The sequence below is a fragment of the Perca flavescens genome, chromosome 11 (assembly GCF_004354835.1).
Source record: "Perca flavescens isolate YP-PL-M2 chromosome 11, PFLA_1.0, whole genome shotgun sequence".
Taxonomy (NCBI): Eukaryota; Metazoa; Chordata; class Actinopteri; order Perciformes; family Percidae; genus Perca; species Perca flavescens.
In genome coordinates this window covers 10,687,585-10,759,673 of record NC_041341.1, presented here as the reverse complement: position 1 = coordinate 10,759,673, position 72,089 = coordinate 10,687,585, and the positions used below count along the sequence as shown (strand labels likewise).

At 38.8% G+C, this 72,089-nt stretch overlaps 4 protein-coding genes and 1 long non-coding RNA gene across 13 annotated transcripts in view; 1 reads left to right on the top strand and 4 right to left on the bottom strand.

Annotated features, from left to right (window-relative positions):
* The window catches only part of LOC114563619 (CD209 antigen-like protein E), a 45,295-nt gene extending 35,483 nt beyond the window's left edge, over nucleotides 1-9,812 (bottom strand). The window contains exons 1-2 of the mRNA XM_028590418.1: nucleotides 9,743-9,812; nucleotides 8,797-8,898 (exon numbers count right to left, since the gene is read on the bottom strand). Of these exons, the coding sequence (XP_028446219.1) occupies nucleotides 8,797-8,898; nucleotides 9,743-9,812 (172 nt within the window). The remainder of the gene's footprint in view (nucleotides 1-8,796; nucleotides 8,899-9,742) is intronic.
* Nucleotides 9,813-13,689: 3,877 nt separating this feature from the next.
* On the bottom strand, nucleotides 13,690-17,607 carry LOC114564647 (CD209 antigen-like protein D). 2 transcript variants are annotated; one of them, XM_028592110.1, is made up of 3 exons: nucleotides 17,468-17,607; nucleotides 17,200-17,303; nucleotides 13,690-14,131 (listed from the first exon to the last, which is right to left on the bottom strand). In XM_028592110.1, exons 1-3 carry the CDS (start codon nucleotides 17,582-17,584, stop codon nucleotides 13,978-13,980), a joined length of 375 nt encoding a protein of 124 aa, XP_028447911.1. In that variant the 5' UTR covers nucleotides 17,585-17,607; the 3' UTR covers nucleotides 13,690-13,977. The 2 variants fall into 2 exon arrangements, 1 of the variants encoding a protein (XP_028447911.1); XR_003693792.1 differs by lacking the exons at nucleotides 17,200-17,303; nucleotides 17,468-17,607 and adding an exon at nucleotides 14,463-14,589.
* Nucleotides 17,608-29,261: 11,654 nt separating this feature from the next.
* Nucleotides 29,262-37,493, bottom strand: LOC114564478 (CD209 antigen-like protein E). 2 transcript variants are annotated; one of them, XM_028591842.1, is made up of 6 exons: nucleotides 37,343-37,493; nucleotides 37,145-37,246; nucleotides 33,593-33,760; nucleotides 32,369-32,511; nucleotides 32,139-32,248; nucleotides 29,262-29,674 (listed from the first exon to the last, which is right to left on the bottom strand). In XM_028591842.1, exons 1-6 carry the CDS (start codon nucleotides 37,410-37,412, stop codon nucleotides 29,518-29,520), a joined length of 750 nt encoding a protein of 249 aa, XP_028447643.1. In that variant the 5' UTR covers nucleotides 37,413-37,493; the 3' UTR covers nucleotides 29,262-29,517. The 2 variants fall into 2 exon arrangements, with proteins under 2 accessions (XP_028447643.1, XP_028447644.1); XM_028591843.1 differs by lacking the exon at nucleotides 29,262-29,674 and having other exon boundaries at nucleotides 32,159-32,189; nucleotides 37,343-37,491.
* LOC114564479 (uncharacterized) lies at nucleotides 34,757-48,192 on the top strand. Its single transcript, XR_003693759.1, has 3 exons — nucleotides 34,757-34,789; nucleotides 47,843-47,929; nucleotides 48,028-48,192. It is a non-coding gene; the product is annotated as an uncharacterized LOC114564479 (long non-coding RNA).
* On the bottom strand, nucleotides 46,874-60,532 carry LOC114564477 (CD209 antigen-like protein E). 7 transcript variants are annotated; one of them, XM_028591838.1, is made up of 9 exons: nucleotides 59,952-60,027; nucleotides 57,739-57,801; nucleotides 57,255-57,363; nucleotides 56,990-57,165; nucleotides 56,786-56,887; nucleotides 51,105-51,272; nucleotides 49,907-50,049; nucleotides 49,676-49,785; nucleotides 46,874-47,286 (listed from the first exon to the last, which is right to left on the bottom strand). In XM_028591838.1, the coding sequence occupies exons 4-9, from the start codon at nucleotides 57,057-57,059 to the stop codon at nucleotides 47,130-47,132; spliced, it is 750 nt and encodes a 249-aa protein (XP_028447639.1). In that variant the 5' UTR covers nucleotides 57,060-57,165; nucleotides 57,255-57,363; nucleotides 57,739-57,801; nucleotides 59,952-60,027; the 3' UTR covers nucleotides 46,874-47,129. The 7 variants fall into 7 exon arrangements, with proteins under 7 accessions (XP_028447639.1, XP_028447640.1, XP_028447638.1 ...); XM_028591839.1 differs by lacking the exon at nucleotides 57,739-57,801 and having other exon boundaries at nucleotides 57,255-57,372; nucleotides 59,952-60,040; XM_028591837.1 differs by lacking the exon at nucleotides 57,739-57,801 and having other exon boundaries at nucleotides 59,952-60,025.
* Between the last annotated feature and the right edge of the window lie 11,557 nt (nucleotides 60,533-72,089).

Sequence of the window (72,089 nt, the reverse complement as noted above, 5' to 3'; positions counted from 1 at the left end):
ACAGGCTCAGTGCACTGAAACCTTTTGAACAATCCTCATTGAGACAACACACACTGTCACTCAGAACACACAGAGTAAAAACACTAGCATCAAACGCCAATACAAAATACTGAATAATTTGAATGACTTCACACAAATCAATACTTTCTTTAAAGAGAAAAAAATTCCTTCACTTTTTATAACATAACTTGCTTTTTTGTTGATTTATATTTTTTAACCTATAATGCTACATCTATCAACATTTATTTAGATGTTATCATGGTATTCATTTCTTTACTTTAATAATATTATTTCGGTCTTATTACCGGTGAAATATTACAGTATATGCTGTAATACAGAACATTACGATATGATCCGAGCAGGAAGCATTCAAAGCCGATAGGCCTATCCCTCAATGCAATGCGGCCATTCATTTCAAAGAATCGGGCAGCGATCAGCTGGTCTTTAAAGGAACACGCCGACTTATTGGGAATTTAGCTTATTCACCGTAAGCCCAGAGTTAGATAAGTCGATACATACCCTTCTCATCTCCGTGCGTGCTGTAATGCTGTCTGACGGCTCCAGCGACATCAGGTCAGCACAGAACATCAGGTGAATGGTTCCAGCAATCCGACTGCTCCGAATAAGTGACAAAATAACGCCAACATGTTCCTATTTACATATTGTGGTTTATAGAATCACAGCGTGTACAAAAAACAACGTAACATGAGACACAGCCATCTTCTAACTGTAAAAAAACCGGGAACTATATTCTCAGGCGGAAGAATATAGTACTTGGGCGGAGTGATATGCTCGCAGCAAGCCTGTCTGAGAATATAGTTCCCGGTTTGTTTACTGTTAGAAGATGGCTGTGTCTCATGTTACGTTGTTTTTTGTACACACTGTGACTCTACAAATCACAACATGTAAATAGGAACATGTTGGCGTTATTTTGTCACTTTTGTCAAAATTCGGAGCAGTAGGCTAGTTGGAACCAGTTACCTGCAGGATCTGTGCTAGGCTAAGCTAATGCTGGAACCGTCAGACAGCGTTACAGCACGCACGGAGATGAATGTGAACGTGAATGAAAAGCGAGTAACACTGATAGCTGCTGCGGTTTGCATGCTCGGAGCTGCCTCCCTCTGGGTCTACCAAAACTCTGCTTGAACGGAATGCTGAAGCCGCCGGAGATCCCTGTTAGCTTTAACACTTCAACTACTGGCTGCTGTTTTGCGTAAAGAAAACTTTTGCAGAGGCTGCTGTTTTGTCGAGATTGCTGTTTTGCCTAAAGAAGACTTTTGCCGAGGCAGCTATTTAAAAATCCTGAGTATTGTAACCATTGTTGCATGCCTGTGTTGCCTTCATGGCTACTGGGCCAATGTATGAGCCACCTGTTTTTATATGAATGAATGTAGTTGAGGGGTTTGGCTCCTTATATTAATTTGGTTGATTACTTTGTTTCTTTCTTTTCTTTTTCTTTTTTTTGTCTACAATTTAATTAAAAGTTGTACTTATATTTTGTTTAGTTTTGTATTTATATTGTTTGTTTCCTTTCAATTTGTTTCCTTATAATCTGTTATTGATTTTTGATATTTCTTTTGTGAGTGAAACCCTTTAATTTTTAGTTGACTGAGAGCCAAGGTGGTGGTGTTGGTGTCCAGGTGGTGGTATCTCCTTCCCGTTGTGCTGTGTTTCCCCGTTTGATTTGCTGTGTTCACTGTTGTTTTTTTTTGTGTTCACGGGTGACTTTCCCTGGGATCCCCCTTACCCCCTCGTACCCCCTTCTCCGCCACTGGTAAGCCTCAGCCTAATTATTTTTACACCTAATTTACACCCTGTGACGTAACAACAAAAAAAACGTTGCTCGCGTGCACCGAAATCATGGCGGACGTTCATCTTCCATGACCGCAGAAACTGGCATATTAGGGAAGTTTTGTCTCTAAAGTTTATAACAATTGAATTTCTAGCGGAAAATGGATACTACAGTTGCGCTTTCTGTCTTCAGTGAAAGCATACAACCGTTGGTTTGTTAGTTAGTACCTATGTTTTTGTATACAGTATGGTTACCTAGCAACCGAGGCTTGAAGAAACCAAGTGGTAAATAGTTGTTCAGTAGCCTCAAAGAACTGCTAGGTGAGTGGTCAGTACGCTTACCTTTGGTATGGGAGTTTGGGGTTCCCCTGTGTGGTGATCTTATTTTTTTAAAATTTGGATTGGATAATTTGCATGCAATTGCGCAAGTCAGGACCCGCGAACGCAAATTTCTTTTTTTTTGCAGGGTGGTAGGGGAAGACTCATGAATATGCCTGCTCTGGTTGGGTTGGTTAGGTTTAGGCAAGAGGAGTGGGATTGGTTATGGTTAGGGTAAGAATGTCAGGGCGATAATATTCCAAGAAGGTGTAATACGTAATACGTGAGAAGTATGGATAACTGTGTGTAAATATATGCCAAGGTACTGTAAATGCACAGGGGTGAAAATAGCATACATTGATATTTGTACCAGACGGGGTATTAATAGAACACATTGCTGTGTGCACCGGCGGGGTACTAATGGCATTCATTTCTAATTGCACCGGGGTACGAATAGCACTTCTAATTGCACCAGGGTACAAATAGCATACTGCTAATTGTACCAGGGGTGCAAATAGCATACACTTCTAATTGCACTTGGGTACAAATATCATACTGCTAATTGTACCAGGGGTGCAAATAGCATACACTTCTAATTGCACCAGGGTACAAAGAGCATACTGCTAATTGTACCAGGGGTGCAAATAGCATACACTTCTAATTGTACCAGGGGTGCAAATAGCATACACTTCTAATTGTACCAGGGGTGCAAATAGCATACACTTCTAATTGCACCAGGGTACAAATAGCATATACTGCTAATTGTACCAGGGGTACAAATAGCATACACTGCTAATTGTACCAGGGGTGCAAATAGCATACACTGCTAATTGTACCAGGGGTGCAAATAGCCTCACTCTTATTTTTTCCCCCTTTTTGGTGTGAATGTGTTTTAAATTGATTGCTTTTTAACTTTATTGATTTTTATCGAAATAAAATTGTATTCTTTTGTTGTAAGTTGAACCTCGTCTTCGGCGTTTTTGTATACTGACCTGTGTGACCTTAAATATGATAATCTTGCAATTGGAAGTAAAATAATTCATTAGTAAGTGATATCATTCTCTGGGTGAAATTCCCAGGGTGGCGTTGTCGGTGTTTGGTTTTGTCAGCTCTCGTGCCGCCACACATGCATTAGGCACGGTTACGGTCTCTTTCAGTAGCCTGGTGCACGATCTCCTGGTGACAGCCTACCTATCATGTAACAAACATTTAACTTAACATAACTACTAAGATAACATGACATGCATTTGTATGTGATATCCATCTGTAATGTAGTCTATGAATTTGTAGGTACACAATCATCTAAGATGCACGAGAAATAAAGGCTTCTGGGATCGGTTGATAAGCCAAACTTGCCGAGAACCTAGACACCCGTTTGAATATAGACTCGTGCAGTAGGCTACCCTCGGTTACGGTCCTTACGGTCTCGTTCAGTAGCCTGGTGCGCGGTCTCCTTGTGACAGCCTAGCCTAGCTACCACGTAGCAACATTCACTTCTCTAACATTTAACTTAACATAACTACCAAGATAACATGACGTGTATTTGTATGTGATGTACTGTACTTCCCCATCGATAATGTGTGAATTGCCATGAACACAATCCTCTAAGATGCACCAGAAACAAGGCTTGGTTAATAACTCAAACTTGCCGAGAACCAAGACACCGCTTGGTTACATTAGACTCGAGCGGGCCGGCCGGTTGCACGGTTACATTCGGTCTCGTTCAGTAGCTTGGTGCGCGGTCTAGGCATATGTCAATGGGTCTAGGTAGCTCATCTCCTGATTGATTCTACCACCACCACTCCAGTGGAGGCGCTAATGAGCTAGATTACTACACACACAGTAGCAGAAGAAAACCAGCTACACACATGACGGCATGAATGAAGTAAAAGAAAAAAACATTGAGTCGGTTCATTGACGTATGGCACTCGAGTCTCCCGGTTCAGTGACAAGAGTCGGGTTAATTAACCGGCTCTTCGGTCAGTTCGTCAACACTATCAGACACTGCAATGTTTCGTTACCAAATTCACTTCTGAGACTTTTTTATGTGAGAAATCAACTACATAAAGCTCAAATATGGGCTGTTTTACGAAAATTGATGGCTAATGGCAAATATGGCAAGACTGTGTGTCGGACTTCAGCGGCGGTGCTGCTGCCTCGCCGCCCGGCCTGCCTTCCTTCACAGACCCCGGCCTGCTGTGAGCTCCGTTACGGCTGGCAGCACTGACAGAGCTCCAGTGCCCGCAACTCCCCTCTTCCTACTAGCTAAATGGCCCGTTGTGTGAGAGTGAAAGCGCGGTCAGCGAGCTTGTTACACCAGCAATCTCTTACCACATGTTACACACAATGTCACGCCACTTAGCTATACAACATATACCTAAATGTCTTATAAAGCTAACAACGGTGTCCGATTTCAAGTTAATGAATATTTGTGAGCTGTAAGGGTTTCGTTAGCTGCAACTGTCCCTTCAACCCTAGCTGTGTGTAGCTACAAATCACGGATAGTTAGCTTCATTTACGGCGTAATTCCGAGTATATTTACAGTTTGAATTTCATCACACCAGTTATACAAGATTTAACTAAATGTCTTATAAAGCTAACAACGGTGTCTGATTTCAAGTTAATGAATATTTGTGAAGACTAGCTAGGTGTTTCGTTAGCTGCGACTGTCCCTTCAATCCTATCTATGTGTAGCTACAAATCACGGATAGTTAGCTTAATTTTTGGTCATAATTCGAGTATATTTACTGTTTGAATTTCGTCACGCCACTTATACAACATCTATCTAAATGTCTTATAAAGCTAACAACGGTGTCCGATTTCAAGTTAATGAATATTTGTGAACTGTAAGGGTTTCGTTAGCTGCGACTGTCCCTACAATCCTATGTGTACAAGATTGCAGCTAGTTAGCTTCATTTTTGGTCATAATTCGAGTATATTTACAGTTTGAATTTCATCACGCCACTTATACAACATCTAACTAAATGTTTTATAAAGCTAACAACGGTGTCCAATTTCAAATTAATGAATATTTGTGAGCTGTAAGGGTTTCGTTAGCTGCGACTGTCCCTTCAATCCTAGCTGTGTGTAGCTACAAATCACGGATAGTTAGCTTCATTTTCGGCGTAATTCCGAGTATATTTACAGTTTGAATTTCATCACGCCAGTTATACAACATCTAACTAAATGTCTTATAAAGCTAACAACGGTGTCTGATTTCAAGTTAATGAATATTTGTGAAGACTAGTTAGGTGTTTTGTTAGCTGCGACTGTCCCTTCAATCCTATCTACAGTATGTGTAGCTACAAATCACGGATAGTTAGCTTAATTTTTGGTCCTAATTCGAGTATATTTACTGTTTGAATTTTGTCACACCACTTATACAACATCTAACTAAATGTCTTATAAAGCTAACAACGGTGTCCGATTTCAAGTTAATGAATATTTGTGAACTGTAAGGGTTTCGTTAGCTGCGACTGTCCCTACAATCCTATGTGTACAAGATTGCGGCTAGTTAGCTTCATTTTTGGTCGTAATTCGAGTATATTTACAGTTTGAATTTCATCACGCCACTTATACAACATCTAACTAAATGTTTTATAAAGCTAACAACGGTGTCCAATTTCAAGTTAATGAATATTTGTGAGCTGTAAGGGTTTCGTTAGCTGCGACTGTCCCTTCAATCCTATCTATGCGTAGCTACAAATCACGGATAGTTAGCTTAATTTTTGGTCGTAATTCGAGTATATTTAAAGTTTGAATTTCGTCACGCCACTTATACAACATCTAACTAAATGTCTTATAAAGCTAACAACGGTGTCCGATTTCAAGTTAATGAATTTTTGTGAATTCCAGAGGAATTCTAAGAGGAGGCTAGCTAGCTCCATCCATCCGCAGGCTCTATCACATCCAGCCGCAGGCTCTATCAATGAGACTCGCGGACAAGAGGCGTGTATTTCACCGATCGTTTGTTTAAATAACTCAACACATTATAATTACACACATTATAAGATTAACTGGAAACTGTGGTAAGAGATTGCTGGCGTAACAAGCTCGCTGACCGCGCTCTCACTCACACACACACACCTGGCATTAGGAAGAGGGGAACTGCAGACCCTGGAGCTCTGTCAGAGCACCGGCGTTTAGTAGTCCATTAGCCAAAAAACGGTGACTTTGCGCGGGTATGAAGTGCCGTGGGTTGCCAGCTGTAACGGAGCTCAATCGAGCTCACAGCAGGCAGGGGTCTGTGAAGGAAGGCTGTCAAAATTTGCAATTAGACATACATTTTTGTTAAACAGCCCATATTTGAGCTTTACATAGTTGATTTCTCGCATAAAAAAAGTTTCAGAAGTGAATTTTGTAATGGAATAGCAGAGATCTGCATGACCTAGATTCAGAAGACTACCTGATCTCAGGTCAGTTGTGTGTATGTAAATGTTGGGGCATGACTGTTCTCTTAATACACCCACGCTGTGACAAAGGTTCTAGGCAACTAGCTTTGTTGAGATTCGCCCGTTTTCAGCGGCAGTTTCAAAATATGAGATTTTCATAGTAAAGGTGTGTCAATGGGATTTTGAGCTCATATGTATGTCCTATTTACCCACTGAACTGTCGTTATTCAACTATGACAGGGTAAAATCGGTTTTGCATTCTGTCACCCCTTTAAACATGCTACAACCAAACTTTACTGTGAGGGCACACTATTGATATCTTTCTTTGTATTTATGTAGTATGTGTGCTTGGATGTCATATGTCGTATGTCTGTGTTTGTTTGTGTATAAGCTATTGGACACCTTAATTTCCTTCGGGATAAATAAAGTATCTCTATCTATCTATCTCTATTGTAGCCTATTACTGTACGTAGCTTTCATGCCAGTGCCATTTGTGGTCAACTTTGCCTTCTTGAAAAAAGAATTGGATCCAGAATCAGAAATGCTTTGATGCAAATTTTATTGATTCCATTGATTCTTATTTTCAAACTGTGGCTGAGAACTGAAATACTGTAAATATTAAACAAAATACATATAAACCAAAGTATAAGAAATTAAGAAAATAAAAATAAAATCTATTACAGTAAAGTATAAACATCTATTACTGTAGAGTATAAGAAATAGCCACTATTGATATTCCGTCTCTTCTGTCTTGACGATGGGGCCACATGGCCTAACCCTGCACACTGATTGCTAATTGAAGATTTGTGTGAAGGAGTGTCAAACAGGTGCTTCAGTGATTTCATACTGATGTAGGTAGTTTATAATAGTTAGGAACAGATGGTTTCTGTTTGGTTACCATAACTAAAACAATGGAGTTTGGACTGCTTGAATAACATCCGTGTTAACTGTTCTGCAAAAGGGTGGGGAAAATGTGTCAATCCAATGAGACAGGGTTAACACATTTGCAAGAGGTGTCTTCTGCTCTGCTGAGACAGTGATGATGAAAACCGAGTGGATCCCAGTTTCTTTAAGCAGGTCAACGCAATCAAGAAAAACTGTAATGTGCACAGTTTTACTGTAGTAAAGCTAGTGTTTTTTGTTTGTTTTTTTACATTTTTATAGCTGTATTATATAACCTCAGACATCTTACCTGGACATATTGGTATCTTTGCTCTTTTACCTGTTCACTGTTTCTCTCAAACGGTACACAGTATAACTGTTTAATTCTTACTTTGTGTTTCCTTATTTCCAAAAAGGTCTTTCTGAACTTTTTCTATATAAATACAGTGTGTTCACTAATGAGTCTTAAACAAGACACATATTTAGGCTTTCAGCTAAAATTGCAATCAGCAGTGTTTTAGGTGGACCAGGCTGAAATCCATTTTGTTTTGCATGTGTGGTTTGACAGCAGCGTGTTAGCATTTGAACAAAGTGCTCTAAATTCACAGTGTTGTGCAGGTTGTGGTTAAAGCCATGGGATAAGTGTGTAGACTAAAACTGTTCAAGCAATGAAAAACCAACTAGGGTTTGGTTTACAAGAACTGCTGCTGTGAAAACTGTGGTTAAAGTTTTGAGCGTGTGGCTCCAGTTGTGCTGTCGTTTAGCAATCAAAAAAAAAAAAAAAATACCTGCACATAAGTTGATACTTAATAAAAACTGAAATGATGATCTGCACCAACTTCAATTTGAATTTAAAATGATTGTTTTGACAATTTGGCTGTTTGATTTCTTTTCTGTGTATAATTCACAAAATGTTGAAACCTAAATGAGAAAATTGACACAAGACAGTGAATGAAACAAATCAGATAAACATTCTGGATGAAAAGTAAGAAAAGGAGTTGAAATGCATCTATAGCAGAGATCTTCAACAGGGAGATCTTCAACATGTCTTAACATGGATCCAACAAATTATTAGCAAATATAAATCAGCCTATTTGTGAGAAAAAACAACAACATTGATGATAGGGTTCATCCTAAAGATTCACTCTCACATGTATGTTTAACATTAAAACATGACTTATGTTTATAGGCGTATCATGCCAACAATTTTTATCGCTTAGTTTTCTATGTACTATAAAGGCTTTAGGCTTTTTTTGTAGGCCCAGTTAAATATGTAACTTAACTTTATTATGTCTCAGGTAAGGGGTCCTTGGCCTAAAAAACACTGAAGACCTCTGATCTAGGGAAAACGTACTTTTTTCAGAGTAGAATGAGTTTGACCTAACTTTAACATCTGAATGTGATTTAGACTCACAGTGGACACCGAGGCTGATGATCCCAGCCAGCAGGAAAACACTCAGCAGCCCCAGACAGAGAACAACAGCTCCATGAAATCTCCTCTCTGAGCTCCTGGGACCTAAACACAGAGAAGACCAGCTAATACAACCAATCATACAACAGTAATCAGATAATATACAGATTAATGTGTCAGCCTCTCTGTCTGACTGAACATTGACTACATTTACAAGGTGTCAATTTTCGGGTTATGGTCGGGTTAAGGTCACTATTCGGGTTTCTGAAACATTCGGAATAACCCGTTTACATGCGTGAGCAGAGAGAGTTACTCCTGAAGGCTATACATGGAATTTGTAATCAATTGGCAATATCCCGATGTCAACAGCGACGCACGGTTAGCGTCTGGACGTCCTACGGACAACATTAAGACGCAATAACTTTTCGGTCACCTTCTTATAAATCTCCCTATCTCGGTACTTTCTGCCGTCAACAAAAGACATTATATTCCTGGTTTTCACCACACTAATAAAGAAATTGGTTTCCTCCTCGCTCCAAAAGTGTTGTGCTGTGCTGCGTCTCGCCATGTTTACCTCTACTTCTTGTTTACTTCCGGTATACTGCGCGCAGGTTTTCTGCATTGACATATATATATATATATAACTATATTATTACAGTATATAATTATTATTATAACTATGTTTTCTGGTGCATACAAGAAGTTCCTCTACTCAAAAGACCAAGATTCCTTGCGAATAGAACATGCGCAGAACACAAATCAATGTTCCTTTTGATGGGGATATGCCGATACCCGTTTACATGACCAAAATTTTGGGTTAGAAAAGGGGTAACCCAGGTAGCATATTCAAGTTTTTGCCGGTGTTTACATGGCCGTGCGCGACCGGGTTATTGCTAATATTCCGGTTTTGAACGGGTTATTCGCTGCATGTAAACGTAGTGAATCTTACCTGTCTGATTTGTTGAAGGTCTAAGGTCAACAGACTTGTCATATCTAATATTGGCATAGATGTCATCCATCACTCATAAGGTGGCCAACTATTCCCTGAAGGTTCAGCTCTGCAGCACATACTGCACCACATGTAAGAGGTCTAAGTATTTATATATTGTTGTTGGTTTCATGTTGACAGTGTCTCACGCTCCGAGGAAGTCAAGTTTCAGAGGTGGTAAAAGAAGTTTCTTTGACAATCCTCTCCTCATCTATCTATCTATCTATCTATCTATCTATCTATCTATCTATCTATCTATCTATCTATCTATCTATCTATCTACAGATGACAAAGACATGAGATTTGTATTGTAAACATTACCAGAATATTATATTCAAGTAAAAGTAAGAATAGGTCAGTTAAAACACTGTCTGAGTAAACATACTGTGCTACATTTCTAAAAGGGAAGTGACACGATGCAGCCTCCTTGCTGAATATAACTCTTACCATAGAGCCCCCAAATGAAGCTCATGTGATGGCATCCACCAGGCTGTATCAGGCTGTAAACATGTTTAATTATGCTGTAAAGCTGGGCATTTTAACATGGGGGTCTATTGAGATTTACTAGCTTTTGGACCCATGTGTGCGTTGGCTTTATTTTCCAGTACCAGAGGTTGCTGCTGTTCTTCTTCCTGAGGTCTCTACCATTTTTTTCCCCATAAACATTTTTTGGGGGAGTTTTTAAGCATTCTTAATTGAGGGTCTAAAGCCAGTGTGTGTCATGTATGCTGTACAGGTTGTAAAGCCCCTTGAGGCAAGTTTGTGATTTGTGTAATTGGCCTTGTTGTGGCAAACATCAGTGTTGCAGCACAGACTGCACTACATGTAAATGACTAAACCAAGTCTTGTTGGTTTTTCAATAGTTTCTCTGAAGTTAAACTTTTGAGGAAGTAACATGATAAACATTCTTGAAGGCAACTGCCTAAAAACAGGAACTATTTGAGAGCAATTTAATACTTCATTAATTGATTAAGTACAGACTTTATACAATATATATAGCCTACTGTATACATGATATGGTTATTAAGTTCTCTTTAATTGACTGTAATGTCATTACAGGGAGATTTGAGAAGGGTTCATACTAGTCAAGTGCATTGGTGACTGATTAACCTAAAGCATTGAATGTGAGAGTAAATATCTTTATCCAGCAAGTTCTCTGAATTCAAATACACAATGTGGAAGAAACAGTTGGAGGTGTAGACCGGTGTGGCAGTTTACTGAGGCCGAGCCAACCCCTTTTATTACCTTCCCCTCAGCAAACCCCCGGCCCTTATGCCCTCTTCTGCCGTACAGACGAACACCAGTTGCCCGTCTGCGGGGTGGATGTTTTAACCTATACTAAAAGGAGTTGCTTTTGACGCTTCCCTGATTAATAATAATTAGTTTATAGAGACACACACGCCCTCCGTCTAATGAGAGAGTGACCCTCGCCCGGATCAGGGAACCCGAAGGCGAGGCAAGAGATTAGATACACACTACACCAGACGTCCCCAAAAACACGGGCTCTTATCCCCCTGTATATGACAAGCACTGCCCGAGGGGATCTTTAAAACCAATGATTTTTCTTTAGTACTCACGGTCTCAGCCGTCCTCCCAGGGTCACGGAGGCCCCTTCCTTCTCAAGGACGCCCGCCTTGCCCTCCTTGGTCGGCGGACAGAGAGAGGGGGATGCTCAGAGGCTCTGACCAGGCTGTACGGGTAGGGTAATGCACTCCCACTAGGAGATAACAGGAGATGTGCGTGTCCAAGTTGATCCCCGCCGGGCCGCAACTGGCCACGGGCGGTTAAAGAGGAGTCACTAACCCCCGTAAGGGGGAAAACCTCCCAATTGGGTCCCCTAGTCCAAAGTCGGACTCAGGTAGTTTTTATTATTTTGTGACAAAAGCAGAAATTAAAAGCAAGTGTTCCTCTATAAAATAGAAATAAAACTAAAAATGAAGATAAAGCCTCTGCTCTAACAGAGGTATTTAAAGCTGCTTCTCTTTTCCTCCTATCTCTCCCACACTCATATGAGCGCAAAGAGGGCAAATAAATCTTTCCCCAGCAACAAAAGGCGTCCGGGCAAAATAAGAGAGAAGAGCATTTTTTTGGCCTCTGTTTAACAGAGGTATTCACAGCCGCTTCTCAGAGATAGTATTTTTTTCTTTTTTTCTTTTCCTCCCTTACACTCAGCGAGTGCAAGGGAACCCCTCTACAGCTGAGAGGGGCATAATTAATCTTTCCCAATGCAACAGAAAGTGCAAGGGTAGATGGAGAAGACTTGATGGCATCCCGATGCCACGTAAAGCGCTCGGGTAAAAGAGCCCGAAGGAAGCCCAAAAGGGACCCAAAAAGGGCTGCTACTCAGCAAAAACACTCATATTTATACACAAAAAACATTTTACTCCTCCCAAAGTTATCCAAAGGGACGTACTTTTATGTACTTCCTTGTCCTTGTAAGGTAATGTAGGAAACACTTCACAAACAACGTACAGTAAGGAACTTCATAAACTCTACAGCTCGTGTGCTGTGTATGGCCACACATGTGCCTTCAAGATGCACACACACACAGTTGCATGCACCCGTCAAGGCTGCAGCTTCTGCCTGTGCTCTTCTTATCTGTCCAGGTGCTTTCCTACACTCTTCACAGTTTCTCAATAAAAGCTCTTTCTGTCATAAAATGCAAAAACAGATTAATATATAAGCAAAAAACAGATTAATATATAAGCAAAAACAGAATAATATGTAAACAAGATATATATGTTATTTTTTTGGGTTTTCAACACACACACTCTAAGCAATGATATAGTTTGCTTTTCAAAACACATCTATCTAAGTGATTCCATAGTTATCCTGTTAATACTGACAACGCTATATATGTTGTAAAGCATGGACTAATGGAATGATTCTGCTATTTCTTTGTTTTGGGGTTTTCATCCGGCCTTGCGGACAACAGAGGAAACAGCTTAAGTCAACTTTATTATCCTAACAAGTACAATTCAGGGTCAAACTTTATTATAGTATATATTCAGTATAATGTGTAGCTTTGTTTTATTATACATTTCATTAACAAATGTACGGAGCCCCCCTGGGGTCAGCTGAGAAAAAAAAAACTAAACTAAAGTAAACTAAAGAAAAAATCAGTTCCCTCAGTTTTATAAACTGTTTTCATGGATTCATAATCCGGGCCCTCGGTTTTATAAACGTGAGCAAAGTTAGAAAGATATTCACAGATTCCAACTTCTGGGATCAATTACTACTATTATAATGAAATGTTATTAAATCACAAACAACGCATCTTTCGTAACGTAGTAAGGTTAACAATGAGATACAAACTAATTTTCATCAAAATGAGCCGTCCTCCAACCTTGAGAAATAACATTGGTCCAGAAACATTTAATATTTTAATAATTAAAAAGAGTGGTGTCTCTAAAGTTGCCTCACAGATAATTAGTCTTCTGCTGGTTACTTTTTAAAAATCGGCATATGCATAATTTTGGGGAATATTTTCCATTACATTCCCCAAAATTATATTATGCTTATTTTTGAAAGGTAAGTGCTGTAGTAAGTGCTGAGTAGTTTTGGAGACATGACTCTCTGTAATGATGACATATATTCATTTTTTTTGGCAAAACATATTTACCAAAATTATGAATATGCTTAATTTTTTTAATTAAGTGCTGTAGTACAACTAGCAGGAGACAAGTAATAATTGAGGTAAGTTTGGAGACACTAACTTATTTAATCATTTAATTAATACATATTTTTGTTGTATCTCTCTCTGTAGATTGTAAACTGTCCCTAAGCACTCGTCTTACTGCCGTCTCTGCTGCTTGTAGAGACAGAGAACAGTTTATAAAACCAAGAGCACGAACAGTTAAAGAAACTGAGGGAACGGATTTTTATTTTGTGCGCACGGTTTAGTTTTCTTGTCTCAGCTGACCCCAGGGGGGCTCCGTACAAATGTATACATACACTTGTATACAGATAGGCCAATATGCTAACAATTCCAGAGTCCCACAATAAAGTTTCCCAGCAAGAATCTATTTTATAAATCATAGCGATCTCGATTCTTGACCACCAAACCTTTACATGTTGATGTAGACGCTCGCTCTCTCTTTCTCTCTCTCCATTTATCACACATGCAATAACGCTATTAAAATGTAATTTGCATAATCGTAGGTTACATTTAAAAGTATTTACAAATGTTTTAAATGCTAAGCCATTTTTTCACAGATCCATTGCAGAGAGTCATCACACCACAGATCATTCCAGTTTGCTCCAGTGTTCCTGCCAGCCACAACGTGTACACAATCCTCTTCACCCCACTGTGGATCTCCACCACCATTATCAGGCTGCCCTGTCCAGTACCTAGGAGGTTATTAAAGGGTAACTACCGTTTTTTTCAACCTGGACCCCATTATGTTTTTGTGTCTAAGTAACCGATGGAAAAAACAATCTTTGACATTGGTCCAGTATTAAGCGCTATCTCTGCAGTCGGCAGCTGCAAAACAAGCTACAATGTAACCTTCACAAAAGTGCTTGTTTTGCCACTGACAGGCTCAGATTAATATTCTAAGTGTCTGACAACATCATGGAAAGGATTTCTAAGGAAGTTGACCTTTCTGTTAATGAGTACGGTCCTTTTTTTAAAAGGTACAATATGTAACATTTCTGCATTAAAATGTCTAAACGACCATACCTGTTATATATTTTTTTTGTGTAGCTTAGATGGGCCCCCCGTGCCCAGATCTCTCTTTTTCCCTTGCTCTTCCTCTCCTCTGCTCTTCCTCTCCTGTTCATCTCCTGTTCCTCTCCTCTGCTCTTCCTCTCCTCTTCCTCTCCTATGCTCTTCCTCTCCTCTGATCTTCCTCTCCTCTCCTCACATCTCTCACTGAAATTAAGTGTGTGATCAGTCTCTGATCCATCCTGCTCAGACTCTCCGACAGGGCAGCGGGCCCCTCCCGCATCTCTCTCTCTCTCTCTCACTGGTAGCCTGACTCTGTCCCTCCGTTGCGAGGCAGCGGGCCCCTCCCACATCACTCTCTCTGTCACCTGACAGCAGCTGGATCTCTCTCCTCTCTGTCTCATCCTCTGTGACGGAGCTACCAAACTCAACTCTTTCTGTCAAAGAGAACGTGTTGTCTCAGGCTTTTATACGAGCTAATGGACGTTAACATGAGAGCTGGCCTGTTAGCTTACGTTACAAGGCTCGTAAACGTTGGCTGCGCTGTTTTTTACCTTGCTTTTACGTTGACAGTTCCAGCTTCACCGTCACCACTTTTTTTTTTTTTTTATATTTGTTTAGAAAATCTCTAAGGCCTCTATTTTCTTCTTCTATTTTCCTTCCTTTTCTGAGCACCGGACTTGTGCTGACCGGACATTTTGAGGGTAGCCTACTGAAATTCAAATCTAGCTACTGACAACAACATCAAATTTTGATAAGTGGCCAAACCATTTTTGTGTTGGGGGTGGGGGGTTCTTGATCACTATTTCAAGGACAATTAGGAAGAAAACAAATAAAAAGCTTTTATGTAACTCAAATATTACATATTTTTTTCCACAAATAGGCCTATTTAAAAAATGTTTTTTTCAATTATTCCATAATTTAATGAGGGCCCAGTTCTGGCCCCCCCCTCCCCCCTACTCTGGGCCCGGGACAACAGACCTGTTTGTCCCCCCCTATCGGCGGGCGTGCTTTCCCCCTCTAGTTACTCGTAACTTCTGTCAAAACCCTGGCACCCAGATAATATGTTCGAGAATAATTGTAAATCATACAATGTCACAGAAAAACATACTTGTAACCGTAATACTCATAGACAGTATATAATGGACCAACAGATACCGTTGCTCTGGATGGAGACCAGTGAAGGATATTAGAAGTACTTTTCCAGTGAGCGCTGAGCGGTACTGCGCAGCCTCCAACTGAGAGAGACAATGAGAATAAACTAAATGCATCTGTGAACAGATGCATTCTAACCAGCGATGGTGTTTAACAATAAAACTACAACTTCCCAACGTCATCAAAAGTATGTTTACAATCCATTGTTTTGGTTGGGAGACCCCTAGCGGCAGAAAGTTACATATTGTACGTTTAAACATAAAAACATCCGTTTGCCAAACCCACCATGTAAATAAACAATAATTTTAGCATCGTAAAATACACTTCATTCAAAGTCGACAGAAACAAAATAAAACTATTAAAAGACGTTTTGGGTCGTCCTCCCACTTTACCAACGATCACAACTCTAGTTTTGGTTGAAATAAACACATAGTTTACCGATTTACATGTTAAAATATATTGGCTCTATACACGCTAAAAGTATTGTCTTTTAAATGGAGTCTGGTGGGTTTAGCGCAAGCGACCTCAGAGCTGTTTCTGGTTAAACAGAAAGGTCTCAAAGAGGTTTTAAAAAGGTTTATCTCTGTCGGGATCCTTTCTATAATGTTATCAGACACTTAGAATATTAATCTGAGCTGATCTGTCAGTGGCAAAAACAGCACTTTACTGGACCAAACTGACGCTAAACATTTGCCCCATAGGGTTACATTGCAGCCTGGTCTGTGGTTGCCGGTTACAGCGTTCACGCATAATACTGGACCAATTTTCAGAGATTGTTGTTCCTATCAGTTACTTACACACAAAAACATAGGAAAATAGGATGAAAAAAATGGTAGTTACACTTGCAAGTACATTTTCAGAGGATTCTAAATTGCCAAAAAAAACAAATTATTGCAGCTTTAAAGGTATATTATAAAGTAAGTATCGCTTACTGTTATTAAACACACAGCAATCAAAGTTGGCTAAGAGAGCGGTGCGTCAAATAAGATCGAGAGTAGATGAAGAAAGGGAGTGCCGAAAAAAACAGTGACTCAGACGAATAAGACGCTATCACGCTTTCACACCAGTTATGTTTTAAAGGTCCTTGTTTCATCCAACTGACAAAACACATACTTTGTCACTCTCCTCTAGTGGTAATTTATTCATGCAGATAATGACAGTCACAATTGAAGTAAACTGCACGCTGCACAAACTGAAGCAGACTGCAGCCTCAGCTCTAAGAAGCTACACACTTTACACCCCCTTCTACAGGGGATGGGTTTGATACTCAAAGCTTAAATTGTGGGTTGACTAAATAATGTTGCAATACATGGAAAAATACTACCACAACTATGTTATTACTAAATATTTTATTTTAGTTATTCTTTATTATCTTTAAGCTGCAATTCAGAACAGTGAAACGTTCAGCATCAGAAGGAACAGTTTTGGTTGGGTCATATTTTATTATCTATAATAAATCAATCTATATATTTATGCATGCACTGCATCTATGCTTGCAAGAAATGTCTGCTGGAAATTCAAATCAAATATTTTTCAGCACTGTGATATGAAATGAAAGTTAATGTCTAGCCTATATTCAATCAAAGTGAAGCCTTACTTCAGAGTCAGTGGAGTTCCATCTACCCATTTCCAGGTCCCCTCCTCATCTCTGTCAGTCAAACCAATCCAAGTATCTCTGTTTGTGATCCCAGAGATTAACATCTGTTCAACATAAAGAATTTACATTATATTTTAATTTTAACCACAATATGTGTGCAGTTTATAAGTATGTATCGCCACACAACACTCAACTTTAACCTAATCATCATCATTAAATATTACCTAGAAGAAAATGAGTAAATCCTGTATCCTATCATGGACTGTACCTGCTCTTCAGAGCTTTCTATCACCACCAGATCTGCTCCTCTCTCTCTGCAGTCTTGTCTGCCTTTCTCCCAGGAACCAGACTCAGCAGAGAGGAGATAACAGGAAGAACTGAACATCCTCCATCCTGCTGGACACGTTTTATCTGTAAGATACAAACAAGATACACTACAGATCAACAAGACTCATGTCAATATGTTATGTAGTTCTGTAGATGTCAACTTTTTTATTGATGGTGCTCGTTTGGTTAATTTAACCTTATCAGATGGTTTGAGACTTGACTGGTTTTGGATATATCTATTATCTACTAATGATCATCTTATACATTGTGACTCTTGTGCAATCAAGCACAGACAAGAGAGAATTACTTAGGAGAATATCATGTAGCAATGCATGCAGGGAAAGAGGACACAATTTTGTCAGGGTCTATAATCATGTATTGTTTTCATAAATTTAGGTTTGATTCATACAATTTCTAATATTGGACTGAAATTGGCTACTAAATCATAAAGAAAAAACTAAGGAGATCTCATCACAATGCAGGGGGACTGAATAAAAATGTTACTCTTCAGACACGGAGGACAGCTTGTTCTCACTGGAGACGCTCAGTCAGGTTGGCAGCTGATCCACGTAATGAGGCATGGTCGGAAATAAACAAGAGAAAAAAATGTAATGTCCGCAAAACTGCTTTAAACTCCCATATTTAATATAACTGCAACATTTCGACCCTCCTGGGTCTTTTTCAGGCAAATGGTGAACACATTTGATGAGGGGATATATGTAGGCCTTACATTCAGTTGACCCACCATTTGGCTTCAATTAGTCTGATCAGGTCTGAAATAATCAATAGACATTTCAAGAGACATTTCTCAGAAACACAAAAAACTTTCTGCATTCATGTCATGTCTAATTTATTTCACAAAACTTGATATCCTTTTTTTTTTGCCCCATGATAGTGAAAGATAATCATACTAACCAACCTATGAAAAGTTAAAGGGGTCGGGGGGGCTGAGCCTATTTTCCTCAAATCGTACAGTCCAATCACAGATCTCATCACAATGCAGGGTGACTGAGTTAAAATGTTACAGCAAGTAAATCTAAATACCAGACACAAGCACTCACTCTGTTTGGACCAACGCTGAAGCCTGTCCAACTCTTTAGCCATTTCAGTGAGGCTGGAGTTCAGCCGGTCTCTCTCTTCAGTCAGGTAAGAAGACTTGTTCTCACTGGCCTGGAGACGCTCAGTCAGGTTGGCTTTGATAGAGGAGAGCTCTGCAGCTGATCCACGTAATGACACATGGTCTAAAATAATCAAGAGACATTTCTCAGAAACACAAAACACCTTCTGCATTCATGTAATTTCCAATGTATTTCACAAGACTACATTTCCTTTTTTAGCTCCATGATAGTAAAAGATAATCATACTAACCAACCTATGACATGTCAAAGGGTGTATTGAACTCTGCAGCAGACTTTAGTACAAATATTTCCTACTGCAGTTTTATCGCTTATAACTGTAGAGACACAAAATGTCACTGCTGCTTGTGTCGAAAAAGACAAATGAGTTGATGCTGGAATTTAAATATGAAATGATTGTTTTGTTGATTTCCCTGTTTCATTTAGATTTCTTTTCTGTGTATAATTTTTCTAAATGAAAACAAAACAACAAACAAAAACAAACGCAAATGAGAAAATCAACACAAGACAGTGATTCAAACACAGATCAGAAAGAGATTCTGGATTTAAAGTAAAAAGAAAGTAACACACATTCAGGGAAAGCATCTACATCTTTTGGAATAGAACAGTGCTAATGATGATAATTGTTAGTAATGCTATAATTTATATTTTATTTTACCTTGGTTTATTTTGCCTGTTTAAGTAGATTTAGTTTGGTTTTGGTTTTCCTGTAGATTTAAGTTTTATTCAGTTTCAGGTACCAACATTATTTGTCACTGCTTATTAGGTTTTGGTTTGTGTTTCCTCACCGTGATGTGGATTGGTTGGGGCTCCCTCCGTTGGGATTGATGAGCTAATTGTGGATGATTTACTCCACCTGTGCAGTATTGGTTGTATAATTAAACCCACCTGTGTGTGGAGTATTGTTTGGAATTGCCTGTGCACACGTTGAGGAAGGGCGCTGCCCCAAACGTCTGTTGTCTATCAAATTGGAGTGCTGTCCTATAGTAGCTTCATGTATACGTTATAAAAAGTGAAATGAAATGATTTGCATGTAAGAAATCTTTTGTAAACTGTCAATGAACATTATTTGGATTGCTATTATAATGCTATTATTTGCAACTGATAAATATAATACCTTGTTAATGGTTAATACACACTTTGTAAAGCATCTATAAACAATATTTAGATTATCAGAACACAAATAATAAAGTCATATCTTTTGTAGATCACAAAAAAAGATTTAATGGGGCCAAATTAATGTAACTTGATGCTTTATAAACCACTAATTAATTATTAACTAAATATTATAAGCATCAGTTCCAACTTTATAATAGCCATCCAAATGATGTTTGCTGATGGTTTACAAAACAATTATTTTATACATTTTAACATCTGAATGTGATTTAAACTCACAGTGGACACCGAGGCCGATGATCCCAGCCAGCAGGAAAACACTCAGCAGCCCCAGACAGAGAACAACAGCTCCATGAAATCTCCTCTCTGAGCTCCTGGGACCTAAACACAGAGAAGAGCATTTAATCATACAACAGTAATTAGATGATAATATACATATAAGTGTGTCAGCCTCTCTGTCTGACTGAGCATTCTTACCTCTCTGATTTGTTGAAAGTCTTGGGTAAACAGACTTGTCATTTTCAACATTGGCATAGATGTCATCCATCACTGATGGACCCTGAAGGGTCAGCGCTGCAGCACAGACTGAACTAAATGTAAGTGATCTATATATTCATATATATTCTTGTTGGTTCCAGTTATGCAACGCTTTACCGTCAGAGGAAGTCACAAGTTTCAGAGGTGTTAAAAGAAGTTTCCTTGACAACGCCCCTTTTTAATCTATCTACAGACAGCGCCAGATTAAAAAGTAAGATTACACTAGGTGTACTGCATTTTTTGGGCCCCCCTCCAAATGAATACTTTATTTGGTGAAAAAAAACGGATTACTTTTAGCTACCACATTGTTGATTATTATTTAAAAACAATTATTAAGAAAAAAAATTATTAAGAAATTTTAATGCATCTTTAGGTATTCTTCACCTCCCAGTTGCTTAAGCAGCTTTGTGAGAGTCTCCGGCTTGGTGGGCTTTTTTCAGCATTTGGATCCAAATACACATTTTCGGCTCTGCCATTCATCCCCAGTATAGCGGCCAGCTGCCGCCCTTTCCACTCTGCCCAACAATGGCTTGTGATCACACAGCGGCGGTGAGGGCACGATACACACTGCTGTGTCCACAGACAAAACACAGACATGCTTGTGCCCGCTCTCGGAGCGCTGTGCAGTGAAGAAAAGCCTGATAATACATACACATGTTCACATTCTTACCCATCTGATTTGTCGAAGGTCTTGGGATAACACGTTTGGCATAATGACCATTGGCATAGATTCCCTCCATTGCTCACAAGGATGTCAACCATTTCCTAGGTCAGCTCTGCAGCACAGACTGCACTACATGTAAATGATGAAACTCTTGTTGGTTATAGGCTCGTTACTTTAAGTAGGCTACAATAAAAACTTTGTGAGTTAAAAGTCAATACTTATCAATACTCACTTACCGGTCTACAGACAAAAACATGTAGGAAGCGATATTTCAATCTGCTCTATCTGTCCACTCTTGTTTACCGCGCTGTTTTATGCGAACACAGCTGTACTCTGCAAATAGTGAATTTTTACAAACAAGCTAAAACAAAAGCTGTCAGGTTGTAATCTAACTGTTTATCTTAGTTTGCTGGGAATCTTGAAATTTTGACAAATTCTTATAAACTCAACTGCTGGCTCAACAGACCATCCTCTCCGCTGGAGCTGTAAATCTATGGCTGTATTATAAGAACAAATTAGATGCATGTGGCTACTTAATATGCACGTGAATGACGCGATCGTTATGTTCGCGTTCTTCATTCTTGATGATGATGCTGGTTGTATTATTTTGCAACAGCATCGTTTCATTGCAAATGAGGCGTACGTGACGAATGCATAGCCTGCTTATCAGTCCATTCATTATTAAAGATTAGGTTTTTCATGTTAACTTTTCGCTTCAGCCTCTTTGACAGTGACATTTTTACCTGACAACGGGCCTTTCTTTCTGCAAGCATTTCCCACCAATCAGGACACTGCATACTACAACAACCATGTTTCCATAATCACAGACTTTAATCATCACTCCTCAGTGAACTGCCTCCTAGTCTGAGATCATTTTCAAGTTAAAGAGCCATGTATCATTATGGAGTTTCCATGTTTTTTAGGAGTTTGCTCAGACTAATACATGTAAAAAAAAAAATATAGCATTAATTCAGTAAGAAAGTGAAAATATCAAACAAGAATAGGCATATTAGGTATAAATAAATGTTATTTTCTTTATTTGAAAGTCTGGCCCCCGGAGTGTCTGCTTAGAAAAATTCTGGCCCTTGGAAAAATTTAGTTGATGACCCTTATGCTAAGCTATTGCTAAGCTATTTTTTCACCAATCCATCGCAGTTTATTCCAGTTTGCTCCAGTGTTCTTGCCAGCCAATATTTGTGCACAGTCCTCTTAAACCAGGCAAGTTACTTTTTAAGGTTGTGTTTGAGTAAAGTGCCATATTCCTTCCTCGGTGTTCGCGGAGCCGAGCCAAGTCCTGGACCGATGCCTTTGGACATTTGCCAAACAGCTAATCCTGACATCGTTAGACCGGCGAAGTGTGCTGCTTTTACCGGTGCAGGAACTCGAGGTAATATTCCTCCAACAATTCCCACACAAACTACATCAAGCCTCAAACAGCAGCAGATGAAACTGTTTCAGACTGTAAATCATGCAAGCGTGTTGTGGGACGCAAAAACGAAGCCAAAAGGTATTTTCGGTGGACACCTGAATATACGTAGCATTATCTCAAAGACTGAACAACTTGAACATTTACTGACTGATTCAAACATCGATTACTTATGCCTCACAGAGACTTGGTTAACCAAACAACCCCTTTATCTGTTTTTAAAATCCAAGGGTATAATGTTTACTAACGGGACAGAAGGAAAGGGAAAGGGGGTGGAGTCCTGATATATGTGAAAAACAGCATTCAAAGTCAGCAAATAGTCCTTCCAGAAAATAACTTGGAATGCGTGGGGGTAAACCTTACACTATCTCCCCAAATGAATTTTGCTGTCTTTGCAGTCTACCGCCCCCCTACTGCCACAAATGAGTTTTATGATTGTCTAAATGTCATACTTAAACAACATGGAAAAATGGAAGTTATTCTTATGGGTGATTTCAACTTAAACTGGCAAGACAAAACACGTAGGAAAAAGCTTAAAGATATTGCCAAAACTTGTCAGATGACGCAGATAATCCATAAACCCACAAGAATAACAAAGTCTTCCCAAACGCTTTTAGACTTAATTTTTACAAATAAACCAGATAGAATTATAAAGATTTATAACCTCATTACTGGGTTATCAGATCATAATCTTACTCTGGCATCCAGAAAATTGTCAAAAACTCGCTTTAAAAATCAGAACTCAATGAAGGGGAAATCCATGCCTTTTATCGCTCCAAAGGACATGGCCTTCATTGAAAATGAAATAAAGCAAGTAAATTGGCATAACACCATTGGTAGCATGCCATGTGAGCCAGCCTGTGCTGATTTAATGTCAACTATTAAAGACATTATATTAAAATACACCAAAAAAAGGGGCAGGAAAACAAATAAAAAATATAATCTACCTTGGTTCAACACAAAACTCTGGGAATTAATGAAAAAAAGGGATGCTTCTTTGAAAAAGTTTTTAAAATCAAAATTAAATACTGATCATCTGATTTTTAAAAGTTTAAGAAACATTGTCACACAACAACTTAGAAAGGCTAGAGCAAATTTCTTCCTTAATGTTATTAATGAGGCAAAAGGAAACCCCAAAAAGTTATGGAAGAGCATTGACAAGATACTTGGACGGGAAAAATCAGCAAATAAACATTTAAAACTTATGGTGGATGGCTGTATCCAGGGTGATGACCAGATTGTTGGGGAAGGTTTTAATGAGTATTTCATAAATTCAGTACAAAAATTGAGTTTAAGTTTTCCGAAAACTCAACTCACACAAGCTTTTACCTATGATGATTCTGCTTTCAAGTTTTCCCTTATTAACACAGAGAAAGTGGAAAATGTAATCTCATTTTTAACTAACAGCAAAGCTAAAGATGTATATGGTTGTGATACTGCTTTTTTAAAACAACACAAGACATCTATTATGATACCTCTAGCCATGATTATAAATAAGTCTTTTAATGAAAACGTCTTTCCTAGTGTGCTCAAGCCTGCCATTGTAACCCCTGTGCATAAATCTGGAGATACTCAAGTGGTCTCTAATTATCGACCCATCAGTATTCTCCCAGCTGCATCAAAGGTTATTGAAAAAGTTGTGGCAGAACAACTAATAGCACATCTGGACTCAAAGTCCTTTTTTCATCCTATGCAATTTGGTTTCAGAAAAAAACATTCCACTGAAACTGCATGCTGCTACTTCCTTGAAGAAATTAAAACTAGCTTAGATCAAGGAGGAGTGGTGGGAGCAGTCTTCTTAGATTTACACATAAAGCCTTTGATACAGTTAACCATGAGGTACTGATACACAAACTGGCCAAATATGATATCTCCATAAATGTCCAAAATTGGATAAAATCATACTTGATAAATCGAAAACAATGTGTGCAAGTAAATGGAACATTGTCTACATTTCTTGCATCCACTGTGGGAGTTCCACAGGGGTCAATTTTAGGGCCACTGCTCTTTTGTTTATATATTAATGACCTGCCTTTGGTTTGCAAGGGCATAAATATTGTTATGTATGCTGATGACACCGTTTTATATACCCATGGGAGAAGTGCAATAGACGTAGCAAAGAAATTATCAAGCGTCATGAGCAAGGTTAGTGACTGGTTACATCATTCGTGTCTTACATTAAATGTTGAAAAAACTGTAACCATGTTCTTCACAAATCGATCTAAACTTAAAACTTATCCTGAAATTTTAGTAAACGGCCAATATATAAAACACGTGGAGAGATTTAAATATCTAGGGGTAACTCTAGATTCAACACTCAGTTTTAAAGGTCATGTTAAAAATTTGTGCAACAAACTGAAATTCAATTTAGTTAATTTTAGATACATAAGAAACTCTCTCACCACTGAAGCATCAACCACATACTTAAATGCAATGATCATTCCCCACTTTTTATACTGCATTACATCCTGGTCTCAGGCCTGTAAAACAGTCATAAAACCCTTGGAATCTTTGTATAAAAACTGCCTCAAGATTCATGACAAAAAAACTCGTCATTATCATCATTGTCATATACTTGTCAAATATGATCTACTTAGTTTTGATAATTTAATAAAACACTCAAATGTGTCTTTATTACATAAAATCATATACAGTGCTACTGCTCCCCCTCTGAAAAGGTTTGTAACACTCTGCTCCGAAATAACGGTGCGAACAACTCGAAGCGTTACAAGGGGGGAGTGTAGCATCCCACAACGTAAAACCCAATTTGGGAGTTCCTCTTTCTCATGTGTTGCCATGAGGCAGTGGAATGCCCTCCCCACGGAACATATTTTATGTACAAATTCTCACACCTTCTCATGCCTAACAAAGAGTTGGTTGTTGAGTAAACAAGTTTGCTCACATATATAGGATACTGTATTTATGTGGGTGTGTGTGTGTATGTGAGTGTGAATGTGTGTGTGTGTGTGTGTGTGTGTGTGTGTGTGTGTGTATCCTTGTATGAATGAATATCTGGAGTAGAATGTACTCTAATGTGCCTAAGCTGCTCCTGAAGTTTTTTTTTTTTTTTTTTTCAGTGTGCGTGCTGGGAGGGGAGAGAAAGAGAGAGTGAGTGGGCTGATGGCGCCCCTGTTTTTACTAAACAGTTTGTTCTTAATTACTATGCACATCATGTCATTTATATATAGTTTTGTAATATTTCTATTTAAAATTGTAAATTGTTTTGTTTTAAATTTATCATACCTGCCCAGTGACTACAGGTGGAAATTAGCAATTGTTGCTATAACCTGGCCCAAGACATATTCTCTTGTTTAACAAGTTTAATGTTTATTTGTGCATTGTCCCTGTTTCAAATAAATCAATTTCCATTCCATTCCATTTCCATTCTTGCAGTTCCTCTTCTGACAATGGAAGCCTTTATGCTTGATTATGGATTCATCATATCTTGGGTTTTTGAACAACTTTTTATAAGTTGTAACACACATGCATTTCTAATCTTACCTCATGTGAGTAAGGTTGAGTAGGATTTACTTCATTAACATAGGACATCACACTTGTTTTCCTCCCTACATGACCTGTTTTGAACATGCATGTTGATTGCAGGGTGTGCCTTCAAGTCTCGACTCAGATGATGTGTTTTTACAAATACCAACAAAAAAAACTTATTTATTTTAGTATGTTTAATGTTGTTTTGGTTTTGGACAGACCTTGGCTGAGGGGAGTCTTCCAGACAGAAGAGAGTGCAGAGCAGTTTGTCCTCCTTCATCTTCTCCTCCCTCATCAGCTGTAGAACCACAAGAGTCGCCACCAGCCTCAGGATGTCTGATGTCCTCCCAGTAACCAGACTGACCAGACAGGAGATAACAGGAAGACATGAACATCCTCCATCCTGCAGGACACGTTTTATCTGTAGGACACAAACAAAATACATTACAGATCAACAAGAATCATGTACGTGTATTTGAATTTATTTCTGTAGATGTCATTATTTTAATGAATGAATGCCCCCTTTATACATGTTTAATGGATTTCACAATACTTAATTTCCTTATTTTGAAAGATAATCACAATTAACCAACCTATGACATTAGAAAGGGTGTAGTGAAACTCTGCAGCACACTTTAGTATGCAGAGGATATTTTGTACAGCAGTTTAATCACTGGCATAACTCAGTCTAACTGTCAGCAGTAGAAACATTATATGTCACTGTTGCTTGTGTCTTGAGAATGAAGCACATTTTAAAGAAACAAAGAAGTTTATGATTGAAAGCTGCATAAGTACAAAATGTCCGCTTGCAGTCAGTGCAAACATATTCGAAAAAAACAAACAATGGCGATGTCTCTAGTGTTTTGCTGCAAAAACGGAAAAATAAGTAATCATTTTTGCACCCTGCCGGTTACCCTCCTCGGATGACGCTATATTTCAAAAAGCACAGCTCCACAACAGCATGAAAAAAATAATGTTAAGACCTGGAAAAAGTTTAGCTTTATCTTGAAACCAGCAGCAGACTAATGAGTCAGAGTTTATCTAGTTTGAAATTCAAATGTAAGCATTTGTTTTTGCGGGAATGGGAAATGTAATGAAAATCATTACTGTTACATTTAAAATGATCTATACATATTACCAAATGATCATTTGTAATAAAAAAACTGAAACTTCTCTTTTATTTATTTACTTATTTATCTATCATATATGACTATATGAACCTATTCACAACTTACCTGTCTGATTTAGGGAATCAGGGCCATTCTACGAAGCCCCAAGGTGAAGTAGGGTGGTCCACATCGATGGGTGTGACATGTAATCTTTTTGTTTTATTCCATGTATACAAGTTGCTGTTATTATTCAAGCTATAATAAACCACCTTAAATGAGAGAAATGTTTGTCTTCTGTCCTGACTGACCAATTGGACCCTGTCACCACCTCAGGGGGATCTTACCTTGGTCAGAGAAAACAGCAAGGAGGTTTTCGGTTGGTCGTTGCTATACATGTATATTGTTTAAGCAACTAGCAAGGTCATTTTGGGAAATGCTAATTTGCTCTTAGTTAGACGAGACACCTTCAGACAATTTAAGACTGGAAGACACATTAAGACAACTGTTGGATGGACTGGCACAAAATGTGATACAGACAAACCAACGGGATTCCTCTGACTTTGACACTGCCTCGGGCATGAATGTTGTGAAGCTAAACTCAAGTACATTGTGTCAATCTAATTAATCATTTTAAATAGAGAGACATCAACGTACTGAACCAATGAGCAATAATGCATTTGGAAATCTACTGATCCTGTAAAGAGGTGTAATAAGAAGCCTAACAATAGAGTACAATAGAAAGGAAGATTATCTTCAGACCAGCAGACAACGCGTGTAAGGTAGCTGTGTGGACGGGAGGTAAAAGACAACAGAGGGTTCCTGCAGAATTAACTGAAATATGCTGATGAAGACTCAAAGAACATTGAGAAATATTTGTAATTCTGTTATTGACTACACATACTAACAAAAAAAATCTGCTACCATTATAACAAAGAACAACAAGTGACACTTGATGAAGCCAGTTACCAGTTTGTAAATTTAGCATTCAGTATAAAACAGTAGATATTTGTCACCTGTGAGGAGATTACAATGTAGCAACATACAGGGAAAGAGGCCACCATTTAGCCAGTCTATAACCATATATAGTTTTCATAAATTTAGGTTTGATTCATTAAATTTCTAATTTTTGACAGAAATTGGTTCCTTAATCATAAAGTAAATAATAAACAGATCTCATCCCAATGCAGGGTGAATAAATACAACTTTTGCAGCAACTTAATCTAAATACCAGACACAAGCACTCACTCTGATCCACAAAATGACACATGTTCTAAAATAATCAAGAGACATTTCTCAACTGTCATGTTTAATGTATTTGACATGACTTAATTTCCTTATTTTGCCCCATGACTGTGAAACATAATCATAACCAACCTATGACATATTAAAGGGCGTAGTGAACTTTGCAGCAGACTTCAGTAAGCATATTTTGTACTGCAGTTTTATCACCAACATAACTCAGTCTAACTGTCAGCAGTAGAGACAAAACATGTCACTGCTGCTTGTGTATTAAAAATGAAGCTTGTTTTTAAAGAAATTACATAGAAATACATTATACTTTATAAATGTTATTTGTTATAAAGTTCTCTTTAATGGACATGTAATGTATTTAAAGCGAAATTTGAGAAATGACTCGTAATAGTTAGGTGCATTGGTGACTGATTAACCCAAATTAGTAAATGTAAAAGTAAATGTCTTTATCCAGCAAGTCCTCTAAATTAAAAGGCCAAATGTGGGAGAAATACAGTAGTTGGAGGAAACAGCTTAAGTCAACTTTATTTCAGGGTCAAACTTCATCATAGTATATATTCAGCATAATGTGCAGGTTTGTTAAAGTAGAACAACGGTTCATTTACCTGATAGTTCTGGAGCAGCCAGAAGTTCCACCAGATGTCCCTCACCTTCTACTTTCTTTGAGTTTACACTCTGAACTCCGATCGCTTTGAGGAACATCAACCGTAATCTCTGAGATACCAAGCTAACGTTACATGCTGAAAATGGTTTGAAGAAAATTTAGATGGTGCAACATGGCAGGTCTGCTTGGTTATTTGTGGAAATGATTGTAAATATTCACAAAGAATAGGTTTATGGCATTTACTCTTAAACCGGGGTCAAAAATTCACTATGGTCAAAATACACACAGCGATACACTAGTAAGAGCAAATTATGTTGAACCATGTATGTGTACTGTATGGTGTTAACAGTGTTTGTATGATGAAAATCACTCTTACTATAAAGCCTCATGCACACCAGTCTTTGTCTCTGATTTTAAAGGATTATTTATTGATTGCAAACAACAGTCCCCATGTACACCCAGGTGACACACACTAGACTGAAGAGGAATTGGTTACATTGCTGCTTATATTATATATAGATTAATCAGGCATTTACATACATATTAGTCCCAGTATTTTGTGTTCACTGATACCCTGTTATGGACACACAAGCACACATGCATATCATCACATGATGGAGATCATAGCTTACACTGTAAAAAGCATTATCAAATGTATGATCTCAAAACATACACCAACGTCTCTCACAGATCCAGTATATGACTTTTTCACATGACAGGTCATTCCACCCAGTGGTGTAAGGTCCAATATGTACACAGTTCTCTTCGCCCCACTGTGGATCTCCACGGCCATTATCAGGCTGCTCTGTCCTCCAGTTCCTAACAAATTAATTAAAGAGAATCATGATACTGCAAATCTCTGACATGAACACAGTTCCTCTGTGTCACATAATTAGGGTGACCAGATTTCCCGGAACTAAAACCAGGACACTTTGCATGTGACCGTAGTGCTTGTGCATACACACGCTTTTTAACGTGAACATGTGCCAGCCCAGGTCAGACACAGACAGACAGATTAGACAATTTTGCCAACAGTAGAGTACAACTTAGTTAATGATCGGGCTATAATAAGACCACGTCGGTTATGTAATCGCTGACAACTGGGACAATTCCAAAGTGGTTGGTGTAAACCGGGACATTTTAGTGTCCCAACAGACTTTTGCCGGGACACGCAATTTAAAATTGGGACTGTCCCGGTCACTCTACACATAATGCTCTCCAGGTTGATGACTGGGGCATCAATTGTCCGCAGCAAAAATTGATTATCAGTTCACTAAACCTTGAGGTATATGTGTCACGGGGCGGAAGTTGATTTTATTTAAGCATTTTATTTACTTTTACTTTGGATTTGCTGAGTTTTTAGTATTTGCTCTGTTTTTATCTTTTATTATTGCATGCTTTTATTTTGAAATGTGTGCTGTGTGTTTTTAAATGTTGGTTTTACTTCCTCCATCAGGCATGTAGCAATCAGGATTAAGGACATGCACCTGGGGACCGATCACTAACGGCAACAGTGGGAGAAGGTGAAACTTGTCCCTTCCGCGTAAGTCTCGTTTAAGACCGGTGTTTGTTGTAGTGTGTAGTGTACGAAGCTGTGGTAGTTTAAAGGACGTCTGACTGGCCCTGAGTTCTCCTTTGCAGGCTATGCCCGAGGAGAGGAGCCAAGCCAGAAGAAGCTTGTTGCCGGCGGAGACCCGTGGACTGTCATTTTAACCTCCCACTCCTGTTCTGCTGAACAATTTTAGCTTGATTTTAGTTGGTTGTGCTTTTTCCTTTAAATTCTTTTAAGGAGGAATTTTAATAAATTTATTTATTTTTATAAATAAATCTTTTCTCCCTCAAACTGGTTTTTACTCACTGTTTTAAACACCACTGGTTTTAACTACTCTCCCCCGATATAAAGGACCTGTTTAATCTTGTATCTTTAAATTGGAAACTTGGTAGTTTTAAGAGGTCCTAGGCCTCAGCCAAAACCTAGTTGGCATTGTCGGCCCTGTTTTAATTTTATCCCAAGACCTTACTTTTGCCAGACCCTCCTCCAAAGAGCGCTGAAGGAGCATCCACAACAATGTTGCTAGACGCTTGTCTCACATAGCAGACATTACTTCTCAGCACAGCGGAGTAACGTTAGCTAACGTTAGATGCTGGCTATATTGACAGTCATAGAATCCCACAGACATCATTTTTCATCTTAGAATTATGGTAGGAACCACTAAAAATGCAACAACTTTGCTGTCCTCTACACCCGATGGACAGACATGCTTCTTAGGCTTAGAATTATGGTGAGAACTGCTAAGAATAACTCTACCTTGCTGTCCTCTCCACCCAACTGAACACACTTTATTGGCTTAGAATTACGGCAACAATCGCTAAACCCACTGCAAACTCACGGTCCTCTCTTCCCAATGTTCCTCCGGTAACGTTAGCAGGGTTAGCATGGCGGCGTTAGCCAGTACCAGCCGGGATCACTTTACTGGCTGTGTCTCAATTTTTATTGATATTGATTTTACTTTTTTGTGAGTAACCAACTTGGGTACTTTAGCTAAACAAATGTTGAAATTACATTTAATGGCTGTCCCTAGTAGCTGTTATAAATTAGCCTAAAGCTAATGCTTACCTTACCTGTTCAGGAGGAAATTAGCCAACTCGGTGTGATTTTGGGCTCTAAGCTGTCTCCATCTTTCAAATACATCTCCAATATTTGCCCAGGGTTTGTTACGTCTCTGGTCACGCAACTGTTAGAAACATGCAGTTTTTTTTAGGTCGGGTAGAATCTCTCTGTTGATCCTGTTTGTTTGTTTGCTTCTTTCATGGCTGTACTAACGTTACAGCTGTAGCGTGCTAGGTTTACGTGTTTACAGGTATATTTGGCAACCCGGCCTGGCTGTCAAACTGGGCAGTTGATACCAACACACAAACACAAAACACAAATTCCGTCACGGAATTTCAAAAGGATAAAATACTGGCATTAGCATAGTTGTAATAAAAGACTGTATTTCAACTTAGAATGTTTCCTTAATATCTGATGATGCATTGGGGTCATTTTGGGATTCATTACAGTAAATATATTACATATTGGACCTTTAAGCAAAGGAAGGAACAATTTAGGTTGAGTCGAATTTTATTATCAATAATAAACAGATCTATATATTTATGCATGCAAAGCATCTATGCTTGTGAAAAATGTCTGCTGGAAATTCAAAGCAATTAAATCCTAGTATTCAAAATATAAAATATATAGTTATATATGTTATGTCTGTATACAATTACAGTTAAGTCTTACTTCAGAGTCAGTGGAGTTCCATCTACCCATTTCCAGGTCCCCTCCTCATTTCTGTCAGTCAAACCAATCCAATACCAAGTATTTTTTGTTATGAATTCAGAGAGAAACATCTGTTAAAGAAATCCATAATTTATTTTAACCACAATATATGTGCAGTTTACATGCTTTATCATAATTAAATATTACCCTGAAGAAAATGAGTAAATCCTGTATACTATCATGGACTGTACCTGCTCTTCAGAGCTTTCTATCACCACCAGATCTGCTCCTCTCTCTCTGCAGTCTTGTCTGCCTTTCTCCCAGGAACCAGACTCAGCAGAGAGGAGATAATAGGAAGAATTGAACATCCTCCATCCGGCTGGACACGTTTTCTCTGTAAGATACAAACAAGATGCACTACACGCAGATAAACAAAAAGCATGTCTAGGTCCTTGAAGTTAGTTCTGAAGATGTCAACTTTTTCAATGACTGACCCTTTAATGCCCCAGATAACCTTGTCAGATAAAGTAGTTTCAGACTTGAATACAAATTATTGTTGTTTTGTTTTTTACCCTTAACCTGATTGCCTGATTGACTTGGCATTAAGCTTAGCGCTAGTTCATGACGGCCACGGAAGTCTTACGCCCGCTGATTGAAATATCATTCCTATCAGACACACACCAATCACAGCCATTCTCACATCAAGGTGGTCCTTTTGAATATGACTCTCTCCTCTCACTGATCCCTGCTACACGAATGCTGCTTCACTCACTACTGCTGCTGAAACGTTTTGCCTCCACCACCCCAGCCTCCACCTTCCTAGTTCAGAGTCCTAACATGACTCAAAGTTTAAATTGGTTTTCAATGTCTTTCTTTTTCTCTTGTATACAGGGGGGTTTCTGCATGGCACTCCCTGTTTCAGCTTAGCATGCTGCTTGGCTGGTCCAGGAAGCATTACCAAGAGCGGAGCCACCGGCGCCAAGCATATCTGTATTTCTATTTGTTGCAATAAATGGTTAAAACTATGACCAGAGTGTTCCTGACTGATTATGACTATAATTATAACATATTTCACCAGAACAAGTTTAAGAAATGAAAGATTTTGCACCATATAGATTACCTCATCTACTAGTGATCATCGTATGAAGTGTGACTCTTGTGAAATTAAGCAAAGGCGAGAGAGAATAGTTAACAGCTGAGTCAGCAGTTTGGAAATTTGGCGTTCAGTATAAAACAGTAATTTGCCACCTGTGAGGAGAATACAATGTAGCACCACACAGGGAAAGAGGCCATTTTCCAGGGGTCTACAATCATATTGTTTTCGTTAATATAGGTTTGATTCATAAAATGTCTCATTTGGACTATAACTAATAAATCTAATAAAAGTACATACTAAAAATAGCTTATCACAATGCAGGGTGACTGAGTAAAAATGTTACAGCGAGTAAATCTTAATACCAGACACAAGCACTCACTCTGTTTAAGCCTGTCCAACTCTTTAGCCATTTCAGTGAGGCTGGAGTTCAGCCGGTCTCTCTCTTCAGTCAGGGAAGAAGACTTGTTATCACTGGCCTGGAGACGCTCAGTCAGGTTGGCTTTGATAGAGGAGAGCTCTGCAGCTGATCCACGTAATGACACATGGTCTAAAATAATCAAGAGACATTTCTCAGAAACACAAAACAACTTCGTTCATGTGATGTCTAATTTATTTCACAAAACTACATTTCCTTTTTTAGAATATAAAATAGTGAATGATAATCATACTAACCAACCTATGACATGGCAAAGGGCGCAGTGAACTCTGCAGCAGACTTCAGTAAGCATATTTTCTACTGCAGTTTTATCTCTAACATAACTCAGTCTGTCAGGTGTAGAGACACAACATGTCACCAGAGGTGTCAAGTAACGAAGTACAAATACTTCGTTACCTTCCTTAAGTAGAAATTTTGGGTATCTATACTTTACTGGAGTAATTATTTTACAGCATACTTTTTACTTCTACTCCTTACATTTTCACGGAATTATCTGTACTTTCTACTCCTTACATTTTAAAAATAGCCTCGTCACTCATATTTCAGTTCGGCTTGTTTTCATTCCAGCTCGTCATCGTTAAAAAAATAACACAAAAAACCCTATCCAGATAAATCGCTCCATCCGGATAGAGTGAATGTGATTGTGGTTGGATGAGAAGTATAAACATAGTCATTCCGACACTCTATTGGTTTGTACGCGATCCATCAAACCTGCACAGACCCGGTGCTAATACGCCAACGGTGCTTTAACGACCGTTATCTACCGGACCGAATAGCAACGCTGATTTCGGTGCCTTATTTAGGTGTCACTTAAATGCCTGCGCTTCTCTCTGATGCTCCGAAAACGGACGTTAGAGGGAACTGAAACATCGCCGCACGGGACGCTAGTTAACACTACAGTTGGCAGCAGCTAACGTTAGCCTACGGTTAGCTAGTTAACACTACAGTTGGCAGCAGCTAACGTTAGCCTACGGTTAGCTAGCAGCTGGAGTAAACACGGTTAAAATGCTGAGAGCTAAACGGTGTAAAGTGTGTCTGTATTTCACTGGAGAGGATTGTAACACCAGACTGTAGCTGCCGTTGTCTGAAAAACACAGACACAGAGATGTGTCACCTTTTTCAGCCCTTCTGAGTTTGCAGGTATGATTTTAATATTACATTATTATAGTCATATGATTTTGTCCTAACGTTTTGGGGTTAAGCTGTTGTCCTTAATGGCATTGTTTCCCCCTTACATCAGGGGTCTTCAACGTTTTTTAAGCCAAGGACCCCTTAACTTAAAGTGAGATGTAGCAGGGACCCCCTACTACATATAGTATGAAATTAAGTTGCATATTAAACTGGGCCTACAATAACTGTTAGGGCAACCTAAAGCGTTCTTACATACCCTTTTTTCATAAGCTATTAAAATATTAATTGTTGGCATGATTTTATAAATCATATTTTAATGTTACATACTGTATGTGACATACTGTATGTGGCACAGTAAATCTAGGATTAACTGTATCTGTGGGCTGATATCTTAGGGACTCCCTTACCTATAGGCCAGTAAGCTTATCATCAGTGGGAATTTATGTTTGCTAATAATATGTTGGAATTATGTTAAGGCATTTTAATTTTAAAAGACTCAAAGATAATAAAAAGTTTACAATAATTTGGAGGGCCCCTGCAATGACTTTGAGGACCCCTTGTTGAAGATCTCTGCCTTACATTACTTTTACTTTTATACTTTAAGTAGTTTTGAAACAAGTACTTTTATACTTTTACTTAAGTAAAAAGCTTGAGTTGATACTTCAACTTCTACAAAAGTCTTTTCAAACCCTAGCATCTATACTTTTACTTGAGTAATGAATGTGAATACTTTTGACACCTCTGCATGTCACTCCTGCTTGTGTCAAAAAAGACAAATAAATTGATGCTTGTGGCCGGGTTAGCTCAGTTGGTAGAGCAGACGCACATATATTGAGGTTTACTCCTCAACATAGCGGCCGTGGGTTCGACTCTGACCTCTGGCCCTTTGCTGCATGTCATCCCCCCCCACTCTCCCCTTACATGTCTTCATCTGTCCTGTGGAAATAAAGGCTTAAAAATGCCCTAAAAAATAATCTCAGAAAAATGAGTTGATGCTGGAATTTAAATATGAAATTATTGTTTTGTTGATTTCCCTGTTTCATTTAGATTTCTTTTCTGTGTATAATTTTACAAAATGAAAACAAAACTGCTTTAAAAAAGGAACAAAACGCAAATGGGAAAATCAACACAAGACAGTGAATCAAACACAGATCAGAAAGAGATCCTGGATTTAAAGTAAAAAGAAAGTAACACACATATCCAGGTTAAGTTTCTACATATTTTGGAGTAGAACAGTGCTAATGATGATAATTATTAGTAATGCTATAATTTATGTGGGTTTTTTTACCGTTAACTGTTGGTTTCTTTGGCCTGATTATGTAGTTTTAGTTTGGTTTTGGTTTTTATTTGTATTTGTCACTGCTTATTAGGTTTTGGTTTGTGTTTACACTGATGTGGATTGGTTGTGGCTCCCTCCGTTGGGAATGACATGCTAATTAGAATAGAATAGAAAACACTTCATTGTCTGTTTGTTTTACATCTCGGCACACGGAATCTTCTTCCTGATGGCAGCAGTTCATATTCAGGAAAGAGAGGGTCTAGGGTCTGCAATGATTCTTTCAGCTTGTTTTCTAACAGCTTGCTCATACAGGCTCTGTATGGGCTTGTACGCTTTCCTCCCTATTATCCTCATAGCTGTCTTGTGTATGCTGACCAGCCTGCTTTTCAGCTGCACTGTTAAGTTACCAAACCATGCCATATCTGATGATGCTCTCCAGAATCGCCCGGTAGAACATGAGCATGATCTATCTGCTTACTCCATACAGTCTCAGTCGCCTTAAAAAGTATAATCTCTGCTGCAGCCTATTGCACAGGTAGTCAATGTGTGTTTTCCAGCAGAGAAGATTGTGGATGATTTACTCCACCTGTGTACACATTGAAGAAGGGCGCTGCCCGAAATGTCCACTGTCTATCAAATTGGAGTGCTGTCCTATAGTGGCTTTATGTATACATTATAAAAAGTCTTTTTTTAAGGTTATGAAAGGATTTGTAAACCTTTAAGAAATCTTTTGTAAATTGTCGATGAACATTATTTGGATTGCTATCATAATGCTATTATTTGCAACTGATAAATATAATACCTTGTTAATGGTTAATACACACTTTGTAACATATATAAACAATATTTAGATCATATTATCAGTACACAAATAATAAAGTCATCTCTTTTGTAGATCACAAAAAAGATTTAATGGGGCCAAATTAATGTTACGTGATGCTTTATAAACCACTAATTAATTATTAACTAAATATTATAAGCATTAGTTGCAACTTTATAATAGCGATCCAAATGATGTTTGCTGCTGATGGTTTACAAAACAATTACTTTATACACTTTAACTTCTGAACGTGATTTAGACTCACAGTGGACACCGAGGCCGATGATCCCAGCCAGCAGGAAAACACTCAGCAGCCCCAGACAGAGAACAACAGCTCCATGAAATCTCCTCTCTGAGCTCCTGGGACCTAAACACAGAGAAGAGCATTTAATCATACAACAGTAATTAGATGATAATATACAGATCAGTGTGTCAGCCTCTCTGACTTACTGAACATTCTTACCTGTCTGATTTGTTGAAGGTCTTGGGTAAACAGACTTGTCATTTTCAACATTGGCATAGATGTCATCCATTGTTCAGAAGGAGGTTGACTATTTCCTGAAGGGTCAGCGCTGCAGCACAGACTCTAAGTGACTAAACAGAGTCTTGTTGGTTTCTTAATAATTTCTCTGAAATTTAATTTTTGAGGAACTTCGTCTGCTACACCGCTTAAAACAGGAACTGCTTGCGAGCAATGTAATACTTATATTATAAATATTCAAGTACAGATGTCTAAAGTAATTTTCAATTACATAGAAACACTAAAAATGTTATTTGTTAACATCACATTACATTTCTCAGAAACACAAAACACCTTCTGCATTCATGTCATGTCTTATGTATTTCATGAGAGTAAATTTCCTTAATTTGCTATTCCTCTGACATATCAAAGAACATAGTGAACTCTGCAGCAGACTTTAGTAAGTCTTTTTTCTACTGCAGTTTTATCACTAACACATATCACTGCTGCTGTTACAGTGTTTTTCGATTGCTAAACGACACTGGTCACAGCTGAAGCCACATTTACAAAACTCTTACCACAGTCTGCATTACCAACTGTCAACTGAGCTAAACAGTTCTCATCAGCTAGAAAAACACATTCCAAACAACCCAACTCTTCACACGCACATCTCAAAACAGGCTCAGTGCACTGAAACATTTTGAACAATCCTCATCGAGACAACACACACTGTCACTCAGAACACACAGAGAGTAAAAACACTAGCATCAAACGCCAATACAGAAATGAGAAACTTTTAATCTTTACAGTTTGAATAATTTAAATGACTTCACACAAATCAAAGAAGGAACGGAAATAAGCAGTTTCCTTCAATAGATCTATATTTGTATTTTGTCTGTGAATTGAATGTGATGTTTTTATTGCTTCCACCTTTATTACTGTTTTTTACTTAACACTAGTTTTACTGTAGTAAAAGTAGTTTTTTTTTTTTTTTTTTTTTTTTTTTTTACATTTTTATAGCTGTATTTTTCTGTCGAACGGTACACTGTATAACTGTTTCATTCTTACTTTGTGTTTCCTTATTTCCAAACAGGTCTTTCTGAACTTTTTCTACATAAATACAGTGTGTTCACTAATGAGTCTTAAACAAGACACATGCTTAGGCTTTCAGCTAAAATTGTAATCAGCAGTGTTTTAGGTGGACCAAGCTGAAATCCATTCTGTTTTGCATGTGTGGTTTGACAGCAGTGTGTTAGCATTTGAACAAAGTGCTGTCAATTCACAATGTTGTGCAGGTTGTGGTTAAAGCCATGGGATAAGTGTGTACACTAAAATTGTGTTCAAGCAATGAAAAACCAACTAGGGTTTAGTTCACAAGAACTGCTGCTGTGAAGACTGTAGTTAAAGTTTTGCACATGTGGCTTGTTGAAGATAAAAAAGTTAAAACCATGCTTATGTTTTAGTACAATATACTTTTAGGTAAAAAATGTAACTTAAAAATGTAAACTGTTGTGTGACTGAGTGAAGGAATGTTTCAATACTGATTAAGCCTAATCAGCATTTGTCTGGCTCACACCTTCTCAGGTCATGGCTGTTATTTAGCATCAATGTAAAAGCTCTAGAAGACTTATTGTTTAAACAACTTTGAGAGCCATCCCCTGTTGAGCTAGACGTGATTAGAACAAAGAATGTGTATTCATATAGTTGGATTGATTGGGAACGTACACCTTTTCTTTTGAGAGACATCTGACCAATAGGGGAAGATTTCATTTGAGGAACCACCCAGGTTTAGGGAATAAATGTGTGATCAAAACATAAGAAGAAACATAAGAAGAAAAAGAAAAAAAAACTTATTTATTTAAGTATGTTCATGTAGTTTTAGTTTTGGACAGACCTTGGCTGAGGGGAGTCATCCAGACAGAAGAGAGTGCGGAGCAGTTTGCCCTCCTTCATCTTCTCCTCCCTCATCAGCTGTAGAACCAGAAGAGTCGCCACCAGCCTCAGGATGTCTGATGTCCTCCCAGTAACCAGACTGACCAGAGAGGAGATAACAGGAAGACATGAACATCCTCCATCCTGCAGGACACGTTTATCTGTAGGACACAAACAAGATACATTACAGATCAACAAGAATCATGTGTTTGAAGTTATTTCTATAGATGTCATTTTTTTTAATGAATGCCCCTTTAATCTGTATCTGTAGTGTCTCGAGATAACTCGTGTTATGATTTGATACTATAAATAAAATTGTATTGAATTGAATTGAATGGTGCTCATTTGGTTAATGTAACCTTGTGAGATACTGTAGTTAGAAAAATTGTGATTTTTTTTTGGGTGATTTTTTATTTTTATTTTTAACCTGATTGACTGATAACTGTAATTATAACATTTTTCCAGAATAAAACAGAACTTCAATAATTGTTTTGACCATATAATTTACCTCGTATACTAGTGATCACAGTGTGGCTCTTGTAAACAACTGAGTCAGCAGTTTGTAAATTTGGCATTCAGTATAAAACAGTAGAATTTTGTCACCTGTGAGGAAAGTACAATGTAGCGACATGCAGGGAAAGAGGCCACCATTTTGCCAGGGGTCTATAATCATCTATTGCTTTCATAAATGAAGGTTTGATTTATAAAATTTCAAATTTTGGCTACTAAATCATAAAGTAGATTCTAAAAAGATCTTACATTTTTACACAGTCACCCTGCATTGTGATACAGGGTGACTGAGTAAAAATGTTACAGCAAGTAAATCTAATACCACATGCCAGTTTACAGGCATTTTCCTCTGGGCTCGTCTCTGCTGCGTTCCGGCTGTGTTCCGCTTTTGTGCCAATCTCAAGAGACATTTCTCAGAAACACAAAACACATTCTGCATCAATGTCATGTTTAATGTATTTCACAATTCTTCATTTCCTTATTTTGCCCCATGATAGTGAAAGATAATCACAATTAACCAACCTATGACATATGAAAGGGTGTAGTGAAACTCTGCAGCACACTTTAGTATGCAGAGGATATTTTGTACTGCAGTTTAATCACTGGCATAACTCTATGCCAGTGATAACTGACACTACATGTCACTGCTGCTTGTGTCTTGAAAATGAAGCACATTTTAAAGAAACAAAGAAGTTTATAATGATTGAAAGCTGCATAAGTACAAAATGTCCGCTTGCAGTCAGTGCAAACACATTCGAAAAAAACAAACAATGGCGATGTCTCGCGGCAAAAAAGGTAATCATTTTTGCACACTGCCGGTTACCCTTCTCGGATGACGCTACATTTCAAAAAGCACAGCTCCACAACAGCATGAAAAAAGTAATGTTAAGACCTGGAAAAAGTTTAGCTTTAGCTTGAAACCAGCAGCAGACTAAATTCAATTATTCCTCCTCACTTGACATTACAACTAAAAAACAAACCAAGCTAAACCACTGTTGTTGTTTTAACCCTCCTCAGACGACTCTGTCTGAAACCACAGCCCAACAACATGAAAAAAACAAACTGAAAACGTTAAGCTAATTTAGCTTGAAACCAACAGCAGACTAATTAATTTCAGTTAACCCCTGTTCAGTCGACATTATGACTGCAAAATGCATGGTCACACACAGAAGCTTATATTCTGATATCTGACATTTATTTAGAGTTTGAAGAAAACAAAATGTTGACCTGTGGGAAATGTGCATCAGAAGTGACTGTCCAGGGGCGTAGCACAAAATTCTGGGCCCTGTAGAAAGGCATTTTCTCTGGGCCCCTCCCCACATCCACAGCTATTAATTCTAGCATCTTTTTGGGCCCTCCTCACATGAGGGCCCTGGGTACTCAGACCCCTTTTCCCCCCAGTCTGATGCCCCTGTGACTGTCCTGTCTTCCAGAAAACGCAGCTCCATGTGGTAGCGATGTGTGTGTGTGGGGGGGCAAGGCAGAGTTTATCTAGTTTGAAATTCAACATATTCACAACTTATCTGTCTGATTTAGGGAATCAGGGCCATTCTACGAAGCCCCAAGGTGAAGGGTGGTCCACATCGATGTATGTGACATGTAATCTTTTTGTTTTATTCCTTGTATACAAGTTGCTGTTATTATTCCAGCTATAATAAACCACCTTAAATGAGAGAAATGTTTGTCTGACCAATTGGACCCTGTCACCACCTCAGGGGGATCTTACCTTGGTCAGAGAAAACAGCAAGGAGCTTTTCGTTGGTGGTTGCTATACATGTATATTGTTTAAGCAACTAGCATGGGCATTTTGGGAAATGCTAATTTGCTCTTGCTTAGACGAGACACCTTCAGACAATTTAAGACTGGAAGACACATTAAGACAACTGTTGGATGTACTGGCACAAAATGTGATACAGACAAACCAAGAGGTTCAAATGTGGTGTTCCTCTGACTTTGACACTGCCTCAGGCATGAATGTTGTGAAGCTAAACTCAAGTACATTGTGTCAATCAAATTCATCATTTTAAATAGAGAGACATCAACTTACTGACCCAATGAGCTATAATGCATTTGGAAATCTACTGATCCTGTAAAGAAGCCTAACAATGGAGTACAATAGAAAGGAAGATTATCTTCAGACCAGCAGACAAAGCGTGCAGGGTGTCTGTGTGGACGGGAGGTCAAAGACAACAGAGGGTTCCTGCAGAATTAACTGAATATGGTCATAAACACAAAAAGAAATATTAAGGCACTCAAAGAACATTGAGAACTATTTGAATTTCTGTTCTTGATTACACACTCACACACAAGTCAGCTACCATTATAACAAAGAACAACAAGTGACACTTGATGAAGCCAGTTACCAGTTTATAAATTTAGCATTCAGTATAAAACAGTAGAATTTGTCACCTGTGAGGAGATTAGATTTTGTAGCAACATACAGGGAAAGAGGCCACCATTTAGCCAGGGGTCTATAACAGAGGTGTCAAGTAACGAAGTACAAATACTTCGTTACCTTACTTAAGTAGAAATTTTGGGTATCTATACTTTACTGGAGTAATTATTTTACAGCATACTTTTTACTTCTACTCCTTACATTTTCACGGAATTATCTGTACTTTCTACTCCTTACATTTTAAAAATAGCCTCGTTACTCATATTTCAGTTTGGCTTGTTTTCATTCCGGCTCGTCATCGTTCAAAACAAACACACACAAAAAACCCTATCCAGATCGCTCCATCCGGAGAGAGTGAATTTGATTGTGGTTGGATGAGAAGTATAAACATAGTCATTCCGACACCCTATTGGTTTGTACGCGATCCATCAAACCTGCACAGACCCGGTGCCTTAACGACCGTTATCTACCGGACCGAATAGCAACGTGGATTTCGGTGCCTTATTTAGGTGCCACTTAAATGCCTGCGCTTCTCTCTGATGCTCCGAAAACGGACGTTAGAGGGAACTGAAACATCGCCGCACGGGATGCTAGTTAACACTACAGTTGGCAGCAGCTAACGTTAGCCTACGGTTAGCTAGTTAACACTACAGTTGGCAGCAGCTAACGTTAGCCTACGGTTAGCTAGCAGCTGGAGTAAACACGGTTAAAACGGACAGCTAAACGGTGTAAAGTGTGTCTGTATTTCACTGGAGAGGATTGTAACACCAGACTGTAGCTGCCGTTGTCTGATAAACACAGACACAGAGATGTGTCACCATTTTCAGCCCTTCTGAGTTTGCAGGTATGATTTTAATATAACATTATTATAGTCATATGATTTTGTCCTAACGTTTTGGGGTTAAGCTGTTGTCCATGGCATTGTTTACCCCTTACATCAGGGGTCTTCAACGTTTTTTAAGCCAAGGACCTCTTTACTTAAAGTGAGATGTAGCAGGGACCCCCTACTACATATTGTATGAAATTAAGTTGCATATTAAACTGGGCCTACAATAACTGTTAGGGCAACCTAAAGCCTTCTTACATACCCTTTTTTCATAAGCTATTAAAATATTAATTGTTGGCATGATTTTATAAATCATATTTTAATGTTACAGTACATACTGTATGTGACATACTGTATGTGGCACAGTAAATCTAGGATTAACTGTATCTGTGGGCTGATATTTTAGGGACTACCTTACCTATAGGCCAGTAAGCTTATCATCAGTGGGAATTTATGTTTGCTAATAATATGTTGGAATTATGTTAAGGCATTTTAATTTTAAAAGACTCAAAGATAATAAAAAGACTCAAAAATTTACAATAATTTGGAGGCCCCCTGCAATGACTTTGAGGACCCCTTGTTGAAGATCTCTGCCTTACATTACTTTTACTTTTATACTTTAAGTAGTTTTGAAACCAGTACTTTTACACTTTTACTTAAGTAAAAAGCTTGAGTTGATACTTCAACTTCTACAAAAGTCTTTTCAAACCCTAGTATCGATACTTTTACTTGAGTAATGAATGTGAATACTTTTGACACCTCTGGTCTATAATCAGATATTGGTTTCATAAAGTTTGATTCATGAAATTTCTAATTTCTGAAAGAAATTGGTTCCTAAATCATAAAAAAGATACTAAACAGATCTCATCCCAATGCAGGGTGAATAAGTAAAATTTTGCAGCAAGTAAATCTAAATACCAGACACAAGCACTCACTCTGATCCACAAAATGACACATGTTCTAACATAATCAAGAGACATTTCTCAGAAACCCAAAACACCTTCTGCATTAATTTCCTGTTTAATGTATTTGACATGACTTCATTTCCTTATTTTGCCCCATGATTGTGAAAGATAATCACAACCAACCTATGACATATTAAAGGGCGTAGTGAACTCTGCAGCAGCATATTTTGTAGGCTACCGCAGTTTTATCACCAACATCACTCAGTCTAACTGTCAGCAGTAGAGACAAAACATGTTACTGCTGCTTGTGTCTTAAAAGGGTCAGTGACATATATACCAGACAAAAGTGTTTTTTCAAATATTTCAAATAACAGGCATAAAAATGGTTGACTTTTGTTTTACTAACTCTCATCTTTATAGAAACATATTTTGTTTTTAGATTTTCAATTTGAATCAGAATTTATGTGACAATTTGTTGTATTAGTCCGTAAAATCGTCATATGGTGTGACATGAAAATAATTGTATATAAACTGAAAATGGATTATGCCTTTCTTAAGTAACTCACTTTATCAAAGTCATTTATCATAACTAAACTGTGATCCATTTTAGTCTTGTGAAAATTAATTACATTTGTGTATTATTTTCTAAAACATCGCTCAATGTGAGACCTATGCCATCGGTCTTTCAACATATTTTCTATTTATTGTGACAAACCTTGCTATAAAATTATAAAAATATTTGTGACTCTTGCTGATACTATTTTCTATGTATTCCATGAACATTTTCAGGTTTTATCATTGATAAAGGTATGTTATTTTCACAATTTGGAATGTCACACCAAATTATATAGTGTCACACCATATGATAATGTCGCCATGTGTCTATGCAAACCATGTATTATCCTACTTATTGGTGAGTACTGATCACTCATATGGCAGGAAATATTTAACCACTCTTTAATGCTGGAAGGTAAAATTCAAATGTTATTGATTTATTTGATATTTAACAATAAAACAAAACATTTTTTAATATCGTACGAACCATATGAACATATGTTTGTGTATCAAATTTCATTTCATTTCAATTCAAAACTGGTCTGCAATATGTATTAATATAAGTAAAACAAACAAATTTTTTATATCATATAAACCCTGAACATACAGGGTAGCTGAGTGGAACCATAAATAAATCAATTCATATAGATTTCATTGTACATAAGCCAGTCAAATTTGGAGAGAGTAGCAAACTGACTGCCTTACTGAGGTTGGGATATGCCACAAACAACTTCCTGATCTTGATAATAAATGCAGTCTCTTGCCCCTCCATACTTATGTCAACAATTTGTCCCACATATGGTTTTCCCTCATACTTAAGACATACTGTCCTTCTGTGTATCCTTCATCTGAAATGGTGGCTGAATCCTCAGCTTGGGCCTCTCCAATTGATGCACTTGATTAGGCACATGCATACAGCACCTGAGTAGAAGAGCTTCAAAAGGAGAGATTTATGTCAGTGACACGATTGTCTACAGAGATTGCAATAACTAGCTTCTACTCCATCAAATTGGGTTTGCCCAATTTACAAATATGTAGGGTTTATACTGACTGGGCTTGGGGCTCTCTAGTGGGTAAGCTGGATGTTTCTGTGAAGGGGGTCTGCTGTGTCTGTCTGATAAACTAGAAATCTGTATCACCGAATAAAACTAAACTAAACTAAACAATAATTGACTGTGGATAATTACAGCTGTTAGCTTTTGTGATGATGGACCCAAATACATGTTTAAAAGGACAAAATATACATTGGACTTTGTTATTTATTGTTATATCTGCAGGAAATTACAATTCATATCATATGGTGTGACAATCAAATCATATGGCGTGACAGGCAGACATGTTACACCATATGATGAAGTGTCACACCATATGATGTTTTCAGCACTTAGCACAACCTTGAGTCTTGTAGCTACACATTAGCATACTAAAAACATGCTAGCTATAACAAAGCAGAATAGATTTACATGTAATTATGACAAAATAATAAAATGTCTTTTGCATTTTTATGAAAAATGTGTCACACCAAAAGACATCTGGAAGTGGGACTTTTGTCACAGTGCCAACAAGATCTGATTTATTGTAAATATAAAAATGATAACTCACCTCAGGTTGTACAGTAGAAATACACTGATAGTACTGTACAACCTTGCTGAAGAAGGTCCTCTCCTTCCCAAGGGTGTCAAAACAGTTGCCCGTTCAAATATCCCAAAATAGTGTGTGGAACGATGTGACAGTTATCGAGGCATAGTATCGCTTTTTCTTTTAAAGCCAACCCCCCTTCTTCCCCCCAATAACCCTCGCCCTCTAAGCCCTCTTCTGCCGTACAGCCGTTACAGATACTGTCAGCCTATATTGTTATCACATGATTCATGAATTAAAAGGCCAAATGTGGGAGAAATAGTTGGAGGAAACAGCTTAAGTCAACTTTATTTCAGGGTCAAACTTCATCATAGTATATATTCAGCATAATGTGCAGGTTTGTTAAAGTAGAACAACGGTTCATTTACCTGATAGTTCTGGAGCAGCCAGAAGTTCCACCAGATGTCCCTCACCTTCTACTTTCTTTGAGTTTACACTCTGAACTCCGATCGCTTCGAGGAACATCAACCGGAATCTCTGAGATACCAAGCTAACGTTACATGCTGAAAATGGTTTGAAGAAAATTTAGATGGTGCAACATGGCAGGTCTGCTTGGTTATTTGTGGAAATGATTGTAAATATTCACAAAGAATAGGTTTATGGCATTTACTCTTAAACCGGGGTCAAAAATTCACTATGGTCAAAATACACACAGCGATACACTAGTAAGAGCAAATTATGTTGAACCATGTATGTGTACTGTATGGCGTTAACAGTGTTTGTATGATGAAAATCACTCTTACTATAAAGCCTCATGCACACCAGTCTTTGTCTCTGATTTTAAAGGATTATTTATTGATTGCAAACAACAGTCCCCATGTACGCCCAGGTGACACACACTAGACTGAAGAGGAATTGGTTACATTGCTGCTTATATTATATATAGCTTAATCAGGCATTTACATACATATTAGTCCCAGTATTTTGTGTTCACTGATACTCTGTTATGGACACACAAGCACACATGCATATCATCACATGACGGAGATCATAGCTTACACTGTAAAAAGCATTATCAAATGTATGATCTCAAAACATACACCAATGTCTCTCACAGATCCAGTATATGACTTTTTCACATGACAGGTCATTCCACTCAGCGGTGGTAGGTCCAACTTGTACACAGTCCTCTTCGCCCCACTGTGGATCTCCACGGCCATTATCAGGCTGCTCTGTCCTCCAGTTCCTAACAAATTAATTAAAGAGAATCATGATACTGCAAATCTCTTTCTAGTGCTTGTGCATACACACGCTTTTTAACGTGAACATGTGCCAGCCCAGGTCAGACATAGACAGACAGATTAGACAATTTTGCCAACAGTAGAGTACAACTTAGTTAATGATCGGGCTATAATAAGACCACGTCGGTTATGTAATCGCTGACAACTGGGACAATTCCAAAGTGGTTGGTGTAAACCGGGACATTTTAGTGTCCCAACAGACTTTTGCCGGGACACGCAATTTAAAATTGGGACTGTCCCGGTCACTCTACACATAATGCTCTCCAGGTTGATGACTGGGGCATCAATTGTCCGCAGCAAAAATTGATTATCAGTTCACTAAACCTTGAGGTATATGTGTCACGGGGCGGAATTTGATTTTATTTAAGCATTTTATTTACTTTTACTTTGGATTTGCTGTGTTTTTAGTATTTGCTCTGTTTTTATCTTTTATTATTGCATGCTTTTATTTTGAAATGTGTGGTGTGTGTTTTTAAATGTTGGTTTTACTTCCTCCATCAGGCATGTAGCAATCAGGATTAAGGACATGCACCTGGGGACCGATCACTAACGGCAACAGTGGGAGAAGGTGAAACTTGTCCCTTCCGCGTAAGTCTCGTTTAAGACCGGTGTTTGTTGTAGTGTGTAGTGTACGAAGCTGTGGTAGTTTAAAGGACGTCTGACTGGCCCTGAGTTCTCCTTTGCAGGCTATGCCCGAGGAGAGGAGCCAAGCCAGAAGAAGCTGGTCGCCGGGGGAGACCCGTGGACTGTCATTTTAACCTCCCACTGCTGTTCTGCTGAACAATTTTAGCTTGATTTTAGTTGGTTGTGCTTTTTCCTTTAAATTCTTTTAAGGAGGAATTTTAATAAATTTATTTATTTTTATAAATAAATCTTTTCTCCCTCAAACTGGTTTTTACTCACTGTTTTAAACACCACTGGTTTTAACTGCTCTCCCCCGATATAAAGGACCTGTTTAATCTTGTATCTTTAAATTGGAAACTTGGTAGTTTTAAGAGGTCCTAGGCCTCAGCCAAAACCTAGTTGGCGTTGTCGGCCCTGTTTTAACTTTATCCGCGCACCTTACTTTGCCAAACCCTCCTCCAAAGAGCGCTGAAGGAGCATCCACAACAATGTTGCTAGACACTTGTCTCACATAGCAGACATTACTTCTCAGCACAGCGGAGTAACGTTAGCTAACGTTAGATGCTGGCTATATTGACAGTCATAGAATCCCACAGACATCATTTTTCATCTTAGAATTATGGTAGGAACCACTAAAAATGCAACAACTTTGCTGTCCTCTCCACCCGATGGACAGACATGCTTCTTAGGCTTAGAATTATGGTGAGAACTGCTAAGAATAACTCTACCTTGCCGTCCTCTCCACCCAACTGAACACACTTTATTGGCTTAGAATTACGGCAACAATCGCTAAACCCACTGCAAACTCACGGTCCACTCTTCCCAATGGTCCTCCGGTAACGTTAGCAGGGTTAGCATGGCGGCGTTAGCCAGTACCAGCCGGGATCACTTTACTGGCTGTGTCTCAATTTTTATTGATATTGATTTTACTTTTTTGCGAGTAACCAACTTGGATACTTTAGCTAAACAAATGTTGAAATTACATTTAATGGCTGTCCCTAGTAGCTGTTATAAATTAGCCTAAAGCTAATCCTTACCTTACCTGTTCAGGAGGAAATTAGCCAACTCGGTGTGCTTTTGGGCTCTAAGCTGTCTCCATCTTTCAAATACATCTCCAATATTTGCCCAGGGTTTGTTACGTCTCTGGTCACGCAACTGTTAGAAACATGCAGTTTTTTTTAGGTCGGGTAGAATCTATCTCTGTTGATCCTGTTTGTTTGTTTGCTGCTTTCATGGCTGTACTAACGTTACAGCTGTAGCGTGCTAGGTTTACGTGTTTACAGGTATATTTGGCAACCCAGCATGGCTGTCAAACTGGGCAGTTGATACCAACACACAGGACAAAACACAAACAGGAATTCCATCACGGAATTTCAAAAGGATAAAATACTGGCATTAGCATAGTTGTAAGAAAAGACTGTATTTCAACTTAGCATGTTTCCTTAATATCTGATGATGCATTGGGGTCATTTTGGGATTCATTACAGTAAATATATTACATATTGGACCTTTAAGCAAAGGAAGGAACAATTTAGGTTGAGTCAAATTCTATTATCAATAATAAACAGATCTATATATTTATGCATGCAAAGCATCTATGCTTGTGAAAAATGTCTGCTGGAAATTCAAAGCAATTAAATCCTAGTACTCAAAATATAAAAGATATAGTTATATATGTTATGTCTGTATACAATTACAGTTAAGTCTTACTTCAGAGTCAGTGGAGTTCCATCTACCCATTTCCAGGTCCCCTCCTCATTTCTGTCAGTCAGACCAATCCAATACCAAGTATTTTTTGTTATGAATTCAGAGAGAAACATCTGTTAAAGAAATCCATATTTTATTTTAACCACAATATATGTGCAGTTTACATGCTTTAATCATAATTAAATATTACCTAGAAGAAAATGAGTAAATCCTGTATACTATCATGGACTGTACCTGCTCTTCAGAGCTTTCTATCACCACCAGATCTGCTCCTCTCTCTCTGCAGTCTTGTCTGCCTTTCTCCCAGGAACCAGACTCAGCAGAGAGGAGATAATAGGAAGAATTGAACATCCTCCATCCGGCTGGACACGTTTTCTCTGTAAGATACAAACAAGATGCACTACACGCAGATAAACAAAAAGCATGTCTAGGTCCTTGAAGTTAGTTCTGAAGATGTTAACTTTTTCAATGATTGCCCTTTTAATGCCCCCTATAACATTGTCAGATAAAGTATTTCAGACTTGAATACAAATTATGATTTATTTTTTTTTAATCTTGTTTTGTTTTTTACCCTTAACCTGATTGCCTGATTGACTTGGCATTAAGCTTAGCGCTAGTTCATGACGGCCACGGAAGTCTTACACCCGCTGATTGAAATATCATTCCTATCAGACACACACCAATCACAGCCATTCTCACATCAAGGCGGCCCTTTTAAATATGACTCCCTCCTTACACTGATCCCTGCTACACTAATGCTGCTTCACTCACTACTGCTGCTGAAACGTTTTGCCTCCACCTTCCTAGTTCAGAGTCCTAACATGACTCAAAGTTTAAAATGGTTTTCAATGTCTTTCTTTTTCTCTTGTATACAGGGGGGTTTCTGCATGGCGCTCCCTGTTTCAGCTTAGCATGCTGCTTGGCTGGTCCAGGAAGCATTACCAAGAGCGGAGCCACCGGCGCCAAGCATATCTGTATTTCTATTTGTTGCAATAAATGGTTAAAACTATGACCAGTGTTCCTGACTGATTATGACTATAATTATAACATATTTCACCAGAACAAGTTTAAGAAATGAAAGGTTTTGCACCATCATCGTATGAAGTGTGACTCTTGTGAAATTAAGCAAAGGCGAGAGAGAATAGTTAACAGCTGAGTCAGCAGTTTGGAAATTTGGCATTCAGTTTAAAACAGTAATTTGCCACCTGTGAGGAGAATACAATGTAGCACCACACAGGGAAAGAGGCCATTTTCCAGGGGTCTATAATCATATTGTTTTCGTTAATATAGGTTTGATTCATAAAATGTCTCATTTGGACTATAACTAATAAATCTAATAAAAGTACATACTAAAAATAGCTTATCACAATTCAAGGTGACTGAGTAAAAATGTTACAGCGAGTAAATCTTAATACCAGACACAAGCACTCACTCTGTTTAAGCCTGTCCAACTCTTTAGCCATTTCAGTGAGGCTGGAGTTCAGCCGGTCTCTCTCTTCAGTCAGGGAAGAAGACTTGTTATCACTGGCCTGGAGACGCTCAGTCAGGTTGGCTTTGATAGAGGAGAGCTCTGCAGCTGATCCACGTAATGACACATGGTCTAAAATAATCAAGAGACATTTCTCAGAAACACAATCTCATACCACATGCCAGCTTACAGACATTTTCCACTGGGCGTCTCTGCTGCATTCCGGCTGTGTTCTGGTTATGTTCCAATCTCAAGAGACATTTCTCAGAAACACAAAATACATTCTGCATTCATGAAAATTTCTAATGTATTTCACAAGACTTAATTTCCTTATTTTGCCCCATGATTGTGAAAGATAATCACACTTAAAGATGCAGTAGGTAAGTCTTATAAAACCAACTTTCTGTCATATTTGCTGAAACTGACCCTATGTTCCAGTTGAACTACATGAATTATGTAATATAGAAAAAATCCAGCTCCTCTGGCACCACCTACAGCCTGTATTGCGATTGGCAAAATTCCATCACTCCCAGTTGATTTTCTCCAATCAGGGCCACGGGGGGGAGGTCTATCTGCCTGTCAATCACTGCTCAGGCACGTTCTCCCCTCCCCCTTCCCCGTGCACGAGCTGCAGAAAGGTTTCCCAAAACTCAGGTGAATATTGGAGTGGCTCTTCAGAGGTGGCGTGAGCTCCGGGATTTTAAAGATCTGAAGAACGATGCAGATGTAGCCACATTTCTTCTCGACAGGTAACATAATTACCATGAATGATTTATCTTTCACTTGGTTATTAGTAGTCAAATGTCCACAAAACTACGTTGGTGAGGATAATAGTAACGTTTGCACAGTGGTCGGTCAGATATGCTGAAATGGCTAACAGTAGCCTGCTAGTTAGCATCGTTTTACTGTTGGTGAGTAAAGTTGCCATTTTGTTAAGGTTTAGTTATTGAAAATGTTGTCTGACATGCCTAGGCAGTTGTGTCAATTCCCTTGTGTGGGAGGGGCTTAGGAGACGGTTTTGGCTTGAGCAGAAAAGGGGGAGGGACTGAGAAGTTTGTTGGCAAAGTCCTGGATCTTCACAATCTTACCTACAGCAGCTTTAACCAACCTATGACATGTCAAAGGGTGTAGTGAACTCTGCAACAGACTTCAGTAAGCATATTTGAATATGAAATTATTTTTTTACTGATTTGGCTGTTTGGCTGGGTTTTGATATATTTCCTGTGTATACTGCCGTGCAAAGCAAAAAGACCTTAACTCAATTTTGGTCAAAAATTAGTTATTGTCATTTTTGGAACATTAAAGATCTGCTTTATCATGTGGACAAATATCTTGAGTCAATTGTATTGTTTGACTTTGTTTCATGGCACTTCAGAATGCTCAAATTGAGTTAAGGTACTCTGCCTTTGTTTTTCTGCCCATCAAATTGAAGTTACTCTTTGCCGCGCTGGAGTTACGGTGTTGTGTCATCTAATCTTAAGTATTTCTGACACACACAGAATCTTAAAGCAAATATTGGAGTGTTGTTTTTACTAAGGTTTACCCTAGCTTTAAGAATGGCCCATTGCTCTAGAGGGAAAATGTTGGTGGAGATGGCTTTAAAACAAAGACACCAAAATAATCAACCACTACCAGAGGGAGCATGCCCCATGCCGCCGCTACCTCCCCAGTGACATTAGTGTTAAATTAATGTATGCCGACTATATAGAAAAAGGCAACAACTGCTCCTATGAGTCTTATCGTAAGGCTGTAAAAACTGTGAAGAATAAGCTTTACTAAGCTTGGAGAGGAGGAGTGTGAGAGCTGTCTTCTGCAGCAACAGCACGTGAAGGCTGACCACCAGGGGGAGCCTGCAGCGTATTGCCCACAGTGTTAGAGGTGGCAAAAACATAAAGATGCTGCTGCAGAGAGCAGGTTACACTACAGGTCAGATGCAGAAAGGGACTGCCCTGAAGATAGTTCAATCAGAAGTGTAGACCTTCAGAAAGTTATAGTGCTCCCAAGAATGCCTGGGGTCAAGTCAGCTGTGTTCACAAGACGGATCGTGGCATATCATGAAACCTTTGCGTCAGTTAGGAAAAAGACGAACAAAAAGAAGACCATCTCTGTTGTTTGGCACGAGGGAATTGCAGGGCAGAGTGCAAAAGAAATCGCATTGGCTTATGCAGCAGCATTGGAGAAGGAGCGGGACATCAAGCACGTGGTCTACTGGGTAGACAATTGTAGTGCTCAAAATAAAAACTGGTGCCTTTTCTCTTCACTTGTGTCCTTAATTAATTCGGACAACATCTCTACAAAAGACATCACCCTCAAATTCTTTGAGCCAGGGCACAGATTTATGAGTGCCCTAATAGTTTCTATCATGGTGTGGAGCTGGAAATGAAGAGCAGACCAGGAGGGGTGGTCTACGATTTTGAAGACTTCCTCTCTGTGGTGGGAGATTCCAATGCAAAGAAAGTTGAGGTGGTGGAGCTCAGAAACCAAAGCATCAGGGACTAGTGTTAATTTTGTCAGACGAGACGAGACTAAATATGTTCGTCAACGACCTTTTTTGCCATGACTAAGACGAGACGATGACAAGACTGCGGCGATGTCCAAAAACGGTGACTAAGACTAAATTAACGTGCATTATTGTTGACGAAAAAAGACGAGACTAAAATGTTTTGCATAAAATAAAAACTAAGATAAAATCTCTCTTCATTTTCGTCTACAATCGTCTATACTTTTTCATCATGAGATAGAATCTTCAGCTGTTACCGAGACCCGGTGCTACGGCACCGACAGGTGCCCTAACAACTGTTATCTACCGGACCGAATAGCCTGCGCTTCTCTCTGATGCTCCTAAACGGATGTTAGAGTCAACCAAAACATCGCTGCACGGGGCGCTAGTTAACACTACACTTGGCAGCAGGTAACGTTAGCATACCGTTAGCTAGTTAACACTACACTTGGCAGCAGGTAACGTTAGCATACCGTTAGCTAGTTAACACTACACTTGGCAGCAGGTAACGTTAGCATACCGTTAGCTAGCAGTTGGATTTAACACAGTTAAAATGCTGACAGCTAAACGGTTTAAAGGTGTGTCTCTATTTCCAACATGAGACGCACGACAGTCTGCAGCTGCCGTTGTCTGAAAAACAACACATATGTTGCGTTCACTTGAAATACGCCTCGCCAGTTTCGTGCTGCATTCATTTTATTGTAAAATATCCTTTTCCCCATGCAGTGGTTGTTTTTGTCGTTTACTGGTGAAATAAGGAAGAGGCTCAATATTTATATAACTTTATAGCATTTATTTATTTTTATAACTATTTGACTGAAATGGTTATCGGAAATAATTTATTTAAAAAAAGACTAAAATGTTTTGACTAAAACCTGACTAAAATGGCGAGACTTTTAGTTGACTAAAACTTGACTAAGATACCTTGAGTTCTCTTTTGACTAAAACTAGACTAAAATGACAAGACTTTTAGTCAACTAAAACTTGACTAACAAAATTTTTTGGCACAAGACTAAGACTAAATTAAAAATAGGTGACAAAATTAACACTATCAGGCACTGGACAGATGGCCATTCTGCAGTCAAGGGGAAGAAGATAGAACTTAAAGTTGTCCAGGTGCGACGTGGCTCTAGGAGCATGTTTGCAAAGATGTCCCATGAGGAGGACTATCGAGAGCTGGATTTCCTGCAAAATAAATATCAGCTAAAAATACCCACCACTTTAAGGCCACAGGACAAGGGCATAGAAGATGTCAAAAAGACAGATATCCTCAAAAAACTGGTCCCCCTCATGCCACCCACCAGGAGACTGTTCTGGAACTCTCTGCCTGTTAGCAAAACCGAAAATCACCAAGAGTAATGGCCCTCGTTGTTTCTTTGAAGAACAGAGGGTGAGAAAGGGAACCATTACATGTCTAAGGTTTTACATATATCCTAGTGTTTTCAGATTGTCTTCTAGATGTTGTAAATGCCCAAAAAGTTTAAAATCTGTTCTTGTTCTTCCTATCTATTTTATGTTTAATGGTGGTTTTCAAACAATGGAATGGTGCAAAATTTGGAAAGTAATGGTGTTGAATGTACTATATGGGCTTTGGTATCAACCGAATATCTTTAACTTATTGGTGGTTGGTCAGATAAAGCAAGCAAATTTGAAATAGTACTATTGGGCTCTGGGAAATTATAATGGGCATTTTTAAAATATTTTTATGTTATTGACAAAATTATGAATTAATTAGTTAGCTGTTAGTTGCAGCCCTACTTTAAACCTTAGTTCGGTCACGACTGACTCCCTCCGTGGTTGCGAAGTTTGTGTCTCAGAGTGTCCAAACACTCTACACAGGTGTGGTCATTGACATGTGTTTCTGTTCTGTTTAATATACATAAATACAAAAGCACAGTATAAAAAGTTAATTTGTAATCAACGCTAACTGTAATAGTAATTTTAGTAATAGCATTTTGGGCATGCAGTGTTTTCTGCCCAAACGTTGTTAGGTAACTGGCACTTCAAAAGAGTATGAATCTCTCCCAACCATCAACAGTAATGTGTTCTTTCATGAACTGTCAAATGTGTCTCCTTGCTTGCAGTCAGCCGTGATGGAACTGTTGCTTGCATCCCCCATCAGCACATACCAATGATTTATTGTTTGTTGTTTGGTCTGCATTTTTGTATACCATCTGCATTTTGCATTAAATAATATTAATTGTACTTTCTATGTGAATTTGTTGTGTGACATTTATTCAGCATAACCCCTTATAATCTTGTAGATAATGCAAAGGCAGAGTACAGTAACTTCTGAATAACGGTCAAAGGTCAAGTTTGAGTTTAAGATTTTTATGTAGATAAATAACTTAATAAAAACAAAGTATTGCCACATTTCCAATATCCTGCCTACAACTCATTTGGCTGGATAACAAAAAAGGTTAACATTTTTGTTAAGGCATTTTTATCATAGTGAGGCCAATAGGGTTAATATTGCTTACATTTTAAGTAAAAGTTATCATTGTTATCATAACATTGTACTATAAAATAGAAGTTAAGGTCTTTTGCCTTGGTATGACCGATGGCCATTTTGTGGTCAATGCTTGAGCTCAATTTTTTTTATGTAGATACATGTATTAATTATGACACCTACTTGGCAAATTTTCAGTTTCCTGCCTATCATACAATTGTCTGGACAACAAAAAAACTTTAAAGTCATTTTTCTCAGTTTCACACTCTGGCGAGTTAAGGTCTTTTGCCTTTGTAGGGCAGTATAATTCTCTAAACAAAAACAAAACTGTATTAAAGGAACAAAACATTAATGAGAAAAAGGACAGTGAATCAAACTAACACAGATCAGAAAAAGATCCTGGATGAAAAGTGAAAGAAAGTAACACACATATCCAGGGAAAGCATCTACATCTTTTAGAGTAGAATGATGCCAATGATGATAATTTTTTGTGCACAAATAAGTCATCTCTTTTGTAGATCACCAAATGGGGCAAAATTAATGTTACTTGATGCTTTATAAACCACTTATTAATCCTTAACTAGTTATTATAGCATTAGTCACAACTTTATAATAGCCATCCACATGATCTTTATAGATGGTTTACAAAACAATTACTTTATACACTTTAACATCTGAATGTGATTTTAGACTCACAGTGGACACCGAGGCCGATAATCCCAGCCAGCAGGAAAACACTCAGCAGCCCCAGACAGAGAACAACAGCTCCATGAAATCTCCTCTCTGAGCTCCTGGGACCTAAACCCAGAGAAGACCAGTGAATACAACCAATCATACAACAGTAATCAGATAATATACAGATCAGTGTGTCAGCCTCTCTGTCTGACTGAACATTCTTACCTGTCTGATTTGTTGAAGTCTTTAGGTTAACAGACTTGTCATATTCAACATTGGTATACATGTCATCCATCGTTCATAAGGAGGATGACTATTTCCTGAACGGTCAGCGCTGCAGGACGGACTGCACTACATGTAAACTATGAAACTCCTGTTGGTTATAATTTCTCCTTTTTCCCCTAAAGAAGAGGAAGTCCTGTAGTCATATTTCAGATGTAATGAAAACAACTTGCATAAAGGACTTAATCTGTATCGGAAAGGGCTTTACCTCCGGAGGGGGCTAGGGTCATTCATTGTTTGCAGTAAGCTCCTCTGGATGTTTTATCAGTGATTCATTGCCAGCGTCCTGGAAAGCTGGCTCTGTTGTTGGCATTGAGCTGGAGTCACTCACAGCAAATGGAGAGAAACGGACCATGAGTAGGATGCTGGCGATCATGGACAAAGACCACCACCCACTACACAAAACGTTCATCAAACAGAGGAGCATGTTCAGTGGCAGACTTCTATTCAATTCAATTCAATTTTATTTATAGTATCAAATCATAACAAGGGTTATCTCGAGACACTTTACAGATAGAGTAGGTCTAGATCACACTCTATAATTTACAGAGCCCCAACAATTCCAACAATTCCAGTAATTCCCTCAAGAGCAAGCAGTGCGACAGTGGCGAAGAAAAACTCCCTCTTGGGAAGAAACCTCGGACAGACCCAGGCTCTTGGTAGGCGGTGTCTGACAGGCCGGTTGGGGATACCTGATCACTGTCATGCTCAACAGATAGGGTCAGGAGGTCCTTTGTCCCCAGGGCCATCCAACTCTTCAATACCACACAAAGGGGGAGGGGGAGAAATGGACCTTTCAGCATGAGCCTGTCTCTCTCAGCCCCTACCATTACATCACTAGACTATTAGACCATTAGAAAAACTAGACAATATGATCAAATGACACCTGTTCTGGCCTCTCTTCACTGGCTCCCAGTGCAAGCTAGAGCTGATTTTACCAACAACAGTTGGCACACCACAGCATAAAACAGGAAACTGGCAATGACTCACTGGTAAAACATCAAGAGGAGCTTACTGCAGAGATACTTCTCTGGAAGTAAAGCTGACTCTGCCCTTTCCGATACTGATTACACAGAAATTGTACTTTATGTGAGTTTTGGATGAATTATCAAATCAGCTAAATAGGTTAAAAACTGGCTGTCTTGTGGGCAATACTTTGTTAATCATCTTATGTATGCAGACGATCTGGTCCTGCTCTGTCCATATAGTGCTGGGCTGCAGTAGATGCTAAAGGTGTGCTCTCAGTATGGCCTTGATAATGATATAAAGTATAATGGTAAGAAAAGTCACATAAATGTTCTAATAGTTAGAAGCGATTAGGACAGGAAATCCATTTTTGTCTGTCAGATAGTCCTCTTGCTGTGTGTGAGCAAATTAAATATTTAGGTCATGTCATATCTGATGACTGGACGGATGACAAAGACCTCTACCGACAGCGCCGTAAAATTTACTCTCAAGCTAACATGCTTATAAGGAGGTTCTCTATGTGCTCTGACTCTGTGAAATGCTCTCTGTTTAGAGCCTACATCACATCGCTATATACTGCTCAATTGTGGTCTAACTATAAGAAAAAGAGTCTAAGAAAAGCTGAGCCCCCCCCCCCGAAACCGAAGTTGAGGTAACTCTCAAGATAGAGCCTTACTTTCCTTTTTGATACAGAACAGTCATCAGCACTGTTACGTTTCTCCGCCATGTTTCATTCATAAAATAGTGATGCTGTGGCGGCAGGAAAAACGAGGATACAACAAAATATATAGTTTTTATACAGACTTTTGTATACATTATATATTCTAGTGTATTATCATAATTTGTTTAACATGTGCAAATATATATTTTTTTACCTCTACCTCAAACCAGATGAAGACTTGCGCACCCCCTGTGATCTTTGCCGCCCCCCCTGGGGGTGCCCGGACCCCAGGTTGGGAACCACTGCTATAGGCTAATATGCAATTATTATGTATTTTTGTATCTCTTTTTTATACTATGTATTAGGGGTGTCCCCAACTAAGGATTTACACATTCGAATCAGAATTGACGAATCTTTCTATAGTCGACTGACAGTCGAATCATCTGTGTGTGTGTGTGTGTGTGTGTGTGTGTGTGTGTGTGTGTGTGTGTGTGTGTGTGAATGGGTTGGGAGGGGCACGACACTAGTCAGCAGGAGGGTAACATGTAAACCGCAGGCGCGTATGGACGTGTATTTCGCATCCGCCGCATGCATAACCGTCTCTATTTTGGGAACTGTGTATCCTGGCTCAAGTGTGCGCATTAATTCTTTATAACCTTCACCGTCCACAACATTCACTGGCCTCATTGTGAAGCAAAATAAACTCTGCAATTTTGTCCGAGATTTCTCTTTTCCTTTTCTCGGGCAATGGCGGTCCCAAATCTAGCTTTCTTTGAGTTAGTTTTGGCACAGCTCCGGTACTACTACTACTACTACTAATACTACTACTAATACTACTACTACTACTACCAGACCCGTCGCCAGACCTCAGTCTTAAGGGGGGCATATGAAATACATGGGAGGGCACAATTATTATTAGCGTACAGTACGTATATTTATAATAATCATATACTCTTGTTATACTATTCGTACGTAATCATCACGTTAAACATAACCAACAACAATATGACCAGGTAGCCTATATAGCCTACAACACATTACATAGAAGCAATGTTATGAATATCCATAAAACACTTGACTATACAACATATTAGATGTAATACCAGAAGCATCTCTCAAACATTGCATTTTAAAGCAGTCAACAGAAGGATATGCATTGCTATGCATGTGCCATGAGACATGCACGCACGCGCGCGCACACACACACACACACACACACACACACACACACACACACACACACACACACACACACACGCACAGAGACTTTGAACCTACCGGTACTTTTGAGTGGAGGTAGCCTGTCCTCTCTCCAGTCCCTCCTGTCATTTGAAGCTGCATGCTTATTTAAGCCCTTGTCTGTAAATCTTAAACCCCTTAATGAAGAAGGTCGCGTCCGATGATACAGATGTGAATTTCCTGCAGGCATAACAAAATGCGGAGTCCTTTTCCACCGAGTATCCTACGCAAGCCAGTCCCTGTTCAAATACCAGATATTGCTTTTTTTTTAACCAAACATTTTGACTGGATATTTCCTCAACACAACCTGTTTGGGTTTGTCCGTCACACGCCCTGATTCAACAGTTAGTTGTGGCCCAAATGCTACCCCAGTCGCAGTTGCACTTGACCTGCAGGTCCTGCCAGGCCCAGGGTCGGGCTCCATGGAGCTACTAGCATCAGGCTCAGACTGTCGTCCAGGGGCTCCTTCATATAACGACAACATCAGGAGGCGTCGGTGTCGTATCCAATTTGGCAGAGGAGAATGTTGGTGGGCTTTTCAACCACTTACGGATATCCGTGACTAACTGAAGCGAGTAAGCCGGCAAAAACTCATCCAGCTTTCAAAAATGTGCGCTAACTGTTGAGCGGCTACACTCACGTAGGCTACGTCACGTCGTAGCCTAACTTTCTTTTTAGTAAGGCCGTGATAGGCTGTTGCAGTGTAGATTCCCATCAATCAAACAAAAATCACACCATTATTTATATTTTTTATGTTTTAATGATAAAGAATGCAACATTAATGCAACAGAAAATTAGCAACTTTGATAATATAAAATAAAAGTCATTTTTTAGAAGAGAAGAGATCTGTGCCTCAAGTGGGGGGGCACAAGCATTTTTGGGGGCGGGCCCGGCCCCCTATGGCCCGCCCATAGCTACGGGTGTGACTACTACTACTAGATGAACTGCTGTCGTCAGTCTGATACTGTGGGCTAACATATTTTAAATCCCAACATATGATATTGCTATTCGTAAATTAAAAGCGCCATTATATATGAAAGAGTGAAACGTCTTTATTGGTAATAAACTTACCCGTTTTAAGTGGAAAGCCATGTTTGTTGTTGACGAGTGGTAGGACATGAGCTGTTGGCACAACTTGCATTTTACTTTTTTTGGATCATCTTTTACCATTTGAAAGTGCATCCACATTTTAGATTTTCTTTTTCCAGACATTGTTAAGTAACGTTAATCTCCTCGTCTGATACTCCCAAGGGGGTAAGCTTCGCTTCAGAACTCGAGCCATCATGGCGCCATTTTGTTGCTAACTGGCCATCACCTCCTGTTAGCATTCTGCTGACCGCCATATTTTTTTTACGTCACTTGACTGCGAATAACTTTACATCTGAAGCGTTTAAAGACTCTATTTGTCCGTTGTTTAGTTCCAAAGAAACACGACAATGTATAAAAGGCTCCATTACCTTGTACCTCACGTTATGGCTCCGTAGCAGACGTTTTTGTAAAAATAGGCTAACGATTGTGTCATAACCAAGTGACTTACTGTCGCATAGTAGAGGAATTACCGTATAGTACAGGAGAAGCTCGCAGGCAGTTTCGACTTACATTAGCTGTTTAGGTTTAATTACTAATGTTAACTAGCATGTTAGTGATCAATTATTAGCCTGTGCCCATGTTATCTCCTTACATACACCTACAGTCTCCGTATCTGTAAGATTGGGAATGATTGAGATTTCTCTTGGCACAGCTACCAGAAGACTTACAACTTTCAGACACGTTGCTCACGTCACATTCTCTCAGTTGGAGACTGCGCAGTAAAGCTGGCCATCACCGGAAAAGTGCTTCTAATAGCCTTCACTGGTCTCCGTCCAGAGCAACGGGGTCTATTGGTCCATTATATACTGTCTATGGATGCTCCTCGTCTGTCGCGGATCAGGGAAAGTGAAACTTAAATCTTTCACAGGGGTGGTTGGATTTACACACACACACACACACACACACGTAAAAAATATTTATTGAACTTTTCCTTCTTTCTTTTCACGTTTTTTTTTACAGCATTATCATAATTAAATGCTGTATATAACTTAATATAACCGTACAAAACCAGTAGTTCTGTGTGAAATTAGACATTGAGCACCCCATATTGCCAAAATGGTATGATCCTCGTTTCATAATAACACCCGCGAAGATCCGACTGTGAGATTGGTGGTCGAATCAGGCTCCGCATATCGATGCATCGAATCGACTATTCGGGCAAGGTGGAGAGTGGGGCTGTGGCCTTGACCAACTGCCACTTTTCTTGTTTGAAAGCCATGATGTCTCTCTCTCTCTCTCATGGGTTGGCCAAATTCTCTGGGCGGGCAAAGCATTGAAAGGGGAGGTAACCTTTCCAAAACGGCCCATCTGAGCTTTAATTTTCTCAAAGGCAGAGCAGGATACCCAGGGCTCGGTTTACACCTATCACCATTTCTAGCCACTGGGGGACCATAGACAGGCTGGGGGCAGGCGCGGATTAATGCACAGGCTTTTGAGGCTGCAGCCTAGGGGCCCCACGTGTGCAGGGGCCCCGGATTAGCCAGACAATTAATTACTTTATTTTTTTTATAAGAAACATTTATTTTTTAATTGGCCCATTGTTTTTTCAATTGACTCTGGGCTGGCCAAAACACACTTTAGTCAAAAATATCACATAGACTATTTTTTTCCATACACCCCCTACTTTCAAATTGAAATGGACTAGTCCATAACGGTGCGCGGCGCAAAAGATTAACACAGTAAAAGGAGAGCTTTGAAGTACACAAATAGAGACGAAGCAAGATGAGTCTAAAAAAAGATAAAAAGACGCCGATAAGTATTTGGCAACGCTGCCAAAGATGACAAACTTTTTTTACGAATACTGTTGGGGATACAGACATGAAGAACAACAGTCCAAAGCGATGAATATGCCGCTACAGCAGCAGCTAGCTGTGAAGCGGCGCTAGGTGAGGATAACGTTAACCAAGACAATGAAGAGGACAGCATATCTTTAAACAGCACCCTCTTTGGGATTTCTGCCTGCATGCAGTTTCGGGTGGGGGACAGAGATGAGGGAGTGAGGCTACAACCGGCTGCGGTAAACACAACTCTCCTTAAAACACTTAACCCCTTGATAAAACTGAGTGGTGGACAAACTGTTGATGATAACACTACAACAATAAAAGAAATAGGCATGCTATACTGTATCATTGCATTAGTTTTATTATTAATAGGCTATATTAGACTGCTTTTCATTCAACAAAGTAGCCTACCTTAAGGTTCATCAAACCTTAAGCTTGTGCTTGTGCGTTTGTGTCCTTAAAGTAGCCTAGATAAACGTTGCACATCATGCAAGCTTTCTTAATGAGAATTGTAGCTTTTCTATCTGCATTGGCAGACAAAAACTCATGCTAGACCTTTTGAAGTTAAAGCACAGGGCCTCTTCAGTCGTGAAATGATAATATATAGGCCTATATATATTGTTTTATGATTCATGAGGAGTATACCGGTTTATTATATTAATAAATGGCACTTTTTTGTATTTAATGTGTCAACTCTCAATGATTCTTGCGTACCCCTTACATGGCGTTAATAGTTTTAAGGAGTAGGAGTTGCTATACACATTCAGGGGAGCGCAAGGACGGGTGGTATTTGTGGTCTTATGTGGTGTGCCGGTCTGGGCCAAAATGCCAGGGCCAATTTTTGGTCCCAGTCCGTCCCTGCTACTAACTATAGCTCGGATCCTGCATGTGAATTCTAAAAAAAAATTCTAAAGGCGTGATGATTATGCAACAATATGTAGCCTACATGTTGTGCTGCTGTTTCATTATTGTTGTTAATAACAGTGTTATGTGCTGCTGCTGCTGTTTTTATTATTTTTATTTTATTCACAGTTTAGTGTATTGCACAGTGGTTTGTGTCTCAGTAATGATGAGTGGTGGAATGTAACTAAGTACATGTACTCTAGTACTGTACTTGAGTCCAAATGTTTAGGTACTTGAGTCTTTTCTTTTCATGCCGCTTTCTACTTCTACTCCGCTACATTTCAGAGAGAAATATTGTACTTTTTACTCCACTACATTGATCTGGTACAGCTTTAGTTACTAGTTATGTTAGTTACTCCACTACATTCATCAGTTACAGCTTTAGTTACTACTTACTTTAGTTACTCCACTACATTCATCTGTTACAGCTTTAGTTACTAGTTACTTTACACATTAAGATTTCTGCACACAAAACACTTGTAATTTATAAAATGTGATGTTTGATTCTAAACTAAACTAGCCAACAATATAACGGCCTACAAGTCAGCTGAGATGAATAGACCATTAAACACTAGTTGATTGACAGTACTGTTTGGTTTGTTTAAAAAATATGAGGATTTTTCGACATTCAGTACTTTCACTTTTAATATTTCAAGTACATTTTCCTGATGATACTTACATACTTTTACTTAAGTAACATTTTCAATGCAGGACAGTATGGTATTAGTACTTTTACTGAAGTAAAAGATCTGAATACTTCTTCCACCACTGGTAGTGATGTTGTGATTTTTGCCTCAGTAAAGCCAGGTGTTCTGCACTGCTGCAGATGCTGTAGCCTACCTGTTGGTTTATAAAGCTAAAAGTGATTACCAGCTTGCTGTTGAACTGTGAATCCAGGGAATTCTGCTGCTTTGCTGTTTAGTTACATTTTTATTGTAATTGTTTTGGTGCTGTGGTGGCTGAGGATAATATCTGGTATTCTTTCCACTTACATCTCTGTTGATGTTAATTTTATGATGTAGTTTACTCATTTTACCTATGTGGTGTGGTGGTAGTTGGTGTGTGTGTGTGTGTGTGTGTGTGTGTGTGTGTGTGTGTGTGTGTGTGTCAGTTAAAATTATTATTATTATTATTTGCATGTGGACCATGTATGGCACTAAATACATTTTTCCAGTAAAGCACAATGATTAAGGGGGGGCCTCACACAAAGAGCTGCCTAGGGGTTCCTGATCACCTTAATCCACCCCTGGCTGGGGAAACGCATATTAATGTTAGAAAACCTAATAAAGGGAAATTTTCATGCCATGGGACATTTAAGGTTCTTCTTTTAACATATAAGGCCCTGCATGGACTCACACTACCTTATTTGAGATTATTACACCATATACACTGGCACGTTCTCTCTGCTCCCTTGATGCTGGTCTCCAGAAAACGCAGTGCTGCACTACATGTATGAGGTGTCCTACATATTTATATATTTGTTACATTTTATATAGCATACATTTAATCCGGGAAGTGTTGGTTTCACACAGCAGTTATGCAAGCGCAGTAAAGAACTATAGTACATGACATACGTCCTGTCGTCATCACATACGTGAGCCGCTTCTCCAGATAGCCTACGTATCGATTGGTTTGTGGAAAGGGGGTAAGCCAGCATCGGGAAAGCCTACCTTCTATGGGGAGATTCTGAGGCTAAAAAGCCATCACCTCCCATTAGCATTCAATTGACTCCCATTCTTTTTGGCGTCATTTTGACAGCGAATAACTTTACATCTGAAGCGTTTAAAGACTCTCTTTTGTTCATTGTTTATTTCTAAAGAAACACGGCAATGTATAAAAGGCTCCATTACCTTGTAGCTCACGTTATGGACCCGTAGCAGCCGTTTTTGAAAAAATAGGCTAACGATTGGGTCATCACCACGCAACTTTCTGTCGCACAGTAGAGAAATTACTGTATAGTCAGGTGAAGCTTGCAGGCAATCGGGGGTACGTGGAGGCATACAGTCAAGGGAAAAGCCCATAGATAGTCCATGAAAGCATCGGAACAAAATATGTCAGCAACGTTTTGATGGATTGGAAATATGGAAGTATGTGGCAAGTGATTTCATATGGAGTAACATTTATCAACGATCTACTTTATCCACAAGATTTGGAATGATTCAGATTTCTCTTGGCACAGCTACCAGAAGAATTTCAGACAGGTTGTTCACATCACATCTACGTTGTCAAGCTCAGTTTGAGGCTGCGCAGCAGCTGCGCAGTATGCTCAGCCATCACCGGAAAAGTGCTTCTAATTGACTTCACTGGTCTCCGTCGAAGTCTATGGCATCACTGTGTCCATTTATTTCACTGTCTATGGTTTGTGGACGGGCTTCCACGTTCTCTCATAACCTCTCTGTGTCTGAGTCATTTCAACTGGCTGCTGCTCTCCCCGTGCTACCACACCTCTTTTTGTTTTGCTACAATGTTGAAAAGCAAGACACAGGAACTTTACTTAGGTTTTAAGGAGAGGAGCTACATCTCTTATTCAGAGACAAACTGAAAACATACACTGTACCATACTGTACATTTACTACCACGTAAATTACTACTTTCTTCTCTGCTCTCATAGCCGACAGCTTGCTGCTCCGAGCGCGTTCACCGTACATACTAAGCACTGAAATGTTCCTTTAGGAGCTTCCCCGGTCTGATAACACGATAGCCTATAGCTGCCAGAAGTTCCTGTATTTGGTCGGAAAGTTCAAACCATCCAAAAAATTATTTCACACTAGAAACAAACCGGACCATAGTTCAGTTTGATCCGGACCAACAATACCTCTTTTGGTCGGACCACATTCTGACTGTTTGGTCCGGACTGTGGTCCGTGGGAGGTTTCACACCTGTAATTTTGGTTTGAATCAAACTGAAAAGTCTGAAAGTCCGGACTAGAGGAGGTAGGTGTGAGAGCACCCTAGGAAAATTACTTTTAATTGTTTTGAATTAATGATGGTTTATTCATATTTTACATTTCAGTAATAGAGGTACAGTGTATTTAAATTTTGCTACAAATTCTTCTTTTTAAAATAGCTCGGCAGCCAGGTTATTATGTACACGTGGAATTTATTTTTGCTGTAATGTAGGCTACATGACAAAATTCACCATCATTTTTTTCCTTAAAAGAGATTTTTATTAGGCCTATACTTACAGTGGCTTTTGGAGTCTACAGTAATGACTAATTAACTGATATACCATACGATATATGGTAATAACGGGAGTGAACAGGGAGAGGCAAATTATTTTTTGATCCTGTTTGAATTGAGCCATGGATTACAAATATGATGTTCGTCAATTTAAAAGAATTTTTCAACCGAAGAAAGTCTCAGTTTATTGTTAAACTGTTGAAGTATAAGACTTTGAAAATACGTAATTAGAAAGACTACACACTTCAATGTCTCATGGATGACGTCTCGCTGAAGCTACGATGTCTGTGTGTATCGTACCGGAGATGTAACGTTACTCTAATGAACAGAGGATCTCGCTTGTTCTTTTGCTTATCTGCTGAAAACACTTCACTGGGTAAAACACAGCAGTTAAGATAACGTTACATGTGTTGAGGAACAGAGCTAAGCTAGCTAGCTAGCGAGCAAGTTGAGCATCAAGTTAGGTGACGTCAATTGTGTGAGACGAGAGATGTAGTTCACTGAGCGGTTTCACACAAAAACTAAGTGGTCATATGACAAACCTACGGCTAACTGAGACTTTCTTTGGTTGAAAAATTATCTTTTAAATTGACGAACATCATATTTGTAATCCATGGCTCAATTCAAACGGGATCAAAATACCCCTTATTTGCCTCTCCCTGTTCACTACCGTTCATATCTTTTCCGAATTAAGGTCCCATGAGGTCCACCGGAAGGGGAGGGACTTCGCCTCTCTATTTAAATTGTTCATGGAACACACTAGGACACTAAGCATACTTAAAGTTGTTCCAAAATAACACACTTAGTATTCACTTAGTATAACACAAATAAAATATGATAATACAAGAAAAGAACAGCTTTAGTACCGGTATATTTCTTTTTGACCAGGGTTAAAAAAGCAAATAAGTTGATAAATGCTGAAATGATGATCTGCACCAAATTCAATTTGAATATGAAATGATTGTTTTGATAATTTGGCTGTTCGGGTTTGATTTCTTTTCTTTTCTTTTTGATTTTGAAAACTTAACTGCTTTAAAGGAACAAAATGTAAATGAGAAAAATGACACAAGTCAGTAAATCCAACACGGATCAGATCATCTGGATGAAAAGTAAAAAAAGGAATTGACACACATCTAGGGTAGAGATGTAGGGTTTCAGAGTAGAATGAGTTCAACCTAACTTTAAATTCTGAATGTGATTTACAGTAGCTTCATTTAGGCAATATGTACAGTTTTAATTCATGGAGCACTACATGAATGAATTTATGCTTTTTCAGGCATGAAGTCATGCATGAATACATGATGATTGATGTAGCATTATTACGTGTTGCCATATGTCCCAGTAGGTGTCACTGATACCCTGTGTAATACACACACACACACACACACACACACACACACACACACACACACACACACACACACACACACACACACACACACAGCTTACACTGTAAAAGCCTTATCAAATGTATGATCTCAAAACATACACCTATGTTAAGCTTTTTTTCCACAGATCCAGTACATAACAGATTTACATGACATGTCATTCCACTCAGTGGTGGTAGGTCCAATATGTGCACAGTCCTCTTCGCCCCACTGTGGATCTCCACCACCATTTTCAGGCTGCCTTGTCCTCCAGTTCCTAAAAAATTTATGTATCATGATACTGCAAATCTCTGAAATAAACACAGTTCCTCTGTGTCACATAATGCTCTCCAGGTTGATGACTGGGGCATCAATTGTCCGCAGCAAACGTTAATTATCAGTTCACTGAACCTTGAGTTATATGCATACCGGTAGTTGGTTTATCCATACATTTTTGGCAATTAACACAAAGACAATCGCCAGCATCCACAGTCTCGCTTTGCCAGACCCCCCTCCAAAGAGCGCTGAAGGAGCATCCACAAAAATGTTGCTAGACGCTTGTCTCACATAACCAGACATTACTTCTCAGCACAGCGGAGTAACATTAGCTTATGTTAGATATTGGTAGAGCTCTGTACCCAACTGACAGACACACTTTTTCGGCTTAGAATTACGGTAGGAACCGCTAAAAACACAACAACCTCACCGTCCTCTCCACCCGACTGAACACCCTTTGTTGGTTTAGAATTACAGCAAGAATTGCTAAACACACTGCAAACTCACGGTCCTCTCTTCCCAATGGATCACTTTACTGGTTGTGTCTCAATTTTGTTTTGCGAGTAACCAACTTGGGTTAAATAATTCAATGTGAGTACACAAATGTTGAAATTACATTAAATGCCCAGTAGCTGTGATAAATTTGCCTGAAGCTAATGCTTACCTGTTCAGGAGGAAATTAGCCAACTCTGCGTGATTTTGGGCTCTAAGCTGTCTCCATCTTTCAAATACATCTCCAATATTTACCAGGGGGTTGTTACGTCTCTGGTCACACAACTGTTAGAAACATGCAGTTTTGTTATAGGTCGCGTAGAATCTATCTCTGTTGATCCTGTTTGTTTGTTTGCTGCTTTCATGGCTGTACTAACGTTAAAGCTGTAGCGTGCTAGGTTTACGTGTTTACAGGTATATTTGGCAAACCAGCATGGCTGTCAAACTGGGCAGTTGATACCAACACACAGGACAAAACACAAACAGAAATTCCTTCACGGAATTTCAAAAGGATAAAATACTGGCATTAGCATAGTTGTAATAAAAGACTGTATTTCAACATAGCATGTTTCCTTAATATCTGATGATGCATTGGGGTCATTTTGGGATTTATTACAGTAAATATATTACATATTGGACCTTTAAGCAAAGGAAGGAACAATTTAGGTTGAGTCGAATTTTATTATCAATAATAAACAGATATTTATGCATGCAAAGCATCTATGCTTGTGAAAAATGTCTGCTGGAAATTCAAAGCAATTAAATCCTAGTACTCAAAATATAAAGATATAGCTATATAGGTTATGTCTGTATACAATTACAGTTAAGTCTTACTTCAGAGTCAGTGGAGTTCCATCTACCCATTTCCAGGTCCCCTCCTCATTTCTGTCAGTCAAACCAATCCAATACCAAGTATTTTTTGTTATGAATTCAGAGAGAAACATCTGTTAAAGAAATCCATATTTTATTTTAACCACAATATATGTGCAGTTTACATGCTTTAATCATAATTAAATATTACCCTGAAGCAAATAAGTAAATCCTGTATACTATCATGGACTGTACCTGCTCTTCAGAGCTTTCTATCACCACCAGATCTGCTCCTCTCTCTCTGCAGTCTTGTCTGCCTTTCTCCCAGGAACCAGACTCAGCAGAGAGGAGATAACAGGAAGAACTGAACATCCTCCATCCTGCTGGACACGTTTTCTCTGTAAGATACAAACAAGATGCACTACACGCAGATAAACAAAAAGCATGTCTAGGTCCTTGAAGTTAGTTCTGAATATGTCAACTTTTTCCATGACTGCCCCTTTAATGCCCCCGATAATCTTGTCAGATAAAGTAGTTTCAGACTTGATTACAAATTACGATATATATTTTTTTTAATCTTGTTTTGTTTTTTACCCTTAACCTGATTGCCTAATTGACTTGGCATTAAGCTTAGCGCTAGTTCATGACGGCCACGGAAGTCTTACGCCCGCTGATTGAAATATCATTCCTATCAGACACACACCAATCACAGCCATTCTCACATCAAGGTGGTCCTTTTAAATATGACTCCCGCCTCTCACTGATCCCTGCTACACTAATGCTGCTTCACTCACTACTGCTGCTGAAACGTTTTGCCTCCACCTTCCTAGTTCAGAGTCCTAACATGACTCAAAGTTTAAAATGGTTTTCAATGTCTTTCTTTTTCTCTTGTATACAGGGGGGTTTCTGCATGGCACTCCCTGTTTCAGCTTAGCATGCTGCTTGGCTGGTCCAGGAAGCATTACCAAGAGCGGAGCCACTGGCGCCAAGCATATCTGTATTTCTATTTGTTGCAATAAATGGTTAAAACTATGACCAGTGTTCCTGACTGATTATGACTATAATTATAACATATTTCACCAGAACAAGTTTAAGAAATGAAAGGTTTTGCACCATATAGATTACCTCATCTACTAGTGATCATTGTATGCAGTGTGACTCTTGTGAAATTAAGCAAAGGCGAGAGAGAATAGTTAACAGCTGAGTCAGCAGTTTGGAAATTTGGCGTTCAGTATAAAACAGTAATTTGCCACCTGTGAAATAGCTTATCACAATGCAGGGTGACTGAGTAAAAATGTTACAGCGAGTAAATCTTAATACCAGACACAAGCACTCACTCTGTTTAAGCCTGTCCAACTCTTTAGCCATTTCAGTGAGGCTGGAGTTCAGCCGGTCTCTCTCTTCAGTCAGGGAAGAAGACTTGTTATCACTGGCCTGGAGACGCTCAGTCAGGTTGGCTTTGATAGAGGAGAGCTCTGCAGCTGATCCACGTAATGTCACATGGTCAAAAATAATCAACAGACATTTCTCAGAAACACTATCTAATACCACATGCCAGCTTACAGGCATTTTCCACTGGGTGCGTCTGTGCTGAGTTTCGGCTGTATTCCGGTTGTGTTCCGATTATGTTCCAAAAGAAACATTTCTCAGAAACACAATCTAATACCACACGCCAGCTTACAGGCATTTTCCACTGCGTTCAATATACTAGAATTTATATTGCAATACATTAGAAAATATATTTCAATATATGAGAAACTTCCTCATATATTTGAAAATATATAGCAATATATGGATGGACAACCTATTTCTATATATTGATTAATATATTTTAAAATGCATTGATGTGCAAACAAAACTGTATTACATTATTGCATGTATGTTTATTGAAAAAAAGAATTATGTGTTAAGCAATTAAGCTCATGCATAGGTTTACAGAGCTTGATCAACAATAGTCCAAATCACATTTTTGCATGACATTCATTATATAGCCATATGGATGGACCATATATGGCTGTGTATTGATTCATACAGTATTTTCTAAAATGTAGTGTGAGTATTATAAATTAAATCATCATTAACAGCAAAATAAAAAAAAATTCTTTGTGTCCACTTTTGCAATGCGCGAACATCTTGCGCATATGCAAAGCGGTTCGTGCCGGCAGCACACACAAGCTTGTCTATGACACAAGCCATTGTCTGTGCGTGCCTCAGCGGCAGAGGTGTATAAAGTACTAGAGACCCAGACTTGAGTAAAAGTACAAGTGTTCTATCAAAAAA

Bases quoted from the DNA above. Each gene is read 5' to 3' on its own strand.
- LOC114564647 (XM_028592110.1), bottom strand. From the start codon at position 17,584: ATGTTCAGTTCTTCCTGTTATCTCCTCTCTGCTGAGTCTGGTTCCTGG. The intron at 17,304-17,467 runs GTACAGTCCATG...TATGTTGAACAG, and splicing joins TAGAAAGCTCTGAAGAGCAG to ATGTTAATCTCTGGGATCAC. The intron at 14,132-17,199 runs GTAAGGCTTCAC...ATAACCTCCTAG, and splicing joins GGAACTCCACTGACTCTGAA to GTACTGGACAGGGCAGCCTG.
- LOC114564478 (XM_028591842.1), bottom strand. From the start codon at position 37,412: ATGGATGACATCTATGCCAATGTTGAAAATGACAAGTCTGTTTACCCA. The intron at 37,247-37,342 runs GTAAGAATGTTC...CTCTGTGTTTAG, and splicing joins ACCTTCAACAAATCAGACAG to GTCCCAGGAGCTCAGAGAGG. The intron at 32,249-32,368 runs GTACAGTCCATG...TTTCTTTAACAG, and splicing joins TAGAAAGCTCTGAAGAGCAG to ATGTTTCTCTCTGAATTCAT.
- LOC114564477 (XM_028591835.1), bottom strand. From the start codon at position 60,102: ATGCCTGCAGGAAATTCACATCTGTATCATCGGACGCGACCTTCTTCA. The intron at 56,888-59,951 runs GTAGGTTCAAAG...CTCTGGGTTTAG, and splicing joins ACCTCCACTCAAAAGTACCG to GTCCCAGGAGCTCAGAGAGG. The intron at 51,273-56,785 runs GTGAGTCTAAAA...TGATTATTTTAG, and splicing joins TATCGGCCTCGGTGTCCACT to ACCATGTGTCATTACGTGGA.